This window comes from Sinohyriopsis cumingii, unplaced genomic scaffold (assembly GCF_028554795.1).
Source record: "Sinohyriopsis cumingii isolate HCF-2022 unplaced genomic scaffold, ASM2855479v2 utg001908l, whole genome shotgun sequence".
NCBI classification, from domain to species: Eukaryota; Metazoa; Mollusca; class Bivalvia; order Unionida; family Unionidae; genus Sinohyriopsis; species Sinohyriopsis cumingii.
In genome coordinates, this window is record NW_028316080.1 from 209,193 (window position 1) to 281,281 (window position 72,089).

Genomic DNA, 72,089 nt, shown 5'->3' on the forward strand with positions numbered 1-72,089 from the left:
ATTGTCCTTTCTGTACTTAATCATGTACTTTTCCATTATCCTTTCTATACTTAATCATGTACTTTTCCATTATCCTTTCTATACTTAATCATGTATTTTTCCATTATTCATTCTATACTTAATCATGTACTTGTCCATTATCCTTTCTATACAAGTGAATCTTAAGAGTTCATGCCAGGTACTCATGAGTGAAGAATCTAGTAATTCTTATTTCAACACTGTTGAGAGCCAAGGACTGTTTATGAAACATTCAAACATAAAGAAACTGCTATTCAGTCTGTGGATGATTGTCAGTCTTAGTACAAATACATCAACGCATGCTAGTAAATAAGTAAAAAAGACATTTTTTAATCTAAAATATTTCCATTCATCCGCCATGATAGTATATGCGACTTTTGTCAAATGTGAAGGCTCAGAACTGTAATTTTATTTGAAAATATTTTTTGAGAACAACAACTGTTTTGTAAAACCAGAAAAAAAATTTTGATTTTTTGGGGTCCAAAAAAAATGAAAGCATGTTCTTAATTATATTAAATATACAGCATGGTTACAGTACACACATTATGTTTTATGGAAAGTCCCAGTTCTTATGGTTGACCTTAATCCTTTTACGCTTTCCATCACAGAGAGGTCATAGTGGATTGATTCAAATGACAGAAATGCCTTGAAACATAATATTTGTGATCAGAAGTATTCGAAAGAAAAGTCTACAGAAATTGTCATAAGGGTAATAAGTCTTGCCAATTCTGCTAATGCATGTTGATGTTAAGCAGATGACAGAATGATGAACACTCTCAGGCCATCTTGGGCCTCTTATTCTTTTTTTTTTTTAGAGCAAGTTATTTATCCTCTAAACATTCATATATTATTATTAAATTACACATTTGTTACTAAATTACACACTTTTACTAAATTACACAGTTGTTACTAAAATATCCAGACTTTCACTCTTGATTTTTACTATGTAATGTATGTTTGCTCCCACTGATTGTGTATAATATTGTTTCAAGGCAAGTCCCCCATAGCTCTCACAAGCGGCATTGTCTTTGTGAATGAGCTAGATCCTTACGTAACAATGATATAATCTAACATATGTTGTTGTTGTGGGGTTTAACACCATTTTTCAGCACACAATAGGCTTTACATGGCGGCCAGTATTAATGGTAGAGTAAGAACCTGGGAAAACCTCGGAAAGAACCACCGACCCACGAGAAGCTACCGGCAAGCTTTCTCACATACCAACATTGACTGAATCCAAGAATAATCTAGCATAAGATTTTTTTTAAATTTGATAACAGTTCCATATTTGTGTTCAGATTTTAATCTTCATTCATCAGGATTCTTGACCGTTTCATTAATGATAGATCAATGCATGTTAATGAAGTGATTTTGCAATCTGATTGACTTTTTACAACTTGTGAAGCCATATTTTTCATCTGTTGAGTTTGTTATCATAAAGATCATATATGAGCAGCTATAAGTAGAAGATTGTACACAGTAATTATGCCTTCATGAATAGAGCATAATTGGTAAAATGTACGTGATAATTTATAAGACGTGTTCTAACACTACTACACAAGTTTGCACAGTGAAATGGTCAACTGTTATGTAAGTCAGTGAGTGATGCAAGGCCCACTTGTGCCTTTTGTTTGCCTGTAAGATTTGAGATTATTACACAATTATTACTAAATTACACAAACCATTTGAGATGTATGCTTACTTCTAATCATCATCATGTTTAAGTTAATACCATTCCACATTCAGTTATTTACGATTTTATTGTATTCCATTCCCTGTTCAAAATTTTACATCCAGATGTACACAGTCAGTGTGAAAGGCTAAGATTAACTAAATTAGCATATCAAACCCAGGGTACATACCAGCTTAAGCTGGGGATGAAAATTCACAGAAATTGCTCATTAGAATATGTAAAGATGATAATCATGTGTCATGAAGGTTGACATGTGGAATTGTCAAGTATGCGACACTGGCTTCACCTTAATCCAACTTTTGTTTCTATTCCAGGCTTCGGTGATGATGCAAGTACCATTGGCATAACCCAGCATTAGTTGAACTAGAGTTGAAATGGCAGCATCAGCCCCTATAGTTGAGGTCAAAGAGTACACAAACTGGCTGTCGGTGAACTTGGCCTTATATTATATGAAATCAGGAGTGCATACTTTCATAAAAAGAGAGGTTGATTGTCTACATCAGTCACTTGTTCAAAAAATATATGGAGGTCAAACAGTGTCATTGCCACCTTGTACTATCTGTCATGCTAGTCGTGTGAAAAGAGACAAGTACGGGGTTTGGGCATTTAAAAAGCGTTGTAGATCAGAATGTGATGTTTGGCTTGCAGAATTGTTAGCACTCCATGTCAATCCAAAATCGGAAGAAATATACTGGAATAACAGCCATGTCCCTTCATGGCCATTCAAGCCATGGGAATGTGCCAAGGTTTTTATGCCAGGAGGACAGCAGCCTTCCAATTCTGGACCTGCTAAGTGTGATACCCAAGCATTGTTAGCATTGTTAGTTAACTGCAGACACTTCCATCCCAAAATTTCTCCACAGGGTCTGGATCTTACAAAAACGGTAAGTAAAGCATGCAAAATCTTTTGTCAAGATCGTTGAATTTATGTGCAGCCACACGTCAGTAGGATCTGTTGAGTATGGTGACAATGTCAGTAGGATCTGTTGAGTATGGTGACAATGTCAGGAGGATCTGTTGAGTATAGTGACATTGACAGGAGGATCTGTTGAGTATGGTGACAATGTCAGGAGGATCTGTTGAGTATGGTGACAATGTCAGGAGGATCTGTTGAGTATGGTGACAATTGGATAGATAACCTACACATACATGCCCCATTAGCTTGAAGGCAACACCAGTTAATAGTCAAGTGTTAACAGAGTTGCTGATTAATTAAAATCGATGTAATTTGCTTGATTCTCATTGTTGTAGATTCATAAAGGAATGTTCCATTACCTTTATTCAGAATAACACCCTGTTGGAAAGTGTTTATTTGGAAAATGTATATGTAAGCAGCAGGGAAGTTGAACAGACCTTCCGTTCCAGCCAAAATAAAGCTTCCTACGCGAACTTTCTCCGTAGAAGCCTCAGAATTCAAAAATAAAGCCTTCTACGGGAGCTAATTTTCATGCATTTCAGACCGGATGCATCGGGTGGTCGCGCCGGTGTGTTAGTAAATATAGCATCCGAGACAGGAAAAATAAAAGTCAGGGAATAATTTTTGTTTTTTGTTGTCATTAGGGGCTGCTTTTTCATGAAAAAATTTGATCAAGACCAATTCGATACCGACTGCGTGGATCGTGAAGATTTATCGTGATGAACCCGTGCGGCGTTGCCTGAGCGCGGCTGAACAAATTTTTAAATTTGTTTATATCCATGTCGCCGTTGCACCAGGTCTGATGGATATTTCTCAACGTGTGCGTGTCTACGCCATTGAACACCGATAAAATATTACAATTGTCCCTAATCACCTTTGGAATCTGCGTATATCTCTGTGTTTCGTAAATAACATCGGTGTTCTTGTGTCTGCCACGCGAGAATATCCTAGCCGGGTTGGTCTGCTTGTCCAGCATAACATCGTCGAATACAACAAGATTATTAATATCGCCGTCCAAATTTTCCACGGATGGAGCTTCATTGATGTCTGTGATGAATTCGATTGTGCCTTCGTCGGTATTGTCGCTAAATTCTTTTAGCACTTGATAACAGCGTTGATCGTCAACGGATGGTGCAACCAAATACAATTTGTCCCATTTTAGCCATCGCATGATCAAATTCAATAACAATTGCGTCTTTCCAGATCCTGACGGGCCAATGATTATCATTCTAATCGAATTCGGTAATGCCGCATGATGTTTTACCTGCTCGCGTCGTTTCGTGGCTGAAAAATCAATTACATTCATGTTACTAGAATACATGGATCTATATTGTGTTAAGTGTCGCAAGCACACAGCTACGATACATCCAACCGAAATCGTTACACGCAACAACAGGAACGCAATTGCAGGAGAATGCGAAGTTTGCAAGACACGCAAGTTCAGATTTGTAAAAAAAAACTAGAAGAACCGGAGGAGATATCGCAGCCTCCTTGTCAAATCTACCCGGAACTCCCTGGGCAAAATATCCCGGAGAAAAGCATCTGCCAGGGTATAATTATTGTGGACCCGGAACGAGACTCGATATCAGACTCGACGATAATAACCAACCAAAACAAGATGAAGATCCGGTAAACGCAATCGATAACGCTTGTTACTACCACGATCTCGCATACCGCAGCGGAGATTTACAACAAAGGCATCTCGCTGATATCAGGCTAATTCACGCACTAGACGCAATTCCTGACAAAAGTTTCAAAGAGAAATTGGCATCCTGGTTGATAAAAGGCGCGATGAAAGGTAAATTAGTATTCGGTGCTGGTAAATAATATGGAGCAAATATATTATTCTCCGCGAGGATTTTGGCGAGGAAAATCAGCAATTGCCAAACTCGCCAAAGCCGCTAAAGTAAAACAATCCGTCGCTGAATCGTGGCTATCGAAACAGGCAATCTGGCAAATATATCTCCCTCCGCCCAAGAAAATACCGTACGCGAGTTTCACCGTCAGCGTCCCCAATGAGGTCCATCAAGCGGATCTGATGTTTCTTCCTCACGGTACCGTCGACGGAGTCACATATAAATACGTTTTGACCATCGTTGATATCGCTAGTAGGTATAAAGAAGCCGAGCCAGTATCGAATAAAACAGCAACGGAGATCGCTAAGGCGTTTAGCGAAATTTATTCACGATCCCCGTTGACATGGCCGAATCTTCTCCAGGTTGATCCAGGTCGAGAATTTCTTGGCGCGGTTACTTCATTGATGAAAAAAAATAATGTGAAAATCCGACGCGGTATCGTAGGTGTTCATCACAATCAAGCTATCGTCGAAAGATTCAATAAAACTCTCGCAGAACGATTATTCGGATACCAATACGCGCGTGAATTTATTCAGGATAATCGATCTCACGATTGGGTATCAAGATTGCCTCATGTAATTAACGCACTGAATAACGAAGTAACTCGAACGATAGCAATGAAACCCGCAATTGCAATTACAAAATCGAATATACCCCTAAAGCGAGATTCCACAATTCAGCCTGTACTAGGTAGCGTCACAGTCAGATATTTGTATAAAGAAGGCGAGGCTGAAGGAGGCAGAAAAAGAGCAACCGACCCAACCTGGAGTGTTACAACACACAAAATATCTGCCGTAACAAGATCATCAGGAAGACCAGCGATTTATATCCTAGATTCGTTAGCGCCTCAACGCGGATTTACCAAAGAAGAATTACAAATAGTACCAGAAGATACTCAACTACCGCCAGCGTCATTGAGATAATTTACTCGAATTCGTCCTAGCTGAGATAATTTTCTTACTCTCGATACGGCCAAATATACCAAATTTGACCAAGAAATTCTGTCATCGACGATCCAAACTTGTCCATCTACGGTCAATCCCTGTGACGAGTGTATCGTTGTTGCGTAGCCTAATTTCCACGGTGATTTTTCTGCATTTATCGCGTCATTAACGAGATTAATATCAACAAAGATAATATCATTTAGGACCAAAATCTTTTCCTTTCCGCATGGCAAAATAATATTAATATTTTGTCGCCTAGTATTAGCTGGCCTGTAGCATAACGGTACCTGCAGCGTTGGAAATTTTTCGCATTGCAGCTTAAATAACATTTCCTGAATAATATCACGAATAATTTTCCTACTAGCAACTATCAGATGATCGGGACGCCACAAATTTAGAAAATCGCTCATCGGAGTCTCGTCGATTATTTTTCTCATAACGTCACACTGAATCTTATTCGGTTGTAGTCGAATCAATTTCTTAAATTCGGTCAGTAAAATATATGTCGATCTATAATCAGCGTCGATTTCCTCATAATAGTCAACGAAGTTTCTGAGCCATTCGTGAGGCGATTCACCATCGATAGGATCAGGTTGGCCATGATCTCCGCACATTATTACAGCGGTATTTTTTCCTCCCAGCCAAGCTAATATCGATTTTAATATATCTAAATTTACCGTACAAATCTCATCGAAGATTATAATCTTGTTGATATATTTGTCTCCCATGCGAGCCGAGTCCCATGATCCACCGCTGTACTTGAAATAACTGTGATACGTGCACGAATTAACGCCACGCTGCTTTATTTCTCGCGCTAATCTGTGAGTCGGAGTCAACACAATCATGTCAGAATTTGCAAATAAGTTTATTGCTCGCGTTGTTTTACCGCTACCACCAGGCCCATTTAGGTAAACGAATTTGCTGCGTGAAATTGGGTCAAATGCAGATGCGGCTGCCGATATTTCCAAAATCGAAGATTTTTCAAATTTACCTTGATGAAATTCATCGCAATCTTCGACATCGGCGTCTTCACAATAATCTAGGATATCCTCGTTTTTTATCCTCCAGGTTCCCCATGAGCTACCATCGGTGATTAAATTTTCCAGCCTACACTGGTATTTTTTATCGATATAAAATGAATCCGTTGCGACTCTTACCGCGATATCAGAAAATGTGTTTATCATCGAGAGTAAATTTATACTTATATAAGCGAGCATCGACGACCGTAAATGCGTATATTGCGCTGATTCTCCGTCAAGATAGCTAATCACGGTACCTAATTTTGCTCCATCAATCATAATATTCTCTCTCTTGCAAAATATTCCTCGTGATACCGTATCGGCGATTATAAAATCCATCTCGGCGTCGTTGATAAACAACCTAGCGTGTCGATGTTTATGATCAACGGATCCACCTTGAGTAAATTTACCAATTATTTTTCTTCCTATATCTTTTGCGTTGTCACAGTCCGTCGGCAACCACACATTAGTTTGTTTTCTGTAGGATATAATCGCCTCGCTCACTGTCAACGATACTAACATCGACGAATCTAGCATATATCTCAATAACACCGTAGGAACCCAACGGCGCTGAGATAAATGCCTTCCGAACCAAATGTAGCAAATTTTATGTAAATTTTTAGCAAACTCGAACGACGTTACATAAGCGAATCCGGTCATGACAAAATCAGGCAACGGTCCGTTAATTGCTACTCTTGTCATTTCGCTGGTAGGATGACCGAATTTAGCAAAATAATCTGCACAATCGCCATATCCAAGGAAACTTCCAGGATAACACGCGCTCATGTCAACGGAAATCATATCTTCGAAATCGTACCTGGTATTCCACAATCCGCCATGGCCATACTCGATACAACTAAGTTGAACATCAGCGAGGAATTCGTTCCTTGTAGGCTTCCACGAGTTTTTCTCTCTGGCGGCGTGAGCGGCCACAGACGGAACTGTAAAGCAATTCGTTAGCAACTGATCGCCACATGGCAAAATAAATTGATCGTATTTTTCTTCACTCGAGAATAACCATATCGATATTGGATCAGATGCGCTTAATTTTTTGATAAATCTAAACATGGCATCGGAATTATTATTCTCCGCAGATTTACTATCTGTGGGATAAAATTTAACAATACGATCCCGCGGAAATATCATTACCGACTGCGACCACGCATGTGAATTATGATCGACAATCTCGATTGGTGCTCCTCGGGATCTATACGGCGATGAATATAATATTTCTCCCGATAACGTTTTCACCGTGATCGGAAATTTAAGTTTTTTACTCAACACAGCTACATCGTCCACCGATGCACCATCAGCGACGGTCTTCGCCCACGCGTTAATTTTATCCAACCTCAACTGGGTCAAACCAGATCCACGTCGAGCGTTTTTCATATGTTCGATAACACGCTCAGCCACGCAATTTATCATCGGCGATTCTTTCATCGCAGGTAGATTTTTCACATCCGGATTATTATTTAGCCGATAAATTCCATAAACAACTGCACTAGATGGATATGCCCTAGCATAATAAGGACCATCGATTCCCAATAACAATCCGGGCTTAGAATTCTTATCGAGAATAACGTTTTTCTTACCGCCACGCACTGGATCTCGTTTATCGCGAATAATCCAAGTATCGTCGGACATTTGTGCGATAAATTTTATTCCAAAGATAAATCGCTCTTCTTTGTATTCGGTTTTTATGTACTCGATTATTTTCTTAGCTCGCTCCAGGTTCATCGTGGCATCGATGGAATTTGTTTTCCATGTCGACCAAGTGTGAACGGCTCCGTCATCGAAAAATTCTTTCTTCGCCAGATCAGCCTCAGGTATAATATATTCTGCCTCATCAAGATCAAATACATCCATGATTATATTTTAGACAAATGTTTAAATTATAATGAATCAATGCAAGTGGATATTAATCGGCTCAACAAAATTCTGTGACAAATCCTGCAGAGGCGATTATTGCGGCGCTCATATACATGCGATTCGACGTGGCAGTAAAGGACCACAGCGATGTTTAGTTTGTCAAGTTGGCACGCGAGGAAAAACTCGGTTGTGTTTGGCCTGCGGAGGAAAGAATTATCGGGAATTGCGGCGATATTATGAAAAAAGATCCTCGTCGGTGATAACATGTGAAGAAGATTATATTAATCGATTCAAGGCAAATAACGATTTAGACATATAATTATTATATAATGAACTTGAAATCAGTGATTCCAGAAACAACAATGACATGCGAGTTTAAATCTCATCCAAAGATCGAGGGATACGAGGCGTCATCGGATGGTGTTGTCAGACATATCAAAACGAAGAAACATGTTGGTAGAGTTGGCAATTCGGGTTATTTGATATGTACCTTCAGCGGGGGTAGAAAAGGAAGATACACAAATTATACCCTTCATAGATTTGTGTTCGAGTGTTTTCACGGACCCATCAAGAATAATTTGGTAATCGACCATATTGACGGAAATAAACTTAACAACAAACTGTCCAATCTTCGCGCGGTAACTCAGAGTGAAAATTGCATATCCGGCAATACCGGCCGCAGATATCGACCAGCTAAGGCGGTTAAATCAATAAATAAAGAAACAAATGAAGAAATCATATTCACATCGATGAATGCCGCTGCAAGGTACTTTGGTATTCACATGGTCTCGGTGCGACGTGCAACAGAAAAAATAATCAACGCGACATTTTCCTATCGATTTGGTGAATGGATCGAGTTTTCTTATATTCCGATAATTTCAGACTAAAAATAAGGAATCGGAGATTCTTCAGGATTTTCTAAAAATTAATTAAATATTACAAATTTGTATAATGAACGAGAAGAATATAAATAACATCATCGAGGCCATCGAGGATTTAAAAAATAAAAATGTAAATTTATCCTCAGATTTGGACACAGGTAAAATCTGGTCCGAATTTGAGACGATCGTCCAAGGAAAACTCGAATACAGATACACGCTACCGTCAGAATACAAATTTATAAAGAAAATCCAGATTGCGATGTACCAATCTCTTGCGACTGTCAGCGATGATCAAATCGAGGATTTTGTTAAATTATCGACGCTGGTAGAAAAAGTTAGGTCGAGTTTGTCTGACGAATATGAGTCAAGAAAAATTACCAGCTCGCGCGTCAGGCAGCTAAAAAAGCTGGTCGATGAAAGTAAAATTAGCGTCGAAGATTCTTAAGATTCTTAAAAATCTTTGATTTTCATTCTTGCCACAAAAAAAAACAAAATTTCAAGAATCTTCGATTCCAATTCTAATTTTTATTATTTTTTTTTATTCATTTTACTGAAATTGTACAATTTTCTTGTTTCTGACTACCATTTACCCCAACAAATTTACGAAATTATATAAATTACTCAATTTGACGGGTATTTACCCCAGCAGATTCACGAAATTATATAAATTACACAATTTGACGGGTATTTACCCCATCAAAAACATAAAATTACACAAATTTCTTAATTTCCCTGATTTTTATTATTTTTTTTTTATTATTTACTAAATTAATTTATTTACTGAAATTGTACAATTTTCTTGTTTCTGACTACCATTTACCCCATCAAAAACATAAAATTATATAAATTACTCAATTTGACGGGTATTTACCCCAACAGATTTACGAAATTATATAAATTACTCAATTTGACGGGTATTTACCCCATCAAAATTAAGAAATTTACTAATTTTGAAAAATTTCCTGGTTTTTATTTATTTTTTTGGTTATTTTTCTCTGGCGGGCAGATTTAAGAATCTTAAGAATCTTCGATTCCAATTCTACGATCTCACCAGCAAGTTGATACTCAGCGTTTCTTTGCGTATATCAAGTAAATTTCCATTCTGGTCCGTCAGTTTGAAATTTATCTTCGATAATAATCGATTGTGACATCGCAGATAAAACGGATTTACTGGCTGTTTTATTATCAAAAAACCCGGAGATGCGCTAGGTGAAAACGAATATAAGATAAATCCCTGCTGTGCCTGCTCTGACACAGACGAATCCACGTTGTAGCTACCTTCAACGACGTCCGCGTGAAGATAAATCGCGATAACCTCCGTTATATTGACGATACCCGGCGAGATATGCCGCCCTTGCCCGGCAGGATCATTATCGTGTTTGAGAATCGATTCTGATTGTATTTTTTTAGTCCACGCGGCATGTAATTTCGGAAATAAATCATCGATGGTATCAGTGACGGATTTTCTCATTTTATCAACATCATAATCGGGAAATTTGAAATTTGGTAGCGTTTGCTCGGTTAATCCAAATACTCTCATGAATTTTTGTTTTTCTCCTGAATTTCTGATCAACGTGAAGCTGCTAATAGGAAGAACATAATCGGCAATTGATATATCGTCGATTATCGCCCGAATGAACATGTCGTGATAATATTCAACATCATTCGCGAGTTGATTTAAAATCTTCACGCGTTCGATAATTTCGCTACATGAGCCTGATTTATTTAAGATGCATTCATGAAAGGATTCTCGTAGTAAATTTAATTGTAATTTATGTTCTTGATTAAATTCGTCGATGGTTTTTCTTACCAAGATACCATCTATGGGAAATATTATCCTGCTAATGTTGGTAGCGTCGAAGATTTTCACACCGGGGGGAATTTTAGGAAGAGGCAACCACGAGAGAATTATTTCGTCCCTAAAAGTAAAAGCGAACATTACCAGGTTAAATTTGTGGTTGTTCATGAGATTAATGGCGCTGTGGATTATAGGTTTATGTCTGATATCTCCGTACCATCCTTCGTCGGTGGTAAAATCTGATTTTTTTGGCTCCGGTAGCTCTGGAGGAGCTTCTTCGTGCCAGCCTGGAATAATAAAATCTGGCTTTTCTGGTTTTGCCAGAGGTGCGATTTCGGGCCAACCTAGAACTGTCCTAATCGATGACTGGTAAATATCGACGATATATGGCGATTTTACTTCGAGTATCGATGACAGCGTTGGTTCGTGTGCTAATATTTTTATTCCTGGCTTATCATCACCGGTTATATTCGATATTCTACTGGTAAGTTCCTTGTCGATTTGCTCAATTTCGTAACTGCCTGTTGGTATGCCAACGACGATCCAATCGGGAGTTCCATCGGGGCGGTTTTTATTGGCAAAAACAAGCGAATTATTCGATGATAATCTACCAAATGATTTCGACCTAACATTGGGCCAGCTATTATAGACGCGTAACTGTGACAGCGCAATTTCCTTGACGCTAATTGGTATTGGAAAATCGATACTAAATTCTGGCCTGGTTGAGCTTGCCGATATCAGCGTTGTTATCGACGGTGTCGTGTTTGTCACGATTTGAGTTAGTTCCGACATTATTGATATTCATTTGTTCAATCTCAGAGTAGATATTTACCATCACAGAAAATTCTAGATCGGATATAACGCCGTCGTTGAGACTCTCAGAAAGCAGCGACGATAATTTCGAATACGCTTTGTTGACCTGGGATAATTTACTCGTGTACAGAGATAATTTTTCATTTGTGCATGAGGATATTTTTTTTGCGATAATGTTGAGAACACCAGCGATCGTTGTTGTTGATGAGATTATTATCGTTGCTACGATCGACGCGATTGTTGTTACCGCGGATAAGATTATTCCCGCACCGGCGATTTTTGCACTTACCGCGTACACAGCAACATCGATGGCAATTAATCTGCGTTGATATTTTTTTATTTTTACCTGATACTCGTCGAGGAGCTTTTTTAGCGAATCCTGCCATAAACGCGCCTGATTGTATCGGTAGTCCGATGCAGTCATTTATTAGTTAGGTTATCTAACCAATTGCGTGTATTCCGGATAAATATTCGAAAATTACAATATATTCAACTGTCATCTGAAACGTTCTATCTGGCGGTTCTAATGTAAACGTTTCTGTATAGTTTTCGTATATCGGAAGAATTAAAAACCCGGGATGATACTCATAAGAGTCACGAAATCTGGGTTTTACTTTGAATCTTACCGGGGGGATAAAATATATTCTATATACACCAGCAATCGAAAAAGTAAAACTAAATGTGTTATTCTCGGGTGTCCATATACCTTTTTGTACCTTTACCACAAATGGTACATGACAATCAATTTTTTCTGTTTCTACCTCCGATGGTATGACAATACGCGCTAATATTCCAAGATTCATTGACGACATTTTTGTGTTAATATCGTTAATTTTTGTGGTTGCGTCGAGAAGTTTCGCATTTAAGTCTCGAATTTCTCCGTCGTACAACGATACATCGACCTTTTGACGCGCCAATTCATGCACCACGTTAATTTCATCGTTAATTTTGGCAATATCCTCGTTGATTTTTTTCGTTTTCTCGCTGAGATCATCGTATGATGTTTTATCGCTTTTCTGACTCATTACGATATTTATTTCGGTAATATCGGCGAGAATATTAGTAATATCCTCGTTGATTTTTCTTACTCTCTCGTTGAGATCATTGTGCGATGTTTGATCGGCTTTTTTCTTTGCTAGCTCGTTTGCAGTGGTGGAGATATTATCAATAGATGTTTTTATGTCCTCGTCAATTTTTTTGCTAAATTTAGTTAGGGTATCGTCGAGTTTTTTTAAGATCGTTATTTAGCCTGTTAAGTCTCTTTGTCAATCTGTCCTGAAGATCGTCATATAATGTTTTATCGGCCTTCAGAAGCAACGTTGCTGATAATTCGCTATCTTTTTTTTCCACATCCGCGATATTAGCCTTCAGGGGTAACTTCGCTATAATGTCGGCGATATCAGCGATGGATTTTAATACCGAATCTGACAGGCTAGTAAATTGATTAATGCGATCGTTATATTCGTCTCGCTTGATTATATCAGTTATTTTGACGTTGCTTGTTTGTAATCTCCCTTCGCGGCTTTGAAAAATAGCAACTTCGCCAGGATCCACTTCTGACAGCGATAGAAGATTGTTAATATCATCCCTGGTTGCGAATTTTGATAGATCGACGTCAGTCACTTCTGCTTCCTTCTTCCTGTAGAGGAATCTTCCGTAAATATCAACCATGATATTTATCTACGGCGTATTTAAATACGATCCTATGATACGGGCCGGATGATTTTGAAATTGCGTCGAGGACATCAATTGATTCAGGACCGCATATCGGTGGATCCATTAACGTCTGCGTTGGAAGTGTCGAATACCAAATTGGAATATTTAACTTTGACACGTAATCGATAAATTCTTTTGGTGGAGCTAGTCCGTACGAGTCAAAGTAAACAACTTCGCGAGGATTAATCGCGTAGGCGACCCAATGTGTGCCAGGACCGGTATTTGAATCGAGATTTATTATTCCTGTCTCGGTGGGGTTTGGTTTTTCTGGTAGTTGATCCCGCATAAATATGCCTCTGAAAAATTTTATTTTTTTTATTTTTTGCTTCGTTGAATAAATCTAAATTTGAATAGGCCGTGCTAATCTTAGGCCGGATCCGTACGGGGGGTGCGTCTTAGATAAAGGCCGCTTCCCTTTTTTTTACCATATCGCCCTCCCATTACTTTGTGTACTAGTTTGTCGCCTACAGCAACGGCCGCGCCTAATCCTATAGCTTTTGCAATTGCCGGAAGAGCCCCGGATAATAATCCAGGAATAGCAGCTAGGAAAGGGAAAATTCCGCCCGTTTTGACCATGTCTCTGATGGCACCTATAATAAGATTCACATGAACGCCAGAATTTGCTGATTTGGCTTTGGTAAAGCGTTCACGTTGATTCTTAGTTAGCAACAGTTTGTTAGGCCCGCCCTGAATTTGATCATTTTTCAGGGTTAATTTCACACCGCATCGCTTTGCTGTTGCTGTTTGGAGTTTTTTCATCTGACCCGGGGTCAGAGTTACGCTGACGTGTTCGTATGGCATATTAATAATCGTTTAATCTAAATTTAGAAAATCTTCAAAGTTACATTTTCTCAACAGGAGCGTCGATGATTCTCATTCTGCCGCTGATGCCTTCCAAGATCATTGTTCTATCGCTAAGAATAACCGCGATCGCTTTGTAATTAAGTCCACCTGTGTTAATTCTGGCTTTGAAATGGATATCAACAACAGATTGCTTTACCAGATCAAGATGCTCCAGGGAAAAGTAATAGATAGGATAAAGTTTATTAAAATCTAGCTGTGATATTTGCAATCCGGTATCGATATTTTGATCACGACCCATGAAACTTAACAAGCGATGATACGCACGAGCCGTCGAATGATTTTCAAAATCAATTGATATTTCCTCGGATGGTTCTTGTTGGCCATTTACTCTCAACGACACATTTGTTGCTCCAATGTGATCAAATATCATGTGACTGTATAATTGATGATATCTACCGGTACGCAAAAAAGCGATAAAGATATGCCTAGGTGCAGAGGTACCCTGCTGCGATGCAATACGCCAGGTAAAATCACCATTAATATTAATAGTTGTGGAATCTGTTGTTGTTGTCAGCCAAGACATAACAGATTTACCACCCTGGTTCATGAATGACAATAATTTTTCTTCCTCGATTATTGATGGAGTTATCGCTGGCATCCACAAAGTAAATTTAAGTAATTTTACCGTACCGTTATTATTCGCGGCATCATTGGGACCTATCACGCCAGTAGCGTAATCGATAGCACCTTCTCGTCAGATAGCATCGTTGCTATTTTCCTTTCTGACAAACGTAACGGTGTGTTTTGCTCCGTAGATAATTTTCCTGAAATGCCTACAAAATCCGAATATATGGGATAACGGAATAGCACAAGAGAATCTTCTGTTACCTGGTGCTAGCATAGACTTTCGCGTGAAAAATCCGAGATTATAATCAGGATAAGGTTCAATGATCATATCTTCGACAGGAGCGGGAGCAGCAGGAGCGGCGCGATCGTTGGGTTGTCTGATAAGAAACGGCCTACTTTCGGGACGATCAGAATTATCCTTGGCAAACATCATACTAGGGCCAGCTGATCTAGTAAAATCATCCGAGTATCTAGCTAGGCCTATTATCGTCGTTGCCAAATCAACATCATTAGTAATTGACTCAATCTCTCTTCCGTCGATCATGTAAGTGGCACTCTTGAATAATGCCATAATGCCGTTGTTAACAAATCCGACCCTAAAATCTGCTGCATAGACGGTATTATCCGTTTTAATAACTTCCCCGACAACTTCAATATATGCCTCAGATGGAAGAAAATATCTTGTTGTATCGTGAACTTGAATTTCCAAACGATTAGGTGTATTTGGTTCAACTGCATCGTATGAGAAATACTGAAAATCACGCACGGAGGTGTCCTTGCCTACAGGCTCGTCCATGTCGAACACTTCGTTTGACACTTGTGCGAACATTTATTATTAAGAATTATCGTCTAAAACGAAGACCGCTACCCGAAATAAAACTTGTATTTGCAACTTCCTGTACTAGATCATTTATTTTTTTATTTGCTGCGTCGTTTATAACTTTACTAACATCAGCGGGCATTTCGCTGGTGCTAGGTAATTTGACAGGCTGCTTTTTTTGCGCATTAAGTTTGATATTTTGCTTTTGACAACATTGAAGCCTTTACTGGCCAAATTACCAATACCAGAAATGACAGTCTCGCCAATCTTTCCTATTGCTTTTGATGCAATTTGCTTAGCTGCGGGTCCGATTTTAGGGACTACTCGTGTGACGAGGCTTCCAACAATATCACCTAATCCGTTACCGTGAATATATTTATATACGGGCAATCGAGAGTTAACTATGCGGACCTGTCTAGGTCTGCGTTGATGTTTGTGAACAATCATGTTATTTCAATTGTGTTGTTTTAATCGATGAGTTCGTCAACGAGCTCTTTGTAAATGTGAGAATCAATGACGCCACCGCGAAATAATCGCCGACAAATATCTGAGGCTTCGTTGATTATTTCATGAGAGTTATTTCCGGCTCATTTTCCTCCGATTAATATTTCGAGGCGAGATACATCGTTGACGACACTGTCAGGGCAAACGGTATATCCGCTTCCTATTTTTGTATCTTGTGGTGGTGGCGTACCTGGTCTAGGATAAGGATCTCCCCATGTTATCCCGCTAGGATGTTGTGGAAATGATGATCTTTTTCCAAGCATTTCTTGATATTCATCGAGCTCCTTTTTAAAATTTGAATATCCGATATCGTAAAAATTCATCGGCTTTTCCAAACTACCAAAATAAATTAAATGCGGCCATGTTCCTGGTCCAAACGAATCAACAAATTCTTTTTTCAAGTAATATCTTTTATTCGCTGAACTATAATCCGCAGCGGCATCTAATCGTATAGCATCATCTTTGAGCACATCGATATGGTCTTCTCTCAAATAAATATTAGCAGGTTTAGTATAATCAACTTTTCCTCTTAAATGAGATTCAACTTCTTCCTCAGTTGTTCGAACTCCCTCGCTCGCAGGTGGTTCAAATTCGATTGGAGAATATATTGGTTTCCGGTCGCTCTCATCTTTTTTCTTTGGTTTTTTTCTTTTTTTCCTGAGGTCGACTTCTTACTTTTGGTCTGGCCCCTAATTCCTGTGGTTGAAATTCTTCTTTCAATTCCTGTGGTCGAAATTCAAACTCCTGTGGTTGAATATCTTCTTCTTGTGGTTGAATATCTTCTTCCTGTGGTTGAATATCTTCTTTTAATTTTGCTTTTCTTTTCCGTGAAGATTTAGCCTTTTCTTCTTTCTCCTGTCGTCTTTTTTCTTTCGCTTGTTGCTTTTCTTCTTTCACTTGTTGCTTTTCTTCCTTCGCTTGTTGCACATTATAATTATACGTTTCCTTTGCGGCTGTTAAAAATCTTCTGTAATATGGATCCGTTTCTCTCGCCTGTGATTTTCCCGTGTAAACTTTATATAACATATTATACCAGTTTTTTACGGTTTGCGTATCTTCTTTTTCCTTCATCAGTCAGATATTCTCCTCGACCATCAAAATAATCTTCCGCAAATTGACCACATTGATCTATATTACTATACAACGTCGAGAGCGGCTGTGATATTATTCCCCATCCCGCCTCGGTGAAATTTCCTCTTAAATCCTCGAGACGGAACGCTTTTTTTCCTACTCCAAGTTTTCCTTTACTTATTTTAAAACCAATTGCAGTGGTTCCTCCTCCTGGTTGTTGCCCGCGTTGTTGTGCTAGTATTGCTAATCGTCCCGGTAATTCTCGTGAGTGTTCCTCGATACCTTTCAACATGGGAACAATTCCAAGTTTCCTGAGTTCCTGATCTTTTTTGTCACCATATGCGACTCGCTCGGTTGTTTCAGTAACTGGCTTTAACCATTTTGACGATAACTCGGTGATTCCATATTGCGTATCTTCGTAATCACGAACATTTTTCTTGAATAATTTTTTTACTGGAATAAGTTTCTTTAGTGCCGCTAATTGTTCTCGTGCTAATCTAGCAGAATGAGGCTCTCCAACTGTACTAGTTTTCGAACTCATATTATTTTCAAGTATATCATTTTAATGTGACGTAAAATGGACCAAAGCAGCCCCTAATGACAACAAAAAACAAAAATTATTCCCTGACTTTTATTTTTCCTGTCTCGGATGCTATATTTACTAACACACCGGCGCGACCACCCGATGCATCCGGTCTGAAATGCATGAAAATTAGCTCCCGTAGAAGGCTTTATTTTTGAATTCTGAGGCTTCTACGGAGAAAGTTCGCGTAGGAAGCTTTATTTTGGCTGGAACGGAAGGTCTGTTCAACTTCCCTGCTGCTATATGTACTAAAGTTAATTACACTAGGTTGATAATAAAATGTTTTGGAAATATAATTCCTTTATAAATTTATTTTGCAATATTTGTATCACTGGGTTCCTAGTATGGTATGTATATATTCAACATTATCTTACACAATCACAGTTTTTCTTCTGATAGTCTGCTAAAAATAATTGTATGAGTAATTAGTCTACTAAAATTAATTGCACCAGTAATTAGTCTGCTAAAATTATTTGCACCCGTAATTAGTCTACTACAATTAATTGAACCTGTAATTAGTCTACTACAATTAATTGCACCTGTAATTAGTCTACTACAATTAATTGCACCTGTAATTAGTCTACTACAATTAATTGCACCGGTAATTAGTCTACTACATTTCATTGCTACCAGAATACAAATTTTTATCAACACATTCAGATATGTTATGTTGGCAGTATCGAATTCAGTCAGACGCATAATCATTGTGCACAATAATAATAAGAATAATGACTTTATTTAGAGAGGGTAACAATATTAGCTGATGAACTAACCCTGAATCTGTCTTACAAAGGAAGTTATTTATATACAAAATGCAAATGTATTGACAACAATACATTTACTTTCTTTTCTTTCCCCAGCTGGGTACTCATCCATACATATTGTACCCACATAGTCTGTGTACATGCAATATACGGTTAACTGTTAGTGCCAAAGAAATGGGTAGTATATTGTATGATGCCCAGACACATTCATGAATACAAATTCAGTGTTTTTCATATTCATTTGAACTACATCTCAGAAGCCACTGGATATATTGCATCTGAGTGTGACTGGCATAGTAGCAGCCATCTTGAAAATCTTGTGATTGCTACTGCTTATGGACTTGCAGGTGTAACATAAAAGACGTAACGTAAAAGCAGTGTGACATAAAAGACGTAACATAAAAGCAGTGTGACATAAAAGTCGTAACATAAAAGCACTTCAAATAATAATATACTTCTTTAAAAAGAAGAGCATATTAACATGCTCTGGTTTGAGAAATGTGTTTTGGGCAGTTAAAAAGTCCCCTGCAGTACTGAATGCTCTTCCATTTGGGACATGATTTCAGAATATTTATCAGATTTTAAGTTTGAATTTTATGGTGAGCTATGTTAACAGGTTTTCCCAGATATGCAGCAGGTTGTAATGGCCCTGTCCCTGTTCAGTGATGGTTTGCGTGCATGGATGTAAATCGATGACAGTCAGTAGAGATCACATCAGTCTGCTGATGAAGTCCTTAGCATGAGGATGAAATCTTCAGGTTATCTTTCTCTGTTTATTTTTGGTATGCAATTGAAAAGTTAAATACATTATCAAATATGAATACTACTACACAGATAAGCTTTCACCAAAGTGGCCGGTATTGTGTAAATACATTTATTTTGAAATGTGCTCTCCTACACTATTAAAGAGATGTTCCAAAAATAACTGTTTTGGACCTTTTTCCTCTGTTGCTTGCATGGCAATTAGGTCAGGTGAGGTTTTGGTATAGCCATGCATCCATCTAATGTTGTGTATCCATCAATAATTGCAATTTCAAACTAATCAAAACTTGTCAGACCAGTTTTTGACCAAGTTTAGCAGAGAGCATCTGCATGAATGGCTTTCTGTTCTACACAGGTTATACTTATCCACCATCAAAGAATTGGTAGTCATTTCTAAAAATAGAAAATAATTCTAAATCACTAAATCTTGAAGGACACTGAACATATTGGGACCAAAATTTGCCAGAAAGTATCCTGACAGGATGGCATTCCATATTGTTGCAAATAATGCCAATACATAAATACTAAAAGTAGAAAAACCTTTAAAATGACTCCTTCTCCAAAACCACTGAACACAATTTGACCAAACAAAACAAAGCATCCAGACATAAAGACCTTTAATATTTTTAATAATGACAATTCATTATCAAATATGGCCACTGGTGTTAAAATAAAACACAATTTAAAGAAAAACTCTCACAGACCACTGAATGGAATTTAAACAAACTTGATAAAAACTATTCAGGTACGAAGAGCTTTCAAATGGGTACCAATGATTAACCTTTAAATAGTTTCTTCTCAAAAACCACTGAACAGATTTTGATCAAATTTGAAAGAAAGCATACTGCCATATAGGCTTTCAGGTTTGTACAGCTTATGCTGATCTGCCTTGATATGAAACTGAGCGAAATGGGTACATTTTTGCATAGATGTCGGCAATTTATTTGTTCTGTTGTGGGGTCTTTGTAAATTGGATTCAGCCCAACCAAATTCTTAGAAAAATGTATCTGCCCACTTATCTGATATGGTTTTACTTTCTTTACTTTTAATATTTTTTTATCTTTGTACTGTATCTGGCGTATTAAAATTATCTCATGTTGCAATTTTACATTTTCATGTACAGTAAAAGATTGGTATGAAACTGCAGTAGATACATATACTTTTTGTTGTTGCATATAAAACTGACACAATGGGACTTGTCTTGCATCATTAAAATAATTAGATTTAAATGTTTCATCTGTGATTTCAGATTTCTACCATACGAGACAAGGTGATGCATAATGGTGAAATGAAAGTTTCTGATGCGGGCAGAATGGGTTTCATACAGCAAATCATACAATTGTTAGAAGATCCTGTCAGCCTGAAGTCATTAGAGGATTGTAAAACTGCAATTGGCAACATCCACAAGGTATCTTTACATGGAAATTGTATCTATATATTTATTAGGATGATAACTTCATTTGTTGTTTCATTGATAACACTGCATGATGAACAGTTTAGAAAATTTGATCATTACAAACTGGGAGAATGAAAGGGCTCAATAATTTTTTTTTTTTTAAATGGCCGCTGGTTACAAATGAAAGTGTCCAGGATTTTTTTGGGAAGTTTCTTGTTTGCTTTATATTTTTAGGTGAAATCCATTTTTGTCCAAACCTAAAACTGACCTGGATGTTTAAGTCACATTTATGTCATAAGTTTGCATTCAAACTCGTGCTGCACCTCCCACACGATAACTCGCACAGCGGGGTCCACAAACATACACCACACTACATGCGAGGCATGAGTTACAGTGGGGCCTCCAAAAATTGAGAGAAAAATTGCTTTGACATCGAGAAAACCGTGGGAGGGGGAGCGGCGTTAGGGAACTGAGCTGTTTAATTAATGAATCCTCATTTTACAATCACTTCGATAATAAATTTTAATAATGCGCTTTTTCTAATGAAGTTGTTCATAATTCTGTTTAAATAACATCTTTTTCAAACTATCCTATATATGAAAGGTCGTTCCAACTTGTTTGAACAACCATCACATGTACGTGAAAAGTCTGTGTATAACATCACAGCTTTTTTGTTTTTTTAATGAGTCTGGTTCCCGTAGTTGTGTTTAATAGTATCTTGCCAAATCGGTAGTCCATAATTTGGGAACTAGACTAACTGTTGATACACCACCAAACAAGATTCCTATTTTTTTCAAAAACACGTGACATTTATTTTGTGACACGTCTACGTCGAAACTCAATTTTTTATTGTTCAGTTAATAAATTAATAATAATAATAATAATAATGATAATAATAATAATAACCACTAATGTACTCATTAATAATACTAATGAGGACTTTGTATAGCGCCTAATCTTTAGAAGCTCTAAGCGCTTTGGAACATTAGACAACACCTGTAAGATAAAAAACATATAATGATATGATTACAAAAACATTAAAAAACATGCTGTGAATATTTAAGGTAGGAAACATTATTAGGTCTTTAAGATTGTTCTTGCAGTCGAAATAAGTGAGTTTTGAGAGCCCTCTTGAATGTGACCACTGTGTCTTTGTGTCTAAGTTCAGTGGGCAATTCATTCCATGTTGCTGGGCCTTGGTATGCAAAAGAATGCTGTCATATGACTTTGTTTTCATACTTGGAATAATGAGTATACGGTTGTCAGAAGAGGAGCATATGTATCTTGCTGGTGTGTACACATGGGTGAGGTCGGATAGGTATGTTGGACTGGAGTCAGACAGTGAAACATAGCACAGAGAACACATTTTTTGTTTGATTCTGGATCGAATGGATAGCCAATGTAGGGTACAGAGCAGCGGGGATGTGTGCTCTGATTGTGGTACTGAGAGTATGATCTGAGCAGCTGTGTTTTGAAGTTTCATGAGCAGATATTGAGGTTAACCAGACAGAACTGAGTTAGAATTTTCCAGTCTTGAAAGATTATTGATTTTGGGATCAAATGGACAATGGCCAAGTTCACTATGAGACAAAGAATATACTGATACTGCCATGGCTCATGAGTATGTGGGTATATAATAAAGCTGTACCGATTAATCGACCATACTCATAATCTGGCCAATTATTGGAACAATCTGTATAATCGATATAGGCAGAAGTAATTGGTGCCAATGTAAGCAAATTTCCAAAATATAAATTCATTCATAACATTCATCTTGACTTGGCTTGAATTTTAAATGACAATAAATAGTTGAAATTAAGGAATAAACATTTTATTTGCTGGTTAATTGAAAGACAATATATTCTTAAAGTAAATACTTTTTAACACGCTTGCTGTAAACTACCGCTGATTGTCTGTTAACAACAAATTATCAATGCCATGCATGCACTCACAGCAGACAACCAGCCAATCAGGCCTCATGTGGCTGTTGAACTTCCAGCATACACATTACATGGATGGTCCTGGCTTTTAAAAAGTTGTCACCCAAAAAAAATCACCAATCTCACTATTGTGTTGCCAATTTTCAAAAGAAAATATTGTACCAGAGGTTTTGGCCCACGAATTTTTTGGCAGAAAATTTCCAGCCTCCTTCAAGTTTTGTCCAGATCACTATGACAGACCTCAGGACAGGAGAAAATTTAATTTTGAATGAGACTTATTTATGACACAGTATGAACATTTTTGTAATATTACTTGTATTATGAAAGACCTGAACTCAGTGGAAGCTACTAATCTCTTTCTGACATAGAGACATTGAGCAATTACTATCTTCATAAAATGCGTCAAATTGTTTCCTTAGTATTTTTTTATTTACCAGTGCAATAGATAAAACAATTAAAACATTTTTCTGGTCTGATTCAACATATTTGTTCACCAAAGCATTTTTCTGGTTTGCTTTGATATGTTTGTTTTGAAGGAAAAAAAGCATGTTTTGCTTTACATCAAGGTGCTGAGTATACTGTTTTGGTATATACATATATATATATATATATATATATATATATATATATATATATATACACCACTCCCTCGATAAATCGCACACATCGGGGTCCAGAAACATCGACCACTAAGTGAGGAGCGAGTTATCGAGAGGCCTCTAAAATAAGCCCAAAACCAATAAAGTGATTGACGACATAACGGAAAAATAAGGGGGTTGGGTAGGCAGATTATACTGTTGAATACTCACTTTATAATCGTTCTGAGATTAACTGTGAATAAATATCTCTTCATAACTGTGTACTTTATTATTTCCTCATAGGACAACGTTAATTTCAGGATAAATTACAATATATTGAGGCGATCATCGAAAACATTATTCCACGTGGTTTCCGTTCACTTAAGATGTGTACCACTTCACACATTGTGTACTACGTCACTAATTGTTTATGCTGAATTGGATACATTCAAATTTTATTGTTTGATCCAAATTAGACGTTTTTTTATATACAAAATATCGACTCTTTTCTAGAAACTGTCGATTGAACGATAGATAGATAGATTTGAATGCGATATAAGTAAAATGGAAAACAAAAAAAACAAGGGTTAATCAGTACTAACATATTTAATTGGTCTACAAATTTAAAACAACGTAAATTAGAACAAGTTAATACTTGCCGTTTGTGCCACGCTTGACAAATATCAATTCACTTTCTGAAAAAATCAGTTAATTTTTTGTGGGTGTTACTCCTTGGTTTCTCTGCCGCCGAGCAAAATCCTTCAGATTTCTCAACTGCATGAGCTTTATGTAGTCAACATTTTGTGTCTCCAGCCACCTTATGGCAATATCAAAATATTTGATTGTGCAGAGGGGTGGGGGTGCAACATCTGCATCTGCATCACTTTCAACACTTGTATTACTCCAGTTAGAATCGTCTTCTGCTGCAAATTTGTTCGTTATAGAATTAATTATAGTTTCATCTGACATGTATTGGGCTGTGGGGCAATCATTGTCAGCACAAATCCATTCCTCCATATCATCAAGAAACGCCCATCTCAGGACCATGAGTCTGTACGAATTTCTCCCAAACAGCCTCGGCATTAATGAAATCAGTTTCACTGAAACATTCGAAGTCACTATCATCGTCGTTGTCTCTATTACTATTTTGCTTTACGTCAAAGGCAGCCCCAAGACCCTTAATCCAGCACCCCAGGTCTCTTGTAATCGATATTTTTTTAATGCAACAAACACATCCCCAAGGTGTTGATCAAAACAAAGCTGGCATGTACATGTAATTAGGCTCTCAAAGAAGTACCCACGGGTTTCGATGTGACGGTCGATTGACTCTTTTCATGTTTTCAATGAACAGAATATGTTGTGATTATAATGTTTACACTGAAACGGAATTAAAGGATTAGAACGTGACTTTCACACAGGAAGACGTTTAATTGGTGTTTATTTCATTCTCTGTTGCCACCTGTTAGCATTTACCAGAAATTTTCATTGATCGCTATTTCACCAGACTGTTTAATTACAGTATACTGACAACTATTTATCATAAAAACTTGCATAATATATGATATCTTGAAACAGAGGTCTCGCTAGGATTTTAAAACTGGGTCTTTCTGCCTCTGAATTCAATCACTAAATATCAGTACATTTTCTCACTCGGCCGCCAGTCAAAGCTTTTGAACTAGCCACCTAGCTGTTGCATCATGTTCTTTTTTTTTTTAATGTACTCTTATAAAATGGCAACAGTACATCAAAGAGTCTTTCAGTCACTGAATTCTGTCATTGTAAATATCAGCACAGTTAAATGATCAACACATTATCCCACAAAGCAGGTGGCTGAAACATGACGGAAGATACCAACCTCAGTAATTTTCTGCATCCCACATCAAAAATTTTCATTTTCGAGATCTCTGAAATTAAATTTTCTTTAGAACTTGCAAATTTCAAAATATGGATTATATTTTTACGGGCAATAATCACCATTTTCAATGATAAAACGAGCAGTGTATCAGTGTTTAATTGAACAATTCTTATCGTAATTTTTTTCATGTTCAGCATATTTTGAAGATATTTTAAATACATTTTTTCTGGAAAAAATCGGTAGCCAAGACGGACATCATGTTATAAGCGGGATCGCGAGTTATCCGGGCGCGAGGGTGCTGTGTGTGTGTGTGTGTGTATATATATATATATATATATATATATATATATATATATATATATCCATTTTCAGGTATAGGTCCATGAAATCCATGTAAGAAGGCAATTGGTTATAGTCTTGTATTGGTTTAGGCAGGGCATGTGATTTTTATTTTTTATGACAGTGTGAGTTGACTGAAAAGGTGTCCTTTGCAGAATAAAAGTTTTACATGCATATTTTTTCCAGACCAAACCGGTTTATCTCCTAGCATACATATTTACAAGACCATCAGAGATTACATATCTTTAAAAATTTCCAAAAGTCATTTTATCAAGATGCTCAGTGTGATTAGCTTTGCAGAACTATGTAGCATTCACTTCATAGGAATTCAACTAATGACAGAACTAACCTATCCAATTACAGATCTCATAGCAGATTTAAAAGTAATCTGTTACTAAAAAAAATATTTCACAATCAAAATTTTTTAAAAAATCTTTAAAAATTTGTTTGCAGATTTTCAAAGACACACTGTGGCAAAGATAAAAATATAGGTTGTTAAGTATTGAAATAAACTTGAAATCTTTTGAAAACCATGTCTGGTGTTCAGGTGTGTGTATCTACCTAATACTGCAAACCTTCTTGACAAAGTATTACACATGCTTGGAATACCCAGTCAGAAACACAGGGAGTCAACATTGTTATGTATGTGTCCTTTTAACACTAAGACCCTTTTGACAAAGTATTACTACAAGTATCTGGAATACCCAGTCAGAAGTATAATGAGTCAACATATTATGTATGTATCTACCTAATTTGGCTACTACTACTAATAATAATACTAATATTGATGGTACAACTTTATTTAAAGAGGGCGACACAGTTGCGTGAAACTAAATGTTATCAAGTGCCCTACTAAACGAGATTTCTTGGCCAAATACTTTTGAGCTTGCTTTTTTATATGCATTAGATATTAGCTAGGTGTTTTCATGCCCACTTGAGTCACTTGTTATCATTATTCCACCATCATACCCATTGATGTTAACTGCAAAGAAGGTTGTGGTATCTTCTTGCAGCAATTCAAGTGTTATAATATGTCCGAATCCATTTTGCTAAATGTGTTTACATGTCTTTTTACAGATTGAAATTGATTTATTGGATGTCTTAAATGTAGACTTAGAGATAATAGCATTAAGTGCTGTTGTACAGGACTTAAGACAGGAGCTTGGAATACAGGAGAAAATAACATTGGACAATGTAGACTCTCTGAAAGTGGAATATAAACGACTTATAGAATTAATAACAAAAAGGTCTAAGGAAGCCGGGATCAAGGAGGTCCATGCTCAAAGAGATGTCAAGTCTATCGTGAATGAGACAGACACTGGGGTACAGCAGCAGAAGAAACAACAGGATACGCTTGCAACTGGAGCCTCACATGAAGTAACATTTGGCATGGATGTGGACAGTGTCCAGAGTTTTGGTACAGACTTACCAGAGTGTGAAATAGATATACCGATAGAAAGGGGAAACAAATCTAACAAGAAAAGGAAAACTTCTGGAAAAGAGATATCAGACATTGGCATACCAGGTAAGAGGATAGAACTTTGAATAAGTAGTGTGATAGTTTGATAACATGCTGAACAGAATCTCATTTTCAGGATGTCTGTCTGTGATAACCCAATAAACTGTCATCATTTTCACATGCTATATGCCTTGAATTTAAGATGTACTTTTTGTAGCCATAAGGGCTAGTAGATTTTGGTAAGAAATTTTGTAATCATGCTTAACCTTCTTTGATGTTTCCTATAAATGCCTAACGGTGACAACTGCAACTCAACTGTACACATACTTGGCCATCAGACCAGTGAAAAAAGTCCAACACAAAACTTACTAGCCCTAGGCAAGGGAATTGCTGCAGATTTTGAGACCAGTGCTGCTGAAATTGTAGAAGAACAAAGTACTGGATGTAGGACTTTTGCATATTTAACAATATTATCTTGATCTAGAGAAAAATCAGTGCATTTAGATTATCTTTTGTGTCTCTAGTCATAACAAACAATCCACATTTTTCAGAAGTATCAAAGTACCTGGTCAGCCCAGAAAGTACAGTTTTAGCATATGTGATATTGTTATCAGCGTCAAATGAAACATAAATAAAATATCAGATCATTACCAAAGCAATATATGAGCTTTGTGCTTGATTGTTGAATGCACAAATCTCTTGCATATTTTGACTACAATAATTTCTGACAGCAGTTTTAAACTGCTGTGTACTTCAGAAGGGACTGCTTTCTGTAGCTGCTTAATATCACTTGCCATATACTTGAAGAGCTGATGGAATGGTTTGTTGTCTGTTATCCATCTGTCTTCTTTCCATCCATCCATTAGCACAAGTTTATTATATCTACTCTTCCTAAACTACTTGGAGGATTGCCTTGAAACCTTACCCACAGTACATTCCATGGTCAAGTTGGTCCTAAATGAAAATGGTGTTGCTTGGAAATCCAATATGACCATCACACTGGTCATTTTAAAAATCTATCGCTACTCATGAATGGATGGTCATATCAACATGGTTGTTTCACTGAAAGACTTCTTTTGATGTCTAGTTGTTGCTATATGAAAATGGTGCTGATCTCACATCAAGTATAACTGCCACAGCACCTATCTTAAAAATCTTGTTATTGCTACTACTCGTGCATGCCCCTTTTGGATGGTCGTGTAAACATGGAATTTTCACTGAAAGACTTCATATGATGCTTTGTTGATCCCAAATGAAAACGTTACTAACCTAACTTCCAATATGGCCACCATTGCAGCCATCTTAAAAATCTTGTAATTGTTACTCCCAATAAATGGGTGCCCATATTAACATGGGGTTGAAAGACTTCTTATGATGTCTTCAAGATTCCAATCTAAAATCCAACTTGGCTGTATGATAGCTGTCTTAAAACTCGTGCTATAATAACTTTGAAAAGAAAGTACTATTCACCTGAATTTCCAATATGGCCACCATTGCAACCATCTTGAAAATCATGTTATTGTTAGACTACTGAGTGGGTGCTCATATCAACATGGGGTATCAACTAGAAGACTTGTTATGATGCCCAATTGGTCCTGAATGAAAATGGTGCCAGTCATACATCCAATATGGCTGCCATGATGACTGTATTTACAATCTTGCTGTCGCTTTTGAATGGATGATCATTATGATGGATTTTTAACAATAGACTTTTAATGATAGATGTATCAAATTCGTCCTAAATAAAAAAGCTGTCAAGCTGACACGTGCACATATTAAAATATTGGTTTGGTTTTTTACGGCATTGTGGTACATGTAGGGCAGTTAATACAGAGGATGACATTAAATAACTTTAAATCAGCTGAGTGGATTAGTAAGCTATACAGAATTGTCACTCATGATTTGAAAGTTAGCGAGAAATGCCTGAGTGTCATCTAAGTTCAGAATTATCACAAAACAACATACTAGAGCTGGGTGCCATGATAAATATTATGCCTCAGTAATTGTTAAAATAAAGGGATATATGTATGTACCATACTATACTGCAATGACAATAGGGACCAACAATTTAATTTTGTAGTTCTCAAAAAGATTGAAAAATATTCTTGCTATGATTAATAGAGAAACAAACACACTTATATTATTTGTTTCCGGAACAAAATAAATCATCTTGAGATAAAAGACAATCGCATTCCTCCTCCCCCTGGTAGTTAAATGGCCAGTGCTTTATAGTAGCTGCATTTGCTATCTGTATGTTAACTGTTGTAGAAGTGGTCCTCTAAACACTGTAACTAAAGTAGGATGATTACACCTACACTGACAAAGACATTATGCTGACAATAGCAAGTATCCACCAATCATTAATATTTCAAGGAAGGTTGTTAAAGAATTCAAATTGGTTATGTGCTGATGATAGAGGAACACATTGTCTTGTGTGAGAGCAACATGCAGCATGCACTGAAATATAATCTATCAGCTTCCCATTACTTTAGGTTACTAAGGATTAGGAACAGTCTGCCCTGATAAGACACCAACTTAAGATTATCATGTTATTGCTATGCAAAACAAATAAAAACGCCAAATGGAGATAGCATGTTTTTTGTGGACAGTTCCTCTTATTTGATTGCCATGTGAATGGATGTTTTCTTTGTATATTACTAGGCATCTCTCTGCTGCCAATAACAGAACAAATGTTGAAAATGTAGAAAAAAGACCAATCATTGCATATGCAGCAAATCAAACTTGAAAACAAATGAGGTGGTTAAGAGAGTCTGTCAAAGAAAGATTAAAAAGCATTACAGTGTTATGCATTTATGCATCATCTTTTGAATTTGATATAATCGTGTAAGTCGTTTGAGACTATGACATTTATTTTCTGTTGTGTAATTCAATGGTTACTAACGTCTTAAAAGTAAATTTATACTTTGTAGTAAAATTCATTCACAAGGTTACCCAAAGATGAAATAAAGAACTGAATGAGGTCAAGATGACCTATTTATTGTAGGTTGCATAAACAAGAGTGGGAATTGAAAGTACTGTTGACCAAATATGCACACTCTAGCATTTGATTGGTTCATTGAGATTTGATGGTCAGAATGGGACTGTTTTTATTTATGACTGTTTTAATTATTTTCAAATAATAAGAGGTAATTGTTCAAAATTGTTCTGATTCAGAGATAAAAGGACAATATATAATGAAGAAATTTATTATTTCAGTTATACACAGCATATGTAAGAGTTGTTGAGAGAAGAACTTGTGATTCATTGGTAATATATGCATTGGTTATAGCGGAGTGAAAGATCAGTGATTAAAACAGTCAGATCTGTGGAATTATGTGATTATTAGTCAAGGATTAGAATATCTAATTGGATGATTTTGAAACTTTCCAGGACTTCACTGATAGTCTACATCCATGCGATTACACTGAAGCAAAAACATTTGTATTAAATAATTCTATTGAATTTATTTGTGTTACTATGGTAGCACATAAGCACTGTACAAGTTATGTTCGGATTACCTTAGAACAGATGCCGGATTAGTGAGAACTTGATATAAGACATTAAGATCATAGGATTACATACTAGGAATTGATGCACTGAAAGTTTTTTAATTATTTCACTTTGTTTAAAAAAAAATTATTTTTTTAAAAATACTTTTTATTTTGGAAACTTGAATATTCATTAGGTTATCTTGTTCCTGTTACTTAAGTTTAAATCCCTAGATGTAACAATGGCACCAAAGATGAAAAATAAGTCTACTTGACTGCAGCCTACAATAAACCTTGCACTAGCTGTAGTTGGTCCTAAGTGAATATGATGATAGTCTGACTGTCCAGATTTTGTACAATGTAGCAGCTACTTGTTCTAAATGGATATCCATATCACCAGTTACAAATTAAAAAACTTTTCATTCCTTCATTAAAATGAAACTGGTCTAACCTCAAAACAGCTGCCTTGATGTCCCTCCAAAAAATCTGTATATATGACTACTTCTCCTGAACGGTGTTTTCACTAAAAGTCTATTATAGAAATATTGAACTATTTATGATTCAAAATATTGTCACCGTATGGCAATCATCAGCGTAAGGCTGAGCGTATCTTTTGTTAGAAAATAACTGGGGGAAACAGGAATGAAGCAATTGATTTTCCTTACCAAATTATGTAGCTTTTAGTTCACTTATATTCATTACCTATTAAGGGCTAATTTTCACATATAGGTAATTTATACATGACAGGACAGGAGAAGGATTAGATATTTTACTTATGAAGTGTACTTCACATAATAGTGCAAGTGAGCCATTCATTCACTACATGTCTAGATCACTTATAAGTGACATGCATGTGAATTAGGCATTTGAATTATAAATTATGATTCAGTTAAAACTGAAACGTGAGTCATTTATTTACTAAACATTGATGCTAAATTTAATGACTTTGAGCTAACAATTTTCATTGCCGTGCAATATTCCCATCTCCAACATTATTCTAGTTTTAATCAATTCTTGAGTCAAACTGGTACTACAGCTTCCTTATCTACTAGAGTTGTAAAAAAAAATATTTGTTGTTTGACTTTAGAACCCAGTCGAAGCAAATATTACACATAAAATGCTGAAATAAGTGAATATTTGTTGCTGATGTTAATGTATTCTTGATGCAGATGCATGTAAAACTAATATGTATTTGAAATGGTTTTAGATATTTGCAACCCATAATCCTTTCTTTGGGTAATTACACTATTCTATGACCTGGTAGGAGGCTCTTTTGGCCAACTTTTTCCACCCAGGAAAAAACACAGATCACTGATAAAGCTTGGAAATAAAATAGTGGCTAGTAATGAACCCTGTGGAACACTATTACACAGGTTGATCTTTGGATAGTGCTCTGTTCACAGTGACTTTTGGTATATCCCACTTGTTAGGATCAAAACCATTTTATAGATGTTTCTGCTCAGCAATAAATATTGAGTTTATCAAGAAGTTGAACAACATTTGTGTGAGGGGTGTGGTGGTGGGAGTAGTTATTTTCACATTATCTCATAATTACAGTGTATGTCAGAGTCACTATCCAGCACAGACTTGTTCATTTTGACAGAATTATTTGCAAAACAAGCCATCTACATGGTATCAGTGATATCCTATCCTTAGGTCTAACAGTTTTAATATTGTGAATGGTGTAATTAAAGCTTTCTCTTAAATTTTTAAGCATTTCCCTAATGACTCAAGGATACACCTTGACACTGTTATTGTATACTGTAATATTTAATAGACTTAACAAGTAGAGCTTTGGAACTTTATTTCTCTTAGCCTTAAAATTTATCAGAACCTGAAAAGTTGCTTCACATCTCTATGCCATAGCTAATAGTCTGCTTCCATAGGTAGTTACATAAGTACAAATAAAATAAATGTCATTTCAAAGAATCTGAATTCTGTCTTTTTAAGGAAAACTACATCGAAATGTTCTGACTCAGTGTCTGCCAAATCTGATGAGTGATCTTGATGTTAAGCCTGTTTGCTTGTACATACAGCAGAAAGGACTTATAGACGATGTGACAATGCGTGACATTTTGGTAAGAATTTGTAATTCTTTAAGTACTGTATGAAAATATATAGAGGATCTTTTCAAATGATTCTGTGATTGGTTTAAGAGGGATATACAACCTGTTACTTGTAGCAAGCACAGTTCATGCATTTTTTTATTATTCTGCATGCTTCACGGTAGGGATGGAGAGAACGGAGATGATTGAAAAAATAATCATCCACTATCTCTCTGCACATCGAGATGAAGGTGCCATGGTGTATCACAGATAATACCAAGCTTCTGATGACCACAGCTTATGATGACCACAGCTTCTGATGACCACTTTCATGTGGTCTTAATTAAATGGGCATGGTTTACTTTTTATGCTCTTGTGCAGTTCAGAGACAGAGGCATGCACTGATTTATATACAGTGTTATCTCTTTCAGGAGCGATTTCTTGGCTTTTGGATACTGAAAACAATGTGATCATTAGTGATTATGCACATTTGCTAGATCATACGAAAATAATTTATGATACATAATGCCAAATCAAATTTCAGATAATACTAGCATAAAGATGATGCTTCATGAACTTTATTGTTTTCCTTTGCTGTGTTATCAGAATCTACAGATTCGTGTCTTTATTTCCCTTGCAGTTCATGTGATTTACTTTCAAATGAATGACAATGGTATTTTAGTGAAAAGAACAGTAAATGCTGAACAAGTTGATAACAAATCTCATTCACACCAGACTCCTGACTGAAGTGAAATGAATCACACAAGTTCTGATAGTTATCTACTTCATGAGTTCTCATTAAAATAATGTACGATTTCTACTGACATCCAGCTAAGCATTATAGACGAGTAGTTTAAGCTTTAGTCCATGAACCCACCCACCCAACCCCCAATTTATTGCTAGACACTAACTCGTCATGTACCATTTTGGAAAAATAAAGACAATAACAAAGATAAGTTCATCCTCATACTGAAATTCCGTATTTTGTGAAGAAAAGAAGATACATTTGTGCACTTAATAAAATATCTGTGTGCATGGGCAAGGCACTACATAAATGTATATTAGTTTTAGTTATATGAAAGAGAAAGAGCATTATTACTATTTTATACATTTATTTTAATTTAAACTGTACAAAGTTTTATTCATTATTTAAAGTAGCAGTAACTTTTTTCATGAACAGCCACAAAATGTCATCTTAGATACCTGTAAGTTAACACTGACACTTTTTGATGATACATATTTATGTGTATAGTAATAACCTAACACAACATAAAGCATAAACATGGTTAATTTTTCTTGCCATTAACACAGTTTGTATCATATTTGTACATTTTTCTTCTCATTGTCATTCATTCCTTGTATCACTCAGATCACCTTAGTACAGATTATTTGTTAATTAGGAGAGATAGAGAGAGAGCTCAAAATAAGATTAAAGTTTAAAATTCACAATGGTCCTGCTCCAAACTACTTACAAAGATGTCAGTCACCTTTTCATTTACAATGAGACCTACAACACTCCATCATTGGGTTACAATCACTAGAAATATCTTGTCTCAAAATGAATCCTGCCTTTCATATTTTCACTGTGGAACACATCAACTGACATAAGTAACCCATCTGTACAAAATCTCATCTTTAATGAGAGGCAGCCATATTTACCTCTCAGATATGTAATTTTCTAAGATCAAAGTCAAATTCTATGATTGTAATGTTGTTAGTGTGAAAATTATGATACTTTTTCACTCATTACAAGTCAAATATGAAGATTATTTGTCTAATAAAATCAAGTAATTCACTGTCTAGTATAAAATAAAAGTCTTTATTAGGGAGAGACCATTTAATTTTGTAAGCAGTTTGCTTGGGGTTAATGCTTGAAAATAATTGTCTTGCTTTGATTTGTAAAAAATACATTATTCCAGTCTTTATTTTTCTTGAAACAAATTTATTTTGTAACAAAGGAAGACAAAGCTATCCCAGTATGAATGCCACACAGATTAAATGGTCAGTCCCGTACAGTAAACATGCAGTTAGTATTGAACTAGTAATGTATAGTAACTAGTAATGTATAGTAACTAGTGATGTATAGTAACTAGTCATTTATAGTAACTAGTGATGAATAGTAACTACTAATGTATAGTAACTAGTGATGTATATTCAGCCACATGACTTCCATTACTGCTTGAATATTAAGCACTTGGTTCACATTTCAGTGTAAATTAAATGAATTCTGGGAGGGTGTGTTTTTTAAACAATAGGGGTTGTCATTTGGAATTCAACTGTCTTTATCACAAACAATTACTTTTTCTTGGTAATGATAGATGTGCCTCTATTCAAGTCACTGCACAAGTTTGTTTAGATTTCTTTGAATAATTTTTTTTACTACAATCGAAGTCAATCAGCCTTTTCTAAATATGCATATATTGAATATACATGTTTTTTTAAATTATACTTTTTATTGTCTGAATATATAATCAAAATAAATGTAGCAGAATGTTGCTTACAGTACCACACGTTTGGTTTTAGGGCAGGAATTTGTAACGTACACGTACAATGAGACATGCATAGAGTCAGAGTATTGGATGTTTATTTTTGCACGTAAATTTAACCCTGAAAATGGTAAAAGAATATTCAATCTCCTATTTAATTGAATACTAGTTATGTCACAATGATCTGCCCTGTAATTATACAATATTTTATTGTCATTTCTGAAGGAGAAAGACCATACTGCAGATAGATAAGCAAAGATATTTTCTGAATATGAAGATACATACAACAGTGAACATAGAACATCATTACAGTGAGCAAATTCAAGAAATGAATATATAGATAAATAAGCAGACAAAGAAATGTTTCTTCTTTCAGATATACCAGTATTCAGTTATTTATTGCATCCCTGTACATACTGGAAATAGTTATACTAAATTAATTTATTCAAAACTTAGACAATAAATCATTGTAATGAACTAGTTTAATTATTTTCATCAGAAGTCTTCATATGATGTATTGTTTGTCCAGAATGTAAATTGTGTCGATCAATATGGTCACTATGCTGCCCATCTTGATTAAACATGTCAACAGGTACCAGGATACCAGCCAATTCATAATTAGCTGGGTAATAGAATTAGATATAGGGTACCTATTTAGTCCATGTAAAAAAAAAAAACACAAACATATACACACACACAGACAAAAAAGCCATGTCTCCAAGTTGAAAGATTATATCTGGCGACATCGTCAGCAAGCAAGACGCAGAATAACAAATACAGTTTGAATCTCGTGTTGTGTGACTTGTAGACTTCAGCTACTGATCTTGTATTTTTTTGACGTGCGCGACTATGTGGCTATGTACGTCAAACATTTTCCTCAATTTCTATTTATAGTAACTGTACATGACATCCCAAGGAAACAGACGTGTTTCTTGAATTTGAAAGCGTGTGCCACATAGTCATTATAGTTTGATGCACACTTAAGTAGCAGACCAGTCTATATTAAAAAAACATCTCGACAAATGCAAATATTACGTGAAACGGGCTTATCGATGTGACTCGTGGATATTATACGACTAAAAAATGTTAGCGTAGAGGGATTTTTTAAAACTGAAGAGCATGTTGCATCAGGTAAAGGACAAATCAATAGTGCTTTACAAATTTTGAAAGAGGAATTCAACATTGATGTAATATAGCATTCAGAATTTTGGACTTTATGACCTTTCAGCAAAAGTTAAACATGTAATGTAGATTAGTTAAAGTAAATGTTATGTATAAAATTAATCATTTTGTTTTGAGTCTGTATTCTTATACTAATCCATATGAACTCAGACGATTTGTGACAAGAATTGTAATTAACTACAGATCCAGGTAAGTAGCAAAATTAAATGTACATTTTCGATACAAATTTCTGTTATTATGGCATGTAATATAAAGCTCACCCTTTTTATTGCACTTTTTTTGCCACCCGTATTAGTAATAATTACGTTCATACATGTCAATCCCCTGAGAGGTATTAATGTAATTATTTATAAGTTCCATTTAATTGGATACCTTTGAGACTTTTTCTAAAATATTGACATCTGTAATCTTGATGAAATTGTTATCATTACTCCTCCTGAATGGATGATCATATCACAAATTTCTAATGATGTCTAGTTGGTCTTAATGGTGCCATTCAGATATTCAGGATGCCTGTCACGGTAGCCATTTTAAAAATCTTAGGACAATTTATTCTGAATGAATGGTGATTTTAATAGCAGCAATAGCTTACCCATAGCTATTGTTAAGCTTTCTTTTTTGTGCCAAAAACAATGCACCGTCCCTATGATGAAATTCCTTGTGTAACTCGCCTTGTCCATGGTATGTAATGTACAACACAAGCAAAAAATGTGTTTCTTTTTTCACTGATTTAAAAAATTAGGGTAGGTATATAGGGTGGGAATTTTTTTTTTCTCTCTCTTTTTTGGGGACCGATTTTTCAGGGCTTTAAATGTTGCCAGAAGAGATCTTTCAAACTACAGTAGTATTAAATGTGAACTGTTTGTCTGAAAAGGGAATCACACTTGCTTTATTTGAGTAAATTTAATTGGAATTGATTGCCCCTCAGGGTACATCAACACAATAAGAGGTCACTGCATGATTGTCTTCTCCAACAACACATGGTTGCATACATTGGGATAAAAGGAGGCACATGTGCTACTTCTCTTTATAAGGAGATTTAGAACCTCCTTCACTGGACAGCCTTGGAAGGAATTAACATCCAAGGTCACACATTCCTATCAACAACAAAAAATTTTGGTGGACAGTCTGTCAAGGAAATAAAGATGACTCTCACAGAGTGGTCTCTACACGCATCTTTTGCAGATTCCCAGTTCCAACGCTGGACTGTGTTGTTGAATTGTTTACTACTGTCTGAACAACAAGTTCCCCACTGATGTTGCTACAGTACCTGACCAGAGGGCCTGGGCATTGAATGCTTTCAGCCTGAGGTTGGATTGTTTGTACACTTACACCTTCCCACCCTTCAGTTCTTAAAAATGTAAGGAATTCCACTGCTTTCTCATTTTGATAGCACCTCTCTGGCATCAGTGATCATGGTTTATTTATCTTCTGCTGGACCATCTTAGATCAGTACCCCAGAGAAGCATGCTTCTACACAATAGCACACAGATTCTCCACCTTTCTGGTTGACTTCTCTCAAATAATCTGTCTGCAAAAGGAAGTTTTTTAGCAAAGTTGCCAAGTGTATCATTTCCTGTCAGTTCAGAAGAATTTCTGCAAGATCTTTAATGCCAAAATTTAGTTCTTTTTGTGATTAGTGTAAGAAAGAACATGTAAATCCTAGGTGACCTCTACAAGTGCAGTGACTGATTTTCTTCTCTTCCTCTTTGAATAGGAACAATGCTCAGTTTCTTCTATAGCTATAGGGTATCTTTATCTGATACTCATACATTTTTAAAAGGCCCAGCCATTAGGATGGACTTAAACTTAGCAGATCTGATCAAGTATTTTGAACTGCACCAATGCTGAAATGGCTTTTTCCTTGTGTCTTGTAGTCCCTTAATACCCCCCACAAGCCTCTGGGTGAAGCTTCCTTTGAGAACATTAGCTTCAAAACTTTTCTCGCTTTCCTTAGCATCTGTGAGACAAAGGAGAAAGCTTCATAACCCTGTCGACAGAGCAAGACTGGATAAGGTTGAGTGGAAATGGTTGGTTCCTCTCCTTTGACGATCATTTTCTTAACAAAACTCCAGCTTTCATCGATTGCTCCATTCCAAAATGCGATCTCCTAGTAACAGTCACATATGTGCAATGGTGGTCAGGATAGACTTTTTTCTCATATGGGCTTTGTTTTTATTTGGCAGCCTTTAAAATAGAAGAAAGGGTAGGAAGCATCTTTTCTTCCCCATAAAGGGCTCAACCGATATTTCAGTTTCCACCATTTCAAGGTGTAGTGCAGTCAAGAGAGCTTATCTTTCTTATATGAATAGGAACCTTTCATTTAAGAAACTTAAATCCCATGAAGTTCAAACCTCGTGTGCCTGTCTAACTGGTTCATCTCTGGGGGATATAATGAAAGTTGATTTTGGCAATGTCACACAACCTAATTTCAGTTGTTAGCTTCCCCAAAGCAAAGGCATATGTCTCTTTGGACCCATTGTTACTAGTTCAAAAAGTGGCCCTTGTGGACACTATCAAGTAGTCTTCTATTCTACAATTAAGGTGAGAATTATATGTTTATGGTTTGGTTTTTTTTTTTTGTTGTGTTCCTGGTGTGCAATCATTGGCCTCCCACAAAACTAACAAAATTGACTGTATAAAACTAACACGTATGTATTATTGATATTAAATTGTAGGGTATTTTATAGGTCAGACCAATTTTATTGATGTAATACATAATGGATATGGCCAGATTCCCTTCATCCACCATACACTGATGTTCAGCTGGTTTAGGCAGTGTCCTGACAAGAATGCTAGGACAATGTGCATGGGGGTTGAGCCAGAGGTGTCCTAGTATTCTAGAATCATCTGGTTCAACCAGGGTGAGTGAATTCACACAATGCAGTCCAGGTATTTTCTGCCCATAAAGAGCCATCTATGTGATTGCTACAGGTAAGTATTGCATCAATAAAATTAGTTTAACCACCATGCTCAAACCCCTGCCCCAACTACTTTTCCAGGCATCATTGAGTATTGTAGGCATAACATGGCTGTAGAACCTAATTATTTGATAGAAATACCATGACAAATTCCTTGATGAATTTTGGATTTTGAAGTGCTTCTGTTAAAAATTTCACCAAAATGACTTAAAGTTCAAGTCAAGACATCAGACAATAATTGTTAATCAGATTCTAGACTTAAATTTAAGGGCAGATTAAGTTTTGTTATTTAAAACATTGACTTTTTTTCCCTAGTTGTACTTTAAAATTACTAATAGAAAAACATTTAACAGTGTTCCTTTTTATGATTCTACAGGAGGAAAGAGTAACATCTGATAAGACCATGAGGCTTATACAGCGGATTCAACAAGGAAGTCAGGATACATATGAAAAGTTTAAAGAATGTCTGGTCCAGGCCAAACAGAAAGACTTAAAAGAAATGCTAGAGGAAGAGGAGGCAAGGCTTGCCATAGACCAGGGCAAAGGTTGGTTTTCAGCTAGCCTGGCCATAAAACCAGTTTATGTCTCTGTGCCAATCATCTGTCATCCATCTTGCATTTATCAATAATCGCAATTTTGAATTTCATAAAAACCACTTCCTATATTTCATTAAGCCTATCATAAGTGTTTTGTCTAGTGTTTTAAGACACAGCAGTACAGTTTTTTTCAGTGCCAATGTAATTTGAACAAAACGGCTTGCTGAAGGACATGTAGTTGACATGGACTGATGATGTGGTACAGTTGAAACCATTACAGTTGTGAATGGACTGATGATGTGGTACAGTTGAAACCATTACAGTTGTGAATGGACTGATGATGTGGTACAGTTGAAACCATTACAGTTGTGAGTGGACTGATGATGTGGTACAGTTGAAACCATTACAGTTGTGAATGGACTGATGATGTGGTGCAGTTGAAACCATTACAGTTGTGAGTGGACTGATGATGTGGTACAGTTGAAACCATTACAGTTGTGAGTGGACTGATGATGTGGTACAGTTGAAACCATTACAGTTGTGAATGGACTGATGATGTGGTACAGTTGAAACCATTACAGTTGTGAGTGGACTGATGATGTGGTACAGTTGAAACCATTACAGTTGTGAGTGGACTGATGATGTGGTACAGTTGAAACCATTACAGTTGTGAGTGGACTGATGATGTGGTACAGTTGAAACCATTACAGTTGTAAGTCCGGAAATGATAACCATTGAGCCACAGTGACTCATGCCTTCATTAGTCTCCTCATACAATTTGCAGGACAGAGAGGGATTTCAGTTTCTTTTGCAAATGGTGTCAGTTCACCTTTAAAAATGTCTTCCATTGCTAAAATTAGGGAAATGTTTATCTGACATTTCATAGACTTTGACTACATTGAAAAGGCATCCTGTTACAAATGGCTTTCTTATTTGTACAAAGTTGATCCACAATTAAGTATTGCCTTAATAATAGGTAGATAACACCCTTTACTTCCCTTTCTTGAAGCTATCTTCAGGTCTTCTAGAGTATCCTGCCTTTAATATCATATGGAGCCTTAAAGGCAATTAGTAGATTATAGGCATGTAAAAACGTTAATTGATTTTTTAACACAATAAATATCAGCACTCAATGTTTTAATAAATTTCTCGCTAATCTGTTAACTAAAGTTGTTTCTCTTTTCATAGCAAAACTGTATTTCCTGTATTAAGATAAACAGACAGTAAAAGTTTCTTTGAGACATCTCCATGTAATACAGCACGTTCTGTTAATATAAAATAAATTCAAATTGACAACCATACAAAATATAAAACATACAATGAAGACAAAACGAGCAAACAATACAGTAATCCTAGACTGTATGTATAAATCAAATACATTTTGAAATTACTCTTAGTTTTAATTTTGTATGAATGATTGGTAATTTCTATCCTGTGACAAACTCGGATATCAAATACAGCCTTAAGATGACTGATGCCAAACTTGGAAGCTTGGTGGGCATTTTCCTATAGATACCCAGAGTCTGAATCAAGGCAAGGAAAGAAAGGTGTTTCATATTGCGCTGGTTTCAAAATTAGTGTAGGTATGTAGATGAGATTGTTTAGGGTTTTTATATATATATTATTAAGATTAGCATCTATAATGTACTAAGCGCTACATTCAGAGAGTTGGGCAAAACTGGCTCAAAATTAGATGCACTACCATACTTACCGCATATGTTGGGACACCGTATTTGTTGGGACACCATAAATTAATTTTAAAAGTAATTTTTTTGTGCGCTGTATGTTCTGGGGCACATCGTTTTTTTTGAGTCGTAAGTTGTGGGACACCTTTTAAATCATTCGAAAATTACATGTCGGAAATTGCAATCCAACTGAAATTTTATTTTTTAAATATAAAACTGTACTTGAGATAAAACTCTTTAATCCAATGCAGCAGCATCTCATCAACACAACCCTTCTCCTGCACACGTACGGTCTATTATTTTGGTACATGAATACTTTTTTAACTTTCTCATACCGTGAAAAATTGTTGGAGGCAACACACCACCTGAAGTGGAAACTGCAAGAACAAAAGGAAGATTTTTTTCAAATCTGCACTAGTCTTGCTAATTCTCACACTTTTGATTCCCATCTTATCGTCAGTCCATCCAGGAATGCGATCCAAGTACACCAGAGTTTCATCCATGTTAATGATCATATTGTCAGCTAAATGATCTGTTTCTCTTCTGGCCATCACGAATTCATCACGTGATTTTATTTTCTCCAAATCTTCTGGATGATGCTGGGTCATCGATGTTCGCGCACGAAGTAATGTATTGTGCAACTTTAAAAACTCTTCCATTGTTTTACTTTATTGTCAAACTTTTTGTGAATACTGTTGAAAAGGAACCAAAGTTAGCTTCCATATCTAGGCCGTCTTTGTATATTCAAAGCTAAAAAAATAAATCGGCACACTTAAAAGAATCCAGTAGTCAGCATCTGAGGTCAGCTTGCTTTGCAATAAAATAACCTTTGTATTGATATCCTTTAAAAAAAAAATATCGGCTTCCGAGTCCAAAGTCGGCATCCACCGTCTGCTTGCATTGTAATAGAAATAACCTTTGTCTTTGATGTCCTGTCGGCAAGTTCAAAGAAGTTTACTGCTGGCTGCCAGTTGTGTTTATTTACCAAAAGGGCTTACATGTGCTTGGCATCTTTAGTAATAATTAATACAAAGGTGCACTGATGTCTGCGGGTAAATATTAATGATACTTATGTAACCCACGCTGGTGAAAAGATTGTCATTTGCACTCAAGTGAATGTGTTTTAAAATAATGATTTTTATTTACGAGATACTGGCATACAGTATAGTTCTCTTTTGCCCTTAACGAATTCATCACATGATTTTATTTTCTCCAAATATTCTGGGTGACGCTGGGTCATCGACATCTGTGCACAAAGCACTATATTGTGTCACTTTAAAATTTGTTCCATTGTTTAAATTTATTTTCAAAATTCCCGTGAATACAGTTGAAAAGGAACCCAAGTATGCTTCCATATCTCGACCGTCTTTGTATATTCAAAAAAACAAAACAAAAAAAAAATCGGCTCACTTCACAGAATCCATAGTCAACTTCCGATGTCGGCTTGCTTTGCAATAAAATAACCTTTGTGTTGATATCCTTTACAAAATAAGGTAACCGGGGTCGGCTTCTGAGATCGCCTGCTTTGTAATAAAAATAACCTTTTGTCTTTGATGTCCTGTCGGTAGGTTCAAAGAAGGAGTAAACTGCTTGCTGCCAGTCGTGTTTATTCACCACCAGGGCTTATGTGTGCTTGTTATAGTAAGGATAATTATGTAACCCTAGCCGGTGAAAAGACTGTCATTTGTACTCCAGTGAATGTGTTTTCAAATGATTATTTTTTTTGCGAGATATTGTCATACAGTAGACCTGGATATAATTCAGTCTTGATTATTTTGAACCCAACACCGTGTCATGCGTGACTGGCTTCTTCAAGATATCAGTTGACTATTCCCCTCTTGTATGCGATTTTGTTGGCTCCAGTTTTCAGTCGGATAACATGTTCAAACCTTTGAGCACAACCACACACAATTGTTTCTCAGTGTTCATGTCAATAAACAACATGGTGTGTGGTATCGGACATAATTGATACACGCTACAGTATGGAAGCTTATGCTACTTACACGGATTTCGTGCAAATGTTTTATTCTTTAATGTTCACGTTGAAAAAAAGGAATAAATGATAACAACACAAGGTTAGTTTCTTTCTTTTTATTGTCAATTAAGCGTTTTATTCATCTATTTTATTGCGACGTGCAGTTGGGGGGGGGGGGAGAGCACAAATGCAGTACCAATTTATTTCGTTCTTAAGTCTTGGGACATATAACCAAAGTGAAAAAAATGTTTCACTGTAAGTTCTGGGACAGGGAAAAAAATAATTATTTTATCGTGTCCCAACATATGCGGTAAATACGGTAGTTAATTTTGGGATTTTTTTCAAAATTATTACTATAATTTATTTTATTTTATTTTAATCCTGTGAGAAAAAGGTGCCAGGGTCGGCATCAAAAAACAGGCATGGTCGGCTAACTGGACACATATTTGTTTTTGTCCTCAACAGAATTTAAGCATCTATATTAATAGATTTTACTTTTTATAAGGGGAAAAGAATACCTATAAAACTATCATATTTATTTCAGACTAAGTAGCTTTGCATTATAACCATAGTTTAGTATCTACATCAGGTTGAAGTACCATGTTCAGTCAGAATGATTTGTGCATTGGTCAACAATTGATCTTTTAAACTTGTTCAATGAAGTAACAACTGACATGAAATTGTATCATATGAAAATAATGTAGATGAAACTGAAGAAGAAACAAATCCAAATGATTTTTTTCTGTAAAAATACTTTATGGGCTTTCAGTAAACTTTTAATTGCAGAAAGGAGTCTGTTTTTGTATTTTCAGAAACTCCTACAAAGAGAAGACCAGAGAGTGATGGTCTGAGACAGCTTAAAAGTAAGTCTGAACACACACACACACACACACATGCACACACACATGCACACACACACACACATTACTTGCTATGTGGTGCCTCTTTTATGAATGCCCAAAGGGAGAAGGTTCTTTTGAACTAACTGGTTAACCCTTTTGAACATTAAGGCATGGTTATTATTATTATTATTATTATTATTATTGTTGTTGTTGTTGTTGTTGTTGCTGCTGTTGTAAGTGTTATTGTAAGTAGCATTATTATCCATTGTTTGGTGTTTGCCAATTGTCTATCCATCACACCCTATCCAGTTGCATCTATTTTTGACCAAACTAAATCAAACAAATTCCACTTTATTTTCATCAAACTCGGCATGTGGACACAGCACTGTCTTGAAGAAACAATGCCCAGTTGTCTTTGATTAAAAGGTTAAAGATCAGAACTGATTGCGTGCTGGTCCAGGGTCTGTATCAGTTGCCTGACATTTGTTAGCAATTGTTTGTTATCACTGCATGGAACATATTCTTATCAGGTCTAGGTGATCTGGCATAATTGTGCATTTCAGATGTCTAATATGACCACCACAATGGTCATCTTCAAATTCTTGTGATTCCTACTGATCTACCCTTACTACTGAATGGGATCTTCTCCCAAGTTCTTCATCTGCAACAAACAACCAAAGTTTAACGCTCCCTTTCATTGCTATTGCAAGGGAAGGCAATTGGAAATGTCAATGGAGAAAACCTTCAGACTCCTTCCCCTTCTCCAGGTAGAGAGGTAGTTGATCTTAGAGTGTTGTGCCCTCTCCTTCAGCATCTTCCTCTTCCAAGCATCCCATGCTCATCTAGCTTTCATTTCAGGAATTTGCTTGGGAATCATGGACAGATACCATCTTCATTTCCGATAACATTTTGCTCAGTCTCAGATCACTCTCTCCAGTTCAGACTGGCTCGGTATGGGGTAGAGGTTCACAGCAGAAAATGACTATTCTCTGGGTTTCTATTACAAGATCATTCTGGTGTCACAAAGGCAGTTTCACATTTCCACCTTAAACTGATTTCTTGGAGAAGTATACTTCAGGATAGGATTCAGGGCCTTATGGCATTCCTTAATAAGGCCCCAGAACTGAGCAGTCTCCATCGATCATCATAATGTGTACCTTCACATGCCCATGTTCCTGCCACACTACAAATACATGCAGTATTTCATATCAGTTTGGCCTCACCTGTTTTTCCAGAGTCTTACCCAGGTGCCCCGAGTGGCCGATTGGTCTAAAGCGCTCTCCGTTACAAATCACTGCCATCTCACCTCTGTCTGCGTAGGTTCGAGTCTCGGATTCAGCCAATGTGGGTATGTGAGAAAGCTTGCCAGTAGCTTCTCGAGGGTCGGTGGTTCTTTCCGGTGTTTTCCCGGGTTCTTCCTCCACCATTAATACTGGCCGCAATATATAGCCTATCGAGTGCTGAAAAATGGCGTTAAACCAGACAACAACAACAACAACCAGAGTCTTACCCAGTTGGGGGTATTAGCAGCCCACTTCATCTGTGACAACCTGCAGTCTTATCCCCAGCCTACAGAAGTCAGATCTCATCCCTTCTCAGGAGTTGAAACGTGGGGGTAGATTTCTTCACCAACCCGGGGGGTGGGGGGGATGCTTTTCTGGACAGGCTCAACCAGAATCATCTACTTCAATAACTTGTCTTCTGACCAAGACCTCATTGTAGGTTTACCTTTGTCTCACTCTCCTGAGAACACTGTACTCAACTGTGGACTTAGTTGCCCTTGAGAAAGTTTAGCTCTGCTCCAGTTCCTGTTTGTGGCCAACTGGACACTGCACAGTAGCACACTTTCAGATTAAATCCCCATGGAATCTGATTTTAATCACCATCAGCATTGGTAGCTAAATCAGAACTGATATATGAACAGAGTAAAAAATTCAGACCCCCCCCCCACCCATCCTTTTCTGTATACTGATGCAGATTTGGAATGGATGCTCACCTAGAACAGGTAGTTCTTGATTGATTTTGGTGTCAGGGATAACAGACATTCATATTAATATCTCGGAATATGGACATTGTTCCTAGTCTTAAAGGGTTTTGCCAACTCATTAAGGCATCAGGGAGGTACACATGCCCTTCCCTCTGTGTAGAAGTCTAGAACCTGCTCTGATGAGCTGCCTCAGAGGAGATCACTCGTAAGAGTCTACCATATTCCAGGCAAAAGGACTGTTCTGATGGATAGTCAATCCAAGTGCTACAGGCCGTCATTAATGAACAGTTCTACTGTAAGGTTAAGTGCAGTTTTTCTGTGCCAGTTTTTTACGGGGGACATCAGCCTCTATTCTAATGGGAAAAATCAGCAATGCAATAATAGCAAGTAGATGTAGTTTTTTTTGAGAGGGTTAGGGAGACTAATTTTAATAATATAATACTTACAAACTTATGTTCCAAAGATTCCCTCCTCCCAACTAGCTTTACCAGCCTCTGTGCTAGGCAAAAGTCTAAAGAGGAAGATGTTTTGTATGTTGGCTAAAACATTTTCTAAAACTGATGCATTGTATACAGTAACCAAAACAATCCAAAAATAACAATTGATGAATAAAAATAATAAGTCATGTGCATTTTTAAAGGCAGTACAAACTGCTGGAGGTTGGCGGCTGGTAGGTAAATAGCTGATAATTGACATATCGCTACTTGTCAGTCATGCTGATCAATTAACCAATCAGCAAGCATAAATTAGACACACCACCAGGCATTGCTTATGTCCTTGATTTTCCTCTGACAAGCTGCTTGTGGCAATAATGAGTTAATTATGATAAGTATTTACAAATTTTGCAATGATTTGTTGATTTCTCGATCAAAAATGGTGAAAAGAAATCAATGGCAGCCTTGTAATCCTGACAATTGATATCCAGATTGTTTAAATGGAGGAATTAGATTTATTCTTTTTGCAAAACATATAAGAAACTTCGATGGATAAATATTTGTGGCTGCTTGTACTATGCGCTGAATATAGACGAAATTGATGGCAATGTAGAAAAGCATGGCAATGAAGAAAAAAAAGAAGTTGAAATTGAAAAATAGATGCAAAAATAAGCATTTCTAGAATATGGGTGGAGAACCCCCTAACTTGTGGGCTTTCATGTATATAATCTATTCTTGTATAGGATGCACTGAACCCAAGACTGCATTATTTTAACGTTTGAAAATTTACACATTAATGATGGCTTGTCCCAAAAATAATGATTTATTGTCTTGATCTTTCAGACACTTCTGTGACCCTTAATTTGCTCATTGGGTTGAAGGAGAGGTGGGGATGAAAAACATATTAATAAAGAAATACAAAAACAATGGATTCAGATCATTATCTTCCGATAAGACATCATTGATCAAAATTCCATGTGATGATCATAGTATAACTTTAAAATTAATACGTAAAACATTATATTTCTGAACAGTAATTATTTACGATTTTGTTAATTTTTAATTCATTTACTTCCAAGCAAGTATAAACATAAGCCAGATAAAATTAATAAGGATAAGATTATATACTATATACATTAACATCTTTTGGAGCGAATTTCCTTTTACATGAATAAGTTCTCAAGCAGCTTTAAAATTGATTTTTGTTATTTGCTGAAATAAAACACCATGGTTATTACTATACGAACTTGAACTACAAATATGAATATTGTCTACTGCAGTATAATACATGCAACTTTGTAATTTTACAATTTTAAGATTAATACAAATCACTTTTAATAAGCATCACTTAAATTGAAACATTTGCCAAATGCTGCATGTTTGTCGAAGGTTAACAGGTTGTCATGTCAAGTAATTTGGTAGGTGGAGTGATCTATCATCTTGCGTTAAGGTCAGTTACATTAGTAATTGTGACATTTCACTTTTATCAAGAGACCCTCATAAAGTCAATGAAATGGCTATTTACTTTTTGATTTTGCAAGATAAGCAGTTTATGAACTTTAAATGGAAGATTAGGTGATAATAAAGGTACTGGTGAATTAACTTCACATAATGAACAGCAGAGGTGAAAGTTTAGTGGATTATATCATTATTTGTAAGTCTTGAATGATTTCATTCTAAAGAGGGGAGCCAAATATATGGAATATTATACTTTTCATAGTTTGCAGTAGCAGATAATTTTTGGAAGAGCGAGAAATGCTAATAAATACTGTTATGTAAGATTTCAATAGTGAAAGTATGAATTCTAAGATAATCTAATTATCAAATTAAACAATACTAATATATGTGAACAAGAGATAAATAATGTTGTCTAAGGACTAAGCATTTTAAGTAAACTACCTTGGTTAAAGGGATCAAGTTGAAAAAACTAGAAATTAATTTCAGGAGAAAAAGATAATTTTAGATGTGTCCCAGCATAGGAGATTTGACTTACTACATGGGAATCTAGATAAAGATCCTAGAAAGCTTCCAGTAAATGTAAACAAAATGACACCCTGACAAGTGGGCTGATAAGTTGTTAAATACCTGAATTACCTGTTATTCATATTATATATATATATATATATGTTGTTGTAGGGTTTAACGCCATTTTTCAGCACACGATAGGCTATACATAGTGGCCGGTATTAATGGTGGAGAAACTACCTGGGAAGACCCCGGAAAGAACCACGGACCCACGAGAAGCTACTGGCAAGGTTTCTCACATACTCACGTTGGCTGAATCCGAGACTCGAACCAACTCAGACAGAGGTGAGATGGCAGTGATCTGTAATGGAGAGCACTTTAGACCACTCGGCCACAGGGTCATATATATATATATATATATATATATATATATATATATATATATATATATATATATATATATATATATATATATATATCACAGTTAATTGCACATCTTTATAATTTGTATAAAAAAAATTAGTGTTATCATTTATTTATTTTTAATTTAATGCAGAGTTCTTGTTTATTTTCTTGCCTCTGACCATTGTGCAAAACTACATGCATTCACTGCTCATTGAAATAGCCTGTCATTATATAATCAGCTTCAGGACCTAGACATTTCATCATAATTTCAAAAATTAATTCCTTACATATGTATACTTGCAAACTGTACCTGTAGTTGACACCATAAAGCCACTATTCTTCTAAGGTCTAATTAAATGCTGCCAATACATTGTAATGTCCATATATCATAATATCAGGTTTGGAATTTCCTATTCAGTGTTCAGTTTTGCATTTATTTGTTTCTTTTGGGGGGAGAGGGGAGCTGTAAATGTTACTTTGTTATATCAACTCTGCATTACTCAAATTCATTGATGGTATGTAAGGTAGTAAAATAAAATTGAATTGAAATTGTTAGGGTCCTGCCTGAAAAAGAAAGGAAATAAAAATCCATAGTGCGTGGCATACAGAAGAACGATATGTATATTTACATCTAAATTATGTGCATTATGTATCCATCCCCCCCATTACACATTCTATACACAAATGTGCAAATGCTAAGTATCATCTTTAACACCAATGAAGCGACATTTGACAAATATGCTCACAAAGTGCGTACATGTAACTGGCTAGTCATTTTGTAGATGATTCATGTTCATTTTACAGGAGATCTCTAATTTATGATACTTACATATAATACCATGGTAAAGATTAAATAACACTAATCTGTGTCATTTATGCATATTTTGACAGATATGAAATACTTTCTCTGGAACATTTTGTTTTCTTGCCATGTCACCCAGATTACAATTGACAGAGTTGCTATCTTTAATCTTCATTACATAGTCTGTGGGAATGATGCATACAAGAAACAATCTTGATCATATATTTAAAATGAAATTGTGAAGAAATGTAAAAGAGGTTTCGTTATTAAGGAAATTGAGCATTTTGTGTATACATTTGACAGGTCAAATAGAACAGAGAAAGAAACAAAAAATTTCCCAGTTAGTTTCTTTCTCTCTCTCTCTTGTATATCCATAAATTTAGTATTAATATCAATGCAGAGAAAAAATGTCATAGATAAAAACGTGTGAAAATTACAATATTAAAAGAATTATTAGAGCTGCCACAATCCTTCCATCACTCTGATAACTTGTCTTGCCTGTCCTTCACCACTGAGAAAATTCTTTGCACTAGATTTAAGAAAAATGGTGAATATTTTTATAAACACTTCTTTTATCAGTTTTTCTCTCTCTCTCTCTCTCTCTCTCATTCTTGCAAAATAATGTTACATCTCGGGTATGTGGTACTTATTCTAAGCAATGAAATTAGGGTTGATGATATGGTATCCCCCCACCCAAATAAAGGAGCTATTAACTTTCATAATAACCAGCTGAAATTCAGTCAAGTAGCTATTGCAACAGTGTAAAATCTTTTTCCAAAATTTTTTGGACCACTCTGAAAATAGACAGTGTCAAGTTCCTGGGCAGGTATCAGCTTTGAATGCTGAACAGGACATGAATCCACCATTCCATCCCCCACCCTAATAAATTAGAAAAATACCCCCAATATTTTCTACCCATTGTCTGTGAAAATGCCATAATGTTTGTATACAAGAAAAATATTTTCACTACAATAAATTGACTTATTATAGTATGTGATTCTCTAGCTTTCGTCTATCAGATATTTTATATGATTTAACTTGTTTGTGACAATTCAGCGGTTGACCTTACGCGAGGTGAGACATTGCTCCGCCTACCAAATCATATGACATGATGCCCTGCTAATCTCTGACAAACATGGAATATTTGGAAAAGAAACATGTTTCAACTTAAGTGATATGTTTATGGAAAATTACTTGTATTATTCTTAAAAATGTAAAATTTCAAAGTTGCATAAATTATATTGCAGTAGACAATATTTATATTCACAGGTCAATTTTTTTTAATAATTATTGAAGTTTTTTGTTTCAGTAAATTCTAAAAACAAATTTTGAAGCTGCTCGAGAACTTATTTATGTAAACGAAATTCACTCCAAAAGATGCTAATTTATTTAGTATGTAATCTTATCTTTATTAATTTAATCTGGCTTGTCTTCATGCTGCCTTGGAAGTAAATGAATTAAAATTTAATTGCAAAATCGTAATTAATTACTGTCAAATGGAATTTTGATCAATGATGTGTGTTGACATAAAAATGTAAATGCATGCTTAATATATTGGACGATAATTATCTGAAACCATTATTTTTGTAATTCTTAATTATTACATTTTTATATCCCCACACCTCCTTCAGCCCAATGAGAAAGTAAAGAGTCACTCAAGTGTCTGAAAGACTGAGATGATAAATCATTGTTTTTGGCACAAGCCAACATTAAAGTGTAAATTTTCAAATTTTAAAATAATGCCGTCTGGGTTTCAGTGCTTCCTATATAATAAAAGTAATATACACCTCTCCCTCGTTAACTCACTCACAATGGGGTCCACAAACATAGACCGCACTATTAGCAAGGCGCGAGTTACCGAGGAGCCTCCAAAACTTGAAAATAATCACTTTGACATCGAGAAAACCGCCCGGGGTGGGGGGGGGGGGGGGGATGGCATTAGGGAACTAGTCTGTTTAATGACTGAATCCTCATTTTACAGTCACGTAAATAATAATATTTAATAATGTGCTTTTTTCTAATGAAGTTGTTTGTTATTCAGTTTAAAAAACATTTTTTTTCTCAAAATATCCAATATATGAAAGATCGTTCCAACTGGTTTGAACAACCATCAACATGTACGTGAAAAATCTGTGTATTATGTCACTGCTTTTTGTTTTCTTGATGGGTCTGGTTCCAGTACTGGTAATTAGTGGTATCTTACCAAATCGGTAGTCCACAATTTGGGAACTAGGCTAACTGTTGGTACACAATCAAACAAGATAACTTTTTTTTTTTAAAAAACGCGACATTTATTTCATGACACGTCTGTGTCGAAACTCAATTTTTTATTGTTCCATTAGTACATTAGTACACTGTTAATGTCGTGATTTCATTGGAAGTAACTATGAAACTTCTTATCATCCCTGAAGATATCTCTAAATGCCAGTTCAAGAATTCTCTGAAACTCGGTTGCCCACAATGTTCCGTATTCTATGAAATCAAGCTCTTTATTTTATGAAGTATTCATTTGGCTTTGCTGCCTTGTTATCTTTGATCACAGTTATGAAAGAGTCACTTAATTTAAGGTAGTTTCTGTTACATACGCAATAATGCTTATTACAGTGTTCGATTGATCAAATGAAGTGAGTTCACCCAACATATGACCAAGGCTGCTAGATTTTAAGTCTGATTTTTGTGCCTTTTAACTTTTCTTTTATTCTACCTCCTTTTTTTATTCAAAAGACATAATTAATGTGATAATATAAAGGAGGTCAGCTTTTAATTCAGTGCAACAATACAACAAATACTTCCGCAAGTCAATTATCAAAACACGGTCGGCACTTAATTAAGTTCTCAGAGAAACTCTTGCGGACATAGCTGTTACGGTAGATTGACGCATTTTACATTTAATTACAAGACATCACATTGTACTTATGACGATTACACTTAAAAGGAACTAAAAGATGGAACTAGAACACAAATTTCAATTGATAAAAAAATTATTTAATTTGTATTTATTTATTAAAGTACTGCCTCCACTCGGCATAAGCGATGTTTTCATTGATCGCAATTTCCTTACATATCGTTAATTACGGTGTACTAGGAATGTCGTTTTTAAAGAAAATGTAAAAAGTTGTATCTGTTATTTTTAACTTTGATGTTTCATAGTGTTGATTAAAATTCCCAGGTCCTGTCTACCATTTTCAATTATAAAACGAGCAATACAGGTGGCGCTATACAGTTTTGCATTTTGCATAGGGTTAGGAATTTAAAGAAAAAGAATGTCCCCGGCTTTCCTCACTGGTTATACTGGCTATTTAAAAAAGACCTTGTATATCTTAGGTATAATGCAAAGAACCTTTAATTCCCTTTATTTTGGTGTATGATTGATGGGTGTACTATGGGTTATAGAGTATACAGCTTGGCCTTACTTCAAATGTGCACCTTTCAAAAAAGTGCTAGCTCTACTTGGTCATTTTCACTTCCTGAACTTCAGAGGTCATTTGTATAAAAAAGAGCCGATAACTTTTTTTACATTTTATATATTTGGTAATTCATTCATTGCACTTTCAGAAGCTGGTATTGTCTAGTCTGGCAAAATTCATTTTCCCTATTTTAATAGCTGCTATGTATAGTGTACTTTAGACTAATTCAGACTGATTTTTTAACACAAGGGAGCAGTCATTTTAGTTAGCAGTGTGCTTAAATCATGTAAAATTTCCAAAAGTACAATATCCAAAAGAAATATCATCCACATTACATTAATGTAGCATAGAGGTATGCAAACATTCTCTCCACTGTGCATGTTTTAAATGCGAACTACTTCACCTTACATACGTCACTCTCTCAAAAGTACTTATTATCTGGTGAGCGCCACCACATCAAAGTTTCTGTTAACAATTTTGATCGCGATTTTCTTCAAGTTCAACAAATAGGGTTACATTTTTGGGGTATTTTCAGTTTAAAAAAATGGGACCCACGCCTGACACCGTGTTAAAAGTGGGTTCGCAAGTTATCGAGGGAGTGGTGACATCAAAGTCTGAAAGTTGGACGGTTCTCCCCATATTCTAGAAACATTTATTTTTACATATATTTTTCAATTTCAATTATTTTTTTTTCTTTTCAAGCCATTGACAGGACAAACTTTTCTACATACTTTCATGCAAACAAACATATTGTAATTGCCATCAGTTGTTTCTATATTCAGCTGATCGTACACATGACCAAAAATAAAATATTTATCGAAATTTTGTCTATATTTTGAGAAAGGAATAAATCTGATTTCTCCATTTAGACAGTCTGGATATCAACAATCAGAATTACAAGGCTCACAGTGACTTCTTTTCACCCTTATTGATTGAGAAATCAACAAATCAGTGCACAAATTTTAAATACTTATCATAATCAATTCATTATTGCCACAAGCAGCTTGTAGGAGGAAAATGGCAGACGTAAGCAGTGCCTGGAGGGGGGTCTAATTTACGTTCGCTGATTGGTTTATTGATCAGCATGATTGACAAGCTGCAATAGGTCAATTAGTTAAACTCCCATTCTGAGTTTCCAACTTTGTTTTCCCATATGGATCAGAGACACTCCATCATTGGAGCCATCAGCCACTCATCCAATGAGTGATGGATTTAATGTATAGATTGGCTTAAGGGTCGCCCATTTAGTACATACGCATGGGGGGATGGTTAACCAAAATGCATACACTTGCGTATGGGGGGGGGGGGTGAAACCTCGATAATAATTTGTCTAATACATAACCTGTTCGACTGGATTCAGTCAGCATTTGAATTTTAGCGGACACTAGACAAACTTTTTAAAGTTATGCAGCTTATTTCTTTGATGCAACCAGACATTAAACGTCAGTGGACTATCTGTTTTATTAAACATAGTAATATTATTAATCCTTGATCATTTCTGCATGATTAAATATAGGCTGTTCTATAGAATTCTGGGGGAGGGTGCGTCAAGTGTACGTACGCAGGTGGGGTGTGTCAAAAAGTATGCATGTATACAGGGAGGGGGTCAAGTTTTGCCAGATTTTTGCGTACGTACTGTCTAGCTTACATGGTTGACATTTATTTGTGTTCAACAGTCCATTTTCTTTACTGGCTATTATATTATGGTCCTCCATTTTTAATTTTTTCTTAAGGGCTTGGAGAAGATGAAGTACCATATAGGCATTCATTGTATGACAGTACATCTGAAAACGATCCATTTATTATAAAAGACACACAGGAAGCCCCAAATTATAACAAGAATGAAAGATCTGGATACCCATTTAACTAAATATTGGTCCACGGTCATAGACTGATAAAAGACACTTTTGCAAAACAATTTCATTTACAAATGCAGTTTATAGCTGTTAAGTACTGGGTGATGTCAGTACCATATTGGCAGAGTGTCACATGATTTGAATATGGCTGCATCCTTTAAAACCAAAACGTTAGGGACTGTTGAATCCTGATGATGCTGTAATTTGCTGTTGTTATGGGGTTTAATGCCATTTTTCAGCACATGATACATGGCGGCCAGTATTAATGGTGGAGGAAGAACCGGGCAAAAACCCCTGAAAGAACCACCGACCCACGAGAAGCTACTGGCAGGCTTTCTCACATGCCGACATTGGCCGAATCTGAGCTGTAATTTGTAGAAGTGCAAGTACGATTATGGGAAAACTCAGATGCTAAAGAGGAGGAAAAGAACCTCAATCAAATGATAAGCTAAAGAAAACAGTAGCAATTGGAAGCCCTATCCCCCCCCCCCCACCCATAAGCATTGATTTACCTTGCCATTTTTGGAGGGTATGGCTAAGGAGGGAGTTACCCCTTGTACATACATTGACATTTTCGGAATAATGTTGGACCATGTTTGTACATTTCTAGGAGGACACAATACAATGAAACCTGTAAAAGAGAACCACCTTTGTATAAAAACAATGTAATATAGAGATGAATACTATATGGAGGTTAATTTATATGGAATGTATTACCTTGGGTTTAAGATAGTGTGGCTGTATTAGAGAGGTGGCTGTTAAAGCAGATTTGAATGCATATGTAACAGACTTTGGATAAAATCCTTAATCCCTTTGGGAGATGGTTTGTAATGAGAGGTATGGGGAGATGGAATGGCTCTAGTTGTTTGTTTTACATTCTTGTTTCACTGCTCCGGTGGCCTAGTGGTTAGAGCGTCCGCCTCAGATGCGGGAGATCGTGGGTTCAATCCCCGGCCGAGTCATACCAGAGACTTAAAAAATGGTACTAACAGCTGCCTCGCTTGGCGTTCAGCATTAAGAGGTTAGTGTTAGGACTGGTCGGCCTGGTGTCAGGATAATGTGACTGGGTGGGACATGATACTACATGTCTGCGGCATGATGCCCCAGTGCTAGAAATCACTATAAACTGCCACATTGCAGACATCATAGCGATATGACTGAAAAATTGTTAAAGCTACGTTAAAAATCAAAATCACATCACATCACATAAATTCTTGTTTCAAGTTCTTGTGACATTCTTGTGTTTTCATTTAATCGTTTTTTTTTTCTGCTAGATCAGACAGAGGACAAGCTTGATACACTTGAAAAACTAGAATGCATTCATACAACACAGACAGAGAAAGCTAAAACACTGCTTGAGGAAAAACGATCCATTGTTATCAGAGGGAACCCAGGAGAAGGCAAGACAACTATGGCCCTTCACCTGATAGATAATGAAATCTATAGAGATAGACGTGTGGTGCTCTACTGTCCAAGACATTGGGAGGCAGTGGACACAGATTGGGTAGACATTGTCATGCTGGAGGATGTATTCGGACAATTTGACCTTGACCCTGGCCATTTGCAGGAGTGGATGAAATATCTACCTACCATACAGGAACATGTTGATGCAGGAAAATTGCAGGTCATCATTACCTCTAGAGTCGACATACTTTCAAAGGCCTACTCCAGGTTAGCATCACTAAAACTCTTTTCAGATGATTTTTTACTGACACTCTCATCAGAGAAACTAACAAATTCAGAGAAGATGAACATTTTGAATAGAGAGCTTCGTAGACATAAAAGAAAGATGAAAGAAAATGATAAAGAGAAGAGCATCACTAATTTTAGTGGCTTGATTGGTTTTCCTCAGTGCTGCTCACTATTTGCTGTAGATAATAATTTGTTTGATAGAGGACCAGACTTCTTCAGCTCTCCAAAGAAATTCTTTGTTAACAATATCACTGAATTAGAGCCTACAAGATTCCTACCTCTGGCTTTTCTTTTTTGTAATGGTAAGATATTTGAAGAGTATTTATCACCTGACACCATGCCCAAGACCAGCCAGCATTTATTCATGGAACTCTCCTCCTGTCTTTCAAAAGAAAAGGCAGACATCACATTATTGAGGGATGCTTATTGCAGATTTCTGGAATTATATGTTGTGAAGTGCATGTCACATGATTTCAGTTTAGGGCGTGCAGTGGAAAAGCTCAATATCCAGTTCACTCATGCTACAGTCTGTGAAGCTGTAGGGCAAGTGCTAGGGGATCGTTGTCTCGAGATGGTTGTGAAATATGGTGACTCGGAATATTTATATCAAAGAACCTACACTGCTAAAACCAAGGACAGTACTTCTGAGAATGTGTTTCTGCCTGTATATGTGTATGGACTTCTGGCAGAGTGAATGGTTTCTGATGTTGTAGAGAAAGGACTTGCAAGGAGTATTGTGAAACATTCAGCTCTCAAGCAGGGTCAGTTTTTAAAGACATTGAAAGGTGAGTTGCATAAAAGTAACAGAATCATGAAATTTTTCATGGCCAATCCATACCCACATCAGACTGGGTCAATAACATTTTATTACAAGTTATTAGAAGGAGAGTGTGACACATTTTTGCAGTATATATTGCAAAGTGATGAAGATGTAGTTAGATTAGTGTATAATGAGTTCTTGGAATTTTTAGAATGTGCACATAATACCAACAAACCTGGCTGTTGGCAGTGTGAAGAAAAACAGAAGCTATTGGAATTAGCTCTCTACTACCAGCATTTTGAGATTGCAGACAAACTTATTACCAAGAATGCCAATTATACATGTGTAAGCCTCTGTAATGCTGCCAGACATGGTGACCAGAAAAGAGTTCTGATTATCTTAGAGACATTAAAAAGGAGTCAGGACTTCAATCCAGAATGTTGCGAGGCAAAGGAGGCATTATACAGAGCCTATATATCAGGAAACCAGGGTTTGATAGATGTATTGTTAAAAGAAGAGATCACACTAGATAGCATGCATGTAGTAGATGTTGTACGACATGGAGATGTGAATACTTTAAAGCTGGTGGTGGAACATTTGAAATGCCATGATAACTGGAATCCGCATTTGGAGCAATATGGGACAAATCAGGATATTTCCCCCCTTGTGTATTCAGGTACACGCAGACTGGGGTTTAAACGAGATATAGCATTTATCCATAGAATACGATTTCAGCGTAAATATTTCAGACAACGTGTATTTGCTTTTCCATCAAAGGTAGATAAAGTTCCACTTACCAAAGCACTGTGTATAGCCTACTCTAATGAGGAGTGTGGTATGGTTGATTATCTATTGAATAATGATGTAAAAGTGTCTAAGAAAATGCTTGCTTCTGTGTCAAAATCTGGTTCACAGAAGGCTGTTGACCGAGTGATACAGAATTTGAAAGTCACTGGTATCTGGGATCCCCATTGTCATGATGCATCTAAAGCATTAGAAAAAGCTTACTGTGCACAGAAGTTTGATGTATGTGATCTATTGACTCAGGAGAAAGTATCACTAACAATGAAGAATCTTCCCAGTGCTACAGCCAGATTTCAGGTATCATTTGAGTCTATAACGAAAATAATACAACATTTGAAGAACACTGATAGATGAGATCCCAAGTGTGATGATGCAACTAAAGCACTAGCAAATGCTTACAGTCAACAGAAATATGATATATGTGATCTGCTGATCAATGAGGGAATCTCATTAACAATGGTGCATATTCCTCATGTGATAATGAGATCACTGGATTGTGTGAAAATGGCAGTGAAACAGTTGAAAGATACTGACTGTTGGGATCCCAAGTCTGTTAATGCATCTGATGCATTAGTAAATGCTTATCATGCACATAAGTTTGATGTGTGTGATCTATTGATTCAGGAGGGAGTCTTATTAACAATGAAAGGTCTTCGTCAAGTAATATTATTTGGATCATTAAAATCTGCTACTAAAGCAATTAAACAATTGAAAGGCTCAGATAGTTGGGACCCCAAATGTGTTGAGGTATCTAAAGCTTATCATCTACAAAAACATGAAGTATGGGATCTGCTGGTTCTTGCGGGAGTCCCCCTAACAATGGAGCATATACCTATAGTGATTTTGAGATCACTTGCTGATGTAACAAAAACGATGCAACAGTTGAAAGATGCTAAACTTTGGGATCCCAAGTGTGATAATGCATCTAAAGCTTTAGTAGATGCTTATTGTAAAGAGAAGTATGATGTGTGTGATCTTCTGATTCATGAGGGAGTCTCATTAACAATGAGTGGTCTACATCAAGTAATAGAAAGGGGATCATTGGAGTCTGCTAAGAAAGCAATACAATATTTGAAACAAACTGCTTCTTGGGATCCCAAGTGGGATGATGCATCAAAAGCTTTAAAACATGCTTATATTCAACAGAAGTATAACGTTTTTGATCTGCTGGTTCAGGAGGGATTCTTACTAACAATGAAGAGTCTTCCAGATTTGGTTCAAGATTTTATGGAATCATCAGAATATGTTACAAGGACAATACAACAGTTGAAATCTACTAACAGTTGGGACCCCAGCTGTGATGAGGCATCTGAAGCATTAGCAAATGCTTATCGTCAGGAGAAGTATGATGTGTGTGATCTGCTAGTTCAGGAAGGAGTCTCACTAACAATGAAGAGTTTTCCTGGTGTAGTTGGGAATTTGAGGTTATCATGGCAGGTTGTTAAGAAAGCAATAAAACAATTGAAAGACAATGAAAGGTGGGATCCACAGTGTGATGGTGCATCAAAAGTATTAGAAATTGCTTATAAACATCAAAAGTATGATGTGTGTGATCTGCTGATTCAGGAGCAAGTCTCATTAACAATGAAGCATCTCCCATGTGTGATTTTGAGATCAGCTGATCATGTGAAAAAAGCACTAAAACAGTTAAAAGATACAAACAGTTGGGATCCAGAGTGTGAAGATGCATCTAAAGCATTAGCAACAGCTTACAGTGCACAGAAGTATAATATTTGTCATCTGCTGATTCAGGAGGGAGTGGCATTAACAATGAGGAGCCTTCTTCTTGTGATATGTTTGGGATCATTAGAGTCTGCTAGAAAATCAATACAGCAGTTGAAAGACACTGGTTGTTGGGATCCAATGTGTGATGATGCATCAAAGGCTCTTAAAAAGGCTTATAAGAATGATAAGGATGATGTGTGTGATCTGCTGGTAAAGGAGGGAGTTACCTTAACAATGAGACATCTTCCATCTGTGAGTTTTAGATCACTGGATGATGTACAAAAGGTAGTGAAACAGTTGAAAGACACTGGTTTATGGGATCCAATGTGTGATGATGCATCAGAGGCTCTTAAAAAGGCTTATTGGAATGATAAGGATGATGTGTGTGAATTTCTTGTAAAGGAGGGAGTTACCTTAACAATGAGACATCTTCCAGCTGTGAGTTTTAGATCACTGGATTATGTAAAATCGGTAGTGAAACAGTTGAAAGACACTCAGAGACGGGATTCTAAGTGTGATGATGCATCAAAAGCATTAGCAAAAACTTAAAGTAGTTACAGATGTGATGTGAGTGATTTTCTGATTCAAGAGGGAGTCACATTAACAATGAAGAATCTTCCTTATGTTCTAAGCATACCTTTGGTATCATTGGAGTCTGTGAAGAAAGCAGTGCAGCATTTGAAAGACACAAAGCAGTGGATTTCATCATCTGATTATGCAAAAAATGTATTGGCTAAAACAAAATCATGGGATAGAAAAGATATCTGTGACTTTTTAGTAAACGAGGGAGTTGTTATCCAGAATTAGATAAATAGGTGATTTACAAATTTCTTCGTGAGCATATGAAATAAATAATGAGATAAGTTATTGAATTAATTGCAGGGATTGAACACTGAATGCTGTTTTGGGATGGTTACCATGACTTTGGAGAGGACAGGCATGATTCATGTGTATTTTAGGTGGACAAAAATGTTGGTACCTATTGAATAGAGACGGTGGGTGTGTGTGGGTCCCTCTCTCTCTCTCTCTCTCTATATATATATATATATATTCACAGTAATGGAATCTTGATTGCTAGATACCATAAAGTTGTCAGTGTCTGAAAATCCAGATGATTACGAGGTGCAAAGCGTCAAGTCATAACCCAGACTTTCTGATGCTGACAAGATGTTACCTAGCAATCAAGATCAAATATATTAATACAATTCCAAATGTAATAAAAAAAATAATAAGATTTGAACATTTCTGATACAATCTTCATTTTAAATCGTAAACCGAAATTTATTTTTTAAACAGCTGACATGCACATGAATTTCAGTTGTATGAATGAAGCATGCGTAACAACAATCACTAACTTTCATTACTGTCCATGTTAATAATAGAGTTCTTTGACACATAAAGGCAGCAGTGATATGTGTTTTACAGTTACTGTGTAGTTGTCAAATTTTGCATAACAGAAGATATCACCAGCTGAATAACTAGGAAAGCCTGTCTGACAGTGTTTGAATCGTTTCTGGTGGGACATTGTGAGAGGCTCCGATGGGACTTTGCTTGGGAATAACAGCATTATTTTGACAGTAATTTGCAATTGAACAAATTGTTGAAGCTAGATGATACAGGTTTGTTAAAGGGAATGCTACTCATTTGCAGTTATTCATTGCTACCAAGAAACCGCTGTTTTGTAAGAAGACTGGCAGCTTTATAACATGAGCTCACTTCATAAATGCAGCTAGTACATGTACTTGCATTATGATCTCAACATCAATTGATTTATGTATAGAAATCTTTCCATTGCAACATTTTGTAATGAAGAATTTTGAATGTAGATTTTAAAATGTTTATAATACTATGTAAAAGATAGTTCATTTGAGTGATGGAGAGGAGGGTGGGTAAATTTACCTATTTCTGTTCTCATTTATTGCTCGTTTTCTTTATTTTCCTATATATTTGTAATTGAAATAAGTTTGATTCCATGAAATTTGCCAAATTATTCTGTCCACAGACAAACGTTCTTGTTTCAGATAGCAATACAATTATCTTTTCATTCTGTGAAAATTAAAACCTTTCTTTGTTTGATGTACTATTATCCTAGTTTTTATATTGATTGATGGATTTGTACTCTATCATTTATTTTATATAACTGTCTTACATTTTTTGCAGAACTGCAATATCTTTACTTTTTATATTCAATATAGTGGTCATACTACTTTTGTTTATTTTGTAAGGCTAATTTCCTTAAGATTTGTTTAACTCCCTTATACCACTCTGGAGTCCATATTTCCGACTGTTTCAGTCACATTTGAAATGTAGGTTTATAGGAATCAGACCACTAATCATTTTAAAACCAGAGAACCAGTCGCTTGGTTGTGGGGGGAATAGACTATTTAATGTTGCAGATTCAAAGCCTGGCTGAGTCATACCAGAGACTTATACAAATGGTACTAGCAGCTACCTCACTTATTAAGTGGTTAGTGCTAGGACTGGTCAGCCTGGTGTCAGGATAATATGAATGGGTGAGAAAAATAAGTTAAATTTAGGCAAGATCAGTGAAAATTATATTATGCTGATTCCCTGGATCAATGAACAAATTCAAATTTCAAGCCCTGGCTAACCTTATTTAATAAAACCTCAAAAAGTTAATGATTGAAATCCATGCATAATAATCAGTGATATTGTATCTGATTGATTGAGGTGAAAGTTACATCATGGTAAGTCTAATAATAAGATAATGGTTTCTGCATAGTAAGTTTAGTTCAGGACTGGGGTCAATGACAGCTGATTGATCAGTAATCTCCAGATTCAGAGCGCTATTCAAAACTGGACAGACATATAATGTACTCTTGTACACTAAGCAATTCTACATGAGTGTATGTCATTTTACCATTATGTCTTTCTACCTGAGTATGTCTGACTGTGGGGCAGTTTGTTTTGTATATATATCTATTTTACACGAGTGTAGGTCATTCTGGCGAGTGGGACCCTGAGTGGCCGAGTGGTCTAAATCGCTCACCATTACGGATTATTGCCATCTCACCTCTGTCTGTGTGGGTTTGAGTCTCAGTTTCGGCTGGACAGGCATATAATGTGACAGGGGCATATAATGTGACAAGCATATAATGTGACAGGGGTGACAGGGGCATATAATATGACAGGCATATAATGTGACAGGCATATAATGTGCTGTGTCTTGTACTCTTGTACCTCCTTGTTTGATGAATATGAAATTTATTTTTTCTTAATTTCAGCTTTTTATTTAATGTCCATGTACCTATTTATCTGTTTCTCTATTTTGCTTTTGTATTTGCTAGCATTAACAAGGTAATATTATAAAAGACCTTAATATTTTTATTTTCTATCCAAGGATTTCATTAATCAATATTGTAACTGTAATATGATTTTAAGTAAAGGGCTATTTTGGTTTTCTAACCAAAAATTGACAGTATCTGTAGATAAATGTCTTTTATGTCTGTACAATTTAGTACCCGAGTGCAAATACCTGATTAATGCCAATTTTGACACCCAGCCTTGTTTCTTTTTTGTTCAGTCATGTTTTTTTTATATTGCATTTTCACAAAAAGAATGGTTTGTCAAAAATAATATTTCTGTTATAAACTTTACAGTTTATAATTATTTTTATATTTTGTATGAAATCCTTTGAAATGAGAGGAAAACAAGAAAACATTTCTGCATATTTCTTGCAGACATTAATTTGTGTAAATTGGTTTTACAATAAGTGAGAATGCAGCAAGATAAGTAGTTTGTTTTATGTGTGTATATATATATATATATATATATATATATATATATATATATATATATTCTACATGAGTTTAGGTCAGCCTGTGGGGAATATTTTTGTGTATATATGTAGTCTACCTGAGTGTAGGTCAGCCTGTGGGGCAGTTTTGTGTACATATGTATTCTACCCAAGTGTAGGTCAGCCTGTGCGCTAGTTTAATTGTTATCTGGGCATATGTATGGTACCTGATTATAGGTCTAACCAGTGAGCATTTTTCTGTATGTTCAACCTGATTGTAGGTCACCATGTGGAGCAGTTTGGTTGCCTTCTTCACTGTTGTATACAGTCTGATTGTAGGTAACCATGTGGAGTAGTTTGGTTGCCACCTTCACTGTTGTATACGGTCTGATTGTAGGTCACCATGTGGAGCAGTTTGGTTGCCTTCTTCACTTTTGTATACAGACTGGTTGTAGGTCACCATGTGGAGCAGTTTGGTTGCCTTCTTCACTTTTGTATACAGTCTGATTGTAGGTCACCATGTGGAGCAGTTTGATTGTCTTCTTCACTGTTGTATACAGTCTGATTGTAGGTCACCATGTGGAGCAGTTTGGTTGCCTTCTTCACTATTATGTACAGTCTGATTGTAGGTCACCATGTGGAGCAGTTTGATTGTCATCTTCACTTTTGTATACAGTCTGATTGTATGTCACGATGTGGAGCAGTTTGGTTGCCTTCTTCACATTTGTATACAGTCTGATTGTAGGTCACCATGTGGAACAGTTTGGTTGCCTTATTCACTGTTGTATACAGACTGGTTGTAGGGGCCCCGGGTGGCCGAGTGGTCTAAAGCGATCTCCGTTACGGATCACTGCCATCTCACCTCTCTCTGCGTGGGTTCGAGTCAAGGATTCGGCTAACATGGGTATGTGAGAAAGCTTGCCAGTAGCTTCTCGTGGGTCGGTGGTTCTTCCCGGGGTTTTCCCGGGTTCTTCCTCCGCCATTAATACTGGCCGCCATGCATAGCCTATCGTGTGCTGAAAAATGGCGTTAAACCCCACAACAATAACAATAATAGACTGGCTGTAGGTTAACCCAGGGAGTAATGTAGTTGACTTCTGTAAATATGTTTCACTAGCACAGCCTAGGGAGATGTTTTGTTTTCTTTACATTTGTATTTTATCTGATTATAGGCCAAGTTGGAGAGTAGTTTTATTGTTTTCTGTACTTATGTACACTGATTAGTGTTAGGTCAGCAATAATGACCTTTCCCATTGACCATTCATTGGAGTATTGATGAGTGCTCACCCACTTGCAAAATAGATATTGGTATGGATACATGTTACTCACATGGTGTTACAAAGCATCTTGTACATGTTGTGCATGCACACTAGATGCATACAGCTGCAGTGGTCCTTTTATTTGTTGAAATGAACAAATGGAGAAATCATTTAGTGTGCACACTAGCTGCATACAGCTACAATGGTTCTAATAATTGTTTTAATAGACAGTCAAATAGATCAAGTATGTATACTAGATGCATACAGCTACAATGGTCCTATTAGTTGTTATAATAAACAAATACATCAGCAAGTATGTACACTAGATGCATACAGCTACAATGGTCCTATTAGTTGTTATAATAAATAGTCAAATAGATCGTCAAGTATGCACACTAGATGCATACAGCTACAATGGTCCTATTATTTGTTATAATAAACAGTCAAATAGATCAAGTATGTGCACCAGATGTATACATCTACAATCATGGTCCTATTGTTTGTTATAATGAACAGTCAAATAGGTCATCAACTATGTACACTAGAGGCATACAGCTTCAATGGTTCTATTATTTGTTATAATAAACAGTCAGATAGACAGATCATCAAGTATGCACACTAGATGCACACAGCTACAATGGTCCTATTATTTGTTATAATAAACAGTCAAATAGACAGATCATCAAGTATGCACACAGCTACAATGGTCCTATTATTTGTTATAATAATACAGTGGTCCTATTATTTGTTATAATAAACAGTCAAATAGAACATTGCGTTTCTGCAGTAGAAGGAACTTCGTTAGTTGAGTCAGTTTAATAGGCCAACTGTTGATTTTTTACCAAACAAATGTATGTCTGTACACATGAATAAGATGTCTAATATCTTTCTTGTTTCCATGAATTCATCATCTTTTATTGAATTCAGGATGTTGTGTTCATGAATATTACAAACAATGCTTTTGTATATTTTTATGATTATTTGTGTTTGCATTATAGAAGATATGATTTTAATTTCCAACTTCAGGGTGTGATAGATTAAAAAATAAGATGTTATTTCTTTGCTTTATATGGTATAACGGTACCAATTGTGCAAGTCCAGGTGGGCGGAGCTTAAGGTGTATGGAACATTGCATTCAGAATTAAAGAACAACACTAGCTGTGATTGGTGCATTATGTAAGAGTTGTACTTTCTGTTTGGCTTAAAAGAAAGTTGAGCCTCTTGGCAACATGTGAGTTTGTGTTAATTTCTATCTAGATCATATGTTGTATTTTTTATGATATTTTAAAAATATGGTACACATGGCTGAAAATGTGCTTGTTGTGACTATATAACTCTTACCCCTGTCTAGTTCCAGTAGAGTTATCTCTCTTAAATGCAATGGAGCACCTGGTTATGTCATTGTCAAATTGACAATCTAGCATTGTTCTATATGACAGTGTGTGACATGCATGCCCAAGTAGGACAGAAAGTATATTTATTTCACAAAACATTAGCATTGAGGTATATGGAAAAACAATTGGTACCGTGATACCTAAAGGAAAGGAATAGCCTCACAGTGTATCCATAGAAACGCATACATGTGGGCGGCATTTATGAACTATACTAGTTTGATGTAGGAAAACAAATGTGTACTGAACAGTTTTTGTCAAATATTGAAAGCTCTTTAAGAATAAAATGTATGAAATCTTCAGAAAATAGCACAAGATGGCTTTAGATGGGGACTTTTGATAACTATAGCTATGATAGATATAGGCTTGTGTTACCTGATGCCTTTATGTATGTGCTGTTACCTCCTAGATTGGAATGCATGCAATAAAATAAGTTATGTAAACATAATATAGTTGATTTTGGCCAAATATTGGCTGTTTTACCTGCAAAAGATGAAAAATAATGCGCACAAAAACAGCTATCTTGTTCTTGTAAGGCATGCCATAAACCAGGATAGAGAACACTCTAAGTACATAGATCACTAGTACCATGTGGGATATTCTGGCATGAGTAATTTTTTAGGTAATTTATTAAGGATATGGTATTCCTTCCCATTTTGATTTGAATTGTCCTGCTCTAATTGTCCTTTTTTTTTTTTACACTCTCCTGCTTTGAAATTGTTCATGTAGTTAGTCCAGTTCTCTTGCATTCCCTTTTGTTGAAGAAGCAGTGAATACCAACAAACAAGAACAGTTTCCTTAAGTCAGCATTTGTATAAGCCCAATTATAATCTACTATTGACTTTCAATTAATCATATTTCTTTCTGTCAAGCTGTTCTTGTGGAATTTCCATGTTTGGTCCAACATTACAGAATGATAACCATTTTAGTCGCACAGTGCGTATTCATTACATTCAAATCCACACTGTTCTTGAAACTTTGCATCCCATCGCAAGAATGCAAATTGGCATGAGATGATATCTGCATGGTTATGGAAGGCTGCACTCTACATGCCAGCATTGTAGAAAATATGAACTATGTGATATGAAAGAGCTGCGTCATCTTAGAAATTAAAATGACATGACTCTTGAGGTCTCCACTAAATATAGGAGTCTAAATGTTAGGTTCTCACTTTATCAGTAATGTATTTTGAGATAATTTAATTGCAATGAAGTTAATACAGGTTGTTGATGAACTCATCTATATTACATGGATAATGTATTAGAGGTTACCACACCTCATGTATGTCATTCAGTTATCTCCCTTACACCAGTCATAATATTTCAAGGAAATAAAATCTCACATTTTCAGTGACTGGTTATGAAAATAAAGAGAAGATTTGTGAAGTATTATATTAGCCCTCAATCTTGATGCAAATGTAAGTAGAAGCAATTTAATAATTTCTCACAGTAAAGTTTACAAGTTTAAAAACTGATAAGGTATGTTCTGCTTGGATCTGAGATAAGTTTCTCTCTATCTTATGCCAATTATTGTTAAATTCGTATGTAGAAGAAATATACTTTATATGTATCTATATTATCTAAATTATTCACCCTTTTATATTAGATGGAAATGAACACAACTTCACTTGAAATTTGGGTACCTGTAAGGGATGCTATAGCACAGTTGCCTTTGGGCTGTCCTTGGACCTGTTGGGCCCTGCCCCATATATTTGTCCAAGGTAAGGTCATGAAACTTTCACTTCCCATTTTTCGCATTGCTGATTTTGCCTCATTTAATTCCTTTATCATAAGCTACCTCTCCCTTTTAGATAAACACTTTCCTCCTGTTTTTAACTCCATTTGATGTGCTATACTTAGTGTTTATATTTGGCATTTTTCTGTATTTTATTCCCCTAATTTCAACCCCCAATCCAACATAACCACTTAGAAGCTGCGATTTACTATGTTTGGTGACTGATTGGCTTATTGAAACAATTTTATTCACATTACAAAGGAGGAAAGCTTACTATTTGTGTTACAAAGAGGATGGGTAGGTGGACCTTTGTGTGAGGACTGGTGGTTAGTGACCTCTTGTATCTGCAGATACTGTAAAGTGGTCAAAGCTTATACTTTATAATAAGATTGGGTCATGTCCACCTGTCTCTGATGTTAAGTTCTGTACCTACCAAACAAATATAAATTCCTTTCTTTTAGGTGAATTGTACATTTTGAAGTAGGACAGGTACATACTATTTGGTACATTGACCTTTGACCTAGTTATTACATAATATGACATAATGTGATTTATCCTATATCACCTATGTGAAGTTCAATAAGTGCTGATATGAATAAGATACTACTCATAGTTGAAAGAATTCATTTTATTTCAAAAGATGATTTTGATAGTGAAGCAAAAGTATGAAAACAATAGTTCAAACAGCTCAATGAGATTTCTATACACATTCATATAACACATAGCTTAGTACCTCATCAAGTTGTTTTTCACAAGTGAGACTAAGTATATTTGTTTTTTATACAGTCCCGAACTATTTCACAGATTATTGGAAAAATTAAGGTTTGCTATAGGTATAACGGTACCAATTGCGCAAGTCCAGGTGGGCGGAGCTTAAGGTGTATGGAACATTGCATTCAGAATTAAAGAACAACACTAGCTGTGATTGGTGCATTATGTAAGAGTTGTACTTTCTGTTTGGCTTAAAAGAAAGTTGAGCCTCTTGGCAACATGTGAGTTTGTGTTAATTTCTATCTAGATCATATGTTGTATTTTTTATGATTTTTTAAAAATATGGTACACATGGCTGAAAATGTGCTTGTTGTGACTATATAACTCTTACCCCTGTCTAGTTCCAGTAGAGTTATCTCTCTTAAATGCAATGGAGTACCTGGTTATGTCATTGTCAAATTGACAATCTAGCATTGTTCTATATGACAGTGTGTGACATGCATGCCCAAGTAGGACAGAAAGTATATTTATTTCACAAAACATTAGCATTGAGGTATATGGAAAAACAATTGGTACCGTGATACCATATGAAACTAATGTTATATCCCACTTTCAATGTGTTTTTATTCAATATCAATAGCTTTTTAACAATTCCCTTTTTACTTTGTATTGATTATCAGTATTTATTATTCTCGTTGTTTATACATAGATAATTTGGATTTAAGTATCTTATCTGTAGCTGCTGCCGTATACAACAGTGTAGCTGTACACAGTATATACAACAGTGTATCTGTACACAGTATATGTAACAATGTAACTGTACACAGTATATACAACAGTATCTGTACACAGTATATACAACAATATCTGTACACAATATATACAACAATGTATTTGTACACAGTATATATAACAGTGTATCTGTACACAGTATATACAACCATGTATCTGCACACAGCATATACAACAGTGTATCTGTACACAGCATATACAACAATATTTGTACACAATATATACAACAATGTATTTGTACACAGTATATACAACAGTGTATCTGTACACAGTATATACAACAATGTATCTGCACACAGCATGAACAACAATGTATCTGTACACAGCATATACAACAATGTGTCTGTACACATTATATCCAACAATGTATCTGTACACAATATATACAGCAATGTATCTGTACACAGTATGTACAACAGTGTATCTGTACACATTATATCCAACAATGTATCTGTACACATTATATCCAACAATGTATCTGTACACAATATAAACAACAATGTATCTGTACACAGTTTACTTATTACTGTCGTATTGGCATGTTACTGAACCTAATGTAGGGATATCAGGGTTAGAAGTGAACCTCAAAAGCCTTGAGAAACCTAATTATTCTGACCTTAGAAACCCCAAAAAGCTTAACAAAAACTGATTGAAACTGAAGTTTAAAAAAATGAAAACATTAAAATGTTTAAAAAATGAATGGAACCCGATTTGAAAACAAATAATTAAAAATTTCTAAAATGATGAATGGACCTACCCCACAAAAATTCTTTTTTTGCAATTGAATTTTTGTTAGGCTAGCCTAGTAGTTGATAAAATGTGAACTATGCAAATTAAAGACATCCAGTCATTTTATTCTTTGATTCATTTGATACATTATCAGATTTTTAATAAATATTATGCACACCATGGACATAAAATCTTGTAACTTATGTGTCTGGAACCTTAAAAGATACTAAAAATAAGGGGGCCCCGAGTGGCCGAGTGGTCTAAAGCGCTCACCATTACGGATCACTGCCATCTCACCTCTGTCTGCGTTGGTTCGAGTCGGCTAATCTGGTTATGTGAGAAAGCTTACCAGTAGCTTCTCGTGGGTCGGTGGTTCTTTCCGGGGATTTTCCGGGTTCTTCCTCCACCATTAATACTGGCCGCCATGTATAGCCTATCTTGTGCTGAAAAATGGTGTTAAGCCCTACAACAACAACAACAACTAAAAATAAAAACCTCCACTTTCAAAATTTAATTTCACTTCTAACCCTGGAATATGTACATACATGTATTTATCACATTTTATTAAATCTTTTGTATAATTTTTCTTGTCATTTATTATATTTTGTATCCTTTTCTTGTCATTGTATCTCTTGTGGATTTTAATTCCATCATTCATGTTGCTAAAATAAAGACAAATTGCAAGACATGCTGAAGCCACTGTATTGTCATAATGAAATTTAAATTGATTAGCATGTAATTCTTGGTGTAAACATGAATCATGTTATTATAATCTTAATTTAATTTGACCTTGACAAAGTATCTGTATACTTTTTATATTATCAATTGTCTAATTGAGACATTAACTATAATGCTTAATTATAACCATATTCTTACATTCAAATCAGATTCACAAACTCAGAATCTAGATTTGCTGATTTCAAAGTATGGACCAATCAGACATGAGAGTTTTGAGTTGATTCTAGCCTGGGCATGATACAATTTCTAGCTACATCAGATAATTCTGTCCCAACTCATCAGTGGCTGATAAATGATTGATCTTCCCTTGTGATATTTGTCATATATGTATCAGGTTATGGCTTATATATTGTAATATTGTTTACTCAGATTTTAAATATTATGTTCTTTTTCTTGTTTTGGGGTTTAATGCCATTTCTCATTGCAAGACAGGCTATATATGGTGTCCAGTATAAGCGGTGGAGGTAGAATTTAGATTTTTGCAGTCAAATTCTAAATTTTTTTGACCTTAGTAGTTATATAGCTGCAGTATTGAGATATACAGGATGATTCTAAATTTTGATGACTTTAATAGTTATATATCTATAGTATTGAGATATACAGGATGATTCTAAATCTTGATGACTTTAGTTGCCATAGAGATACAGCAGAGAGATATGTAGGGTGATGACTTAGAAAACTTCTCTTTGTGTCAAATTTCTTAAAACCATGATGTCTCCAATGCTGTTCTGATTTTGAATTTTAAGCTGGACTTTGTCAAACATTTTTGAGTACTAATTCAAACTCCAGGACAAAATATTAATTGGATAATAACCTTGATGGAATAATTTTAATTTGTACATATATTATTGATTAAATTAATATTGAAAAAGGGTTTATATTTTTTCGTGATATGCAATGACAATTTTACCATTTATTCTTGGAACTGACACATTGGCTAAATCATTTCTCTTCAT

The 72,089-nt window shown here is 35.8% G+C and overlaps 2 protein-coding genes across 2 annotated transcripts; both read left to right on the forward strand.

The window, feature by feature from the left end:
* Window positions 1-2,035: 2,035 nt before the first annotated feature.
* On the forward strand, window positions 2,036-26,049 carry LOC149771373 (uncharacterized protein CXorf38-like). The gene is made up of 3 exons (XM_089948539.1): window positions 2,036-2,595; window positions 20,708-20,866; window positions 26,020-26,049. Exons 1-3 carry the CDS (start codon window positions 2,086-2,088, stop codon window positions 26,047-26,049), a joined length of 699 nt encoding a protein of 232 aa, XP_089804665.1. The 5' UTR covers window positions 2,036-2,085.
* An 878-nt stretch (window positions 26,050-26,927) lies between these two features.
* LOC149771374 (uncharacterized) lies at window positions 26,928-57,427 on the forward strand. Its single transcript, XM_089948540.1, has 5 exons — window positions 26,928-27,091; window positions 32,464-32,591; window positions 39,524-39,692; window positions 44,156-44,206; window positions 56,316-57,427. Exons 1-5 carry the CDS (start codon window positions 26,956-26,958, stop codon window positions 57,425-57,427), a joined length of 1,596 nt encoding a protein of 531 aa, XP_089804666.1. The 5' UTR covers window positions 26,928-26,955.
* Window positions 57,428-72,089: the final 14,662 nt, after the last annotated feature.

Coding starts and splice junctions, on each gene's coding strand:
- LOC149771373 (XM_089948539.1), top strand. CDS start 2,086: ATGGCAGCATCAGCCCCTATAGTTGAGGTCAAAGAGTACACAAACTGG. Junction 2,596..20,707: donor GTCTGGATCTTACAAAAACG/GTAAGTAAAGCA, acceptor CTGTGATTTCAG/ATTTCTACCATACGAGACAA. Junction 20,867..26,019: donor CAATTGGCAACATCCACAAG/GTATCTTTACAT, acceptor ATTTGTTTGCAG/ATTTTCAAAGACACACTGTG.
- LOC149771374 (XM_089948540.1), top strand. CDS start 26,956: ATGGATGTGGACAGTGTCCAGAGTTTTGGTACAGACTTACCAGAGTGT. Junction 27,092..32,463: donor ATCAGACATTGGCATACCAG/GTAAGAGGATAG, acceptor TGTCTTTTTAAG/GAAAACTACATCGAAATGTT. Junction 39,693..44,155: donor TGCCATAGACCAGGGCAAAG/GTTGGTTTTCAG, acceptor TTGTATTTTCAG/AAACTCCTACAAAGAGAAGA.